The 71,636-nt window shown below is 41.3% G+C and overlaps 4 protein-coding genes across 6 annotated transcripts; 1 reads left to right on the forward strand and 3 right to left on the reverse strand.

The window, feature by feature from the left end:
* Positions 1-11,955: 11,955 nt before the first annotated feature.
* c6h15orf61 (chromosome 6 C15orf61 homolog) lies at positions 11,956-12,804 on the reverse strand. Its single transcript, XM_076732065.1, has 2 exons — positions 12,320-12,804; positions 11,956-12,216 (listed from the first exon to the last, which is right to left on the reverse strand). The coding sequence occupies exons 1-2, from the start codon at positions 12,660-12,662 to the stop codon at positions 12,089-12,091; spliced, it is 471 nt and encodes a 156-aa protein (XP_076588180.1). The 5' UTR covers positions 12,663-12,804; the 3' UTR covers positions 11,956-12,088.
* Positions 12,805-13,591: 787 nt separating this feature from the next.
* On the reverse strand, positions 13,592-35,206 carry iqch (IQ motif containing H). Of its 3 annotated transcripts, XM_076733295.1 has the most exons (21): positions 35,059-35,206; positions 34,320-34,442; positions 34,129-34,226; positions 33,903-33,978; positions 33,668-33,787; positions 31,502-31,601; positions 31,242-31,328; positions 30,862-31,058; positions 30,185-30,724; positions 28,637-28,703; positions 27,623-27,706; positions 27,336-27,517; positions 26,109-26,381; positions 25,758-25,946; positions 20,964-21,084; positions 20,439-20,725; positions 17,084-17,242; positions 15,676-15,798; positions 15,147-15,208; positions 14,602-14,710; positions 13,592-14,461 (listed from the first exon to the last, which is right to left on the reverse strand). In XM_076733295.1, exons 1-21 carry the CDS (start codon positions 35,107-35,109, stop codon positions 14,378-14,380), a joined length of 3,132 nt encoding a protein of 1,043 aa, XP_076589410.1. In that variant the 5' UTR covers positions 35,110-35,206; the 3' UTR covers positions 13,592-14,377. The 3 variants fall into 3 exon arrangements, with proteins under 3 accessions (XP_076589410.1, XP_076589411.1, XP_076589412.1); XM_076733296.1 differs by lacking the exon at positions 27,623-27,706; XM_076733297.1 differs by lacking the exon at positions 17,084-17,242.
* A 489-nt stretch (positions 35,207-35,695) lies between these two features.
* Positions 35,696-38,686, forward strand: aagab (alpha and gamma adaptin binding protein). The gene is made up of 10 exons (XM_076732912.1): positions 35,696-35,863; positions 36,192-36,382; positions 36,478-36,574; positions 36,667-36,756; positions 36,856-36,939; positions 37,042-37,127; positions 37,293-37,389; positions 37,508-37,612; positions 37,801-37,850; positions 38,028-38,686. Exons 1-10 carry the CDS (start codon positions 35,770-35,772, stop codon positions 38,103-38,105), a joined length of 972 nt encoding a protein of 323 aa, XP_076589027.1. The 5' UTR covers positions 35,696-35,769; the 3' UTR covers positions 38,106-38,686.
* Positions 38,687-38,955: 269 nt separating this feature from the next.
* On the reverse strand, positions 38,956-49,541 carry smad3b (SMAD family member 3b). The gene is made up of 9 exons (XM_076732911.1): positions 49,122-49,541; positions 44,798-44,991; positions 44,571-44,705; positions 44,163-44,237; positions 44,015-44,065; positions 42,549-42,761; positions 42,315-42,452; positions 42,045-42,189; positions 38,956-40,705 (listed from the first exon to the last, which is right to left on the reverse strand). Exons 1-9 carry the CDS (start codon positions 49,322-49,324, stop codon positions 40,582-40,584), a joined length of 1,278 nt encoding a protein of 425 aa, XP_076589026.1. The 5' UTR covers positions 49,325-49,541; the 3' UTR covers positions 38,956-40,581.
* Positions 49,542-71,636: the final 22,095 nt, after the last annotated feature.

The raw sequence follows: 71,636 nt of genomic DNA on the forward strand, positions 1-71,636 counted from the left end.
AGAATTATCACAAAAAAAGGTTTGTTTGTTGCAGCAAAGAGCAATGACAGTTATGAATGAACTTTGCCTCTTCCATATGAGAGCACCAATAAGACAGCCATTTTCCACTATTTAATGGCTACATTTGTACGACTTATTTGTCAGTAGTATGACTGACAAAGTGACAAAGTGCATTTGCTCAAGCTCTGCACTTCAAGTACCACTTGATAGTTGATAAAAGCGAAAGCATAACATTCGGCTGTACTGTAGCCAGTCAGAGTGCTTATATCTGGCTGCTCATGTTTGCTTCCCATCTCAAACCCCACAAACATCTGATCAGTTGTTATGTAATGGCACATGTAATATGACTGTGTTTGCTGGCACACATTACCATTGCAAACACTATTAAACAGTAGCCATGAAAAGCGACAACTGTAGCTGGGTGTCATCAGGGAAAGGTGAGGTAAATATTAGCGATCTGTATAACAGTCTGAGCTTAGCTGTGAGCAGAAAAGTCTCACTTATTTCAGCCCATATTCAGGTGCGTTCGAACCACTTTTGCTCCTCTTTCAAGCTGTAACTTGTCTTTGCTGTAGATTCGGAAGGATCTTAAGGCTGCGTGCTTCATTATATCCAGTAGAGCATCATCACACAAAGCTTTAAGTAAACCCTGAACTACATGTATTTAGTGTAGGAACATTTCATGAAGGGATTTCTAGTGCTACTCGTGTAAATGGTTTGAAATACCTCCTCCACTGATGGTGTGACACGTACCACGTCTACATGCATTTACAATATGATGGCCGCAGTAAAGCCATTTTGATTTTCTGGAGTCAGAGGCAATAAAATGTAATTACAACATGTCTTACTATTGACTTCAAGATGGACTCGCAACAGCCAAAGCAATTTCATGCTGCCAGTAAAAACAGTACCCAACGAGAAGGAAAGGCAGAGTCATGGCTGAGTGGCAGAGGAGAGAGCGAGGCGTTGATAGTCCTCCGTGGGCTAACCATAGTGCAGACCAGACACACGCACCGTATACCTAAACTAGACAAATCTATTTCAGACACATATTAGATAAATATTTATATACCATAAACTGTATCAATAAATCCCTTGGGGAGGGGAAGCTATTCCACAACATGTCAATAACTGATTTCTTCAGCAGATAATCATTTTTCTCTCAATGGAGGGGCTTGATATGACGTCGATACACGCTGTCAGGGTTCATTTTGGCTGGAGCCGTTAGAAAGAGCGTCGCTGAGAGGATGTGGCAGCCTTCTATTCAGGTCCATTGATTGGGACGCAGTGTGTTAGCGGGGGGAGAGGAGCTGGCTGTCATGTTTTATGTCTTATGTTGTGTGCTGTATTAAAGCTGGAGGGATACCACAGGCCGTGTGGAGTGTCTGTGGCTCCATCTGACCGCAGTGTTACAGGGGACACAGGGGAGTCAGGCCTTTTAATTGTCTCATTGAGACTTGGCTGCATACAAGTAGGCAGGATACATAGGAGGGAGAGGGCAGAGGAGGGTTCGTGGGTCTGAAATGGCAATTGCACAACAGTACTCTGATACGATGAACATATACAATCAGTCAGGATAAAGATCTCACCCTTGGCGGCATGAAAGGGGGAAGTGAGCAGCTCTCAGGAAAAATCAATACGGAACCGCTCATTTTGGAGGGACATGTGTGTCACAGTCAATAGGAGTTAATAGGCAGGGTTGTTCAGTGAAGACAGGCGGCTTGGGAGAGCAGCCCACTCTGACAGCTTAATACATACTGAGTGGCAAGCTGGTTGCATGTAACAGTCACTATGGACACATCAAGTGTGGAATGGAACCTGATGGGCGCAGGCAAAAGTTAATTATAGAATAGAGCTGAAGGTCTTACATACAGAAGTACAGAATTACCCATTCAGTAATCAGAACAGACACCTGCAGCTGACCCGCAGTGTAGACATACAGAGCACAAGTGTTTATTCTCTATTATTAACAGTGGCTGTAATATACACTGTGGAAGAAAGTTTGTTTAAGGCTGCCTTTCTGATCGATGTTTCAAAGCATGACCTGCACCGTACCGTGCGGGTGGCCGAGATGATTTTTACACGGACAGTTCACCGTGCAGGACCTTGTGCTTCGGTGCACACGTCGGGGAACAAAGGCAAAAGATAACAGCTGAATATTAACTTGAGGGCTCCTCCACAGCATCATGTGTAGATCCCTTCGCTGCTCTAATTAATCAGCGTTGTACCAACAGGCTCGTCACAGGTTAATTGGCTCAGAGGACGGGTGAGGGACCTTGTGGCAAAACAAACAGAAGCACGTTTTTCCAGAGTTTTGTAGCATATTTGGCGTCCAACTGAACGAGATCCAGATCAGCCAAACACAGGGAAATGGCTAATAATAACTTAATTAATTGGGGTCTGCGGGTCACGGTGTTTGGCTCCATAAAGAAGGATTCTCCTCTTAATTAGTACCCATTAAGGCCTAATTTAGATTATTATCATCTCTTAATTTTTTATCCAGCTAATTAATAATTAATTACAATTTCAGTATACAGGAGAGTTCAAATTATCTGCTACATTTTTATTTTAACAAATGACAGGAAAAGCGCAAGTCATGGATTAATTCAGAAGCATTAAGAAGCTCATCTGAACCATTACAGCTCTGTTGAATTGCTGGTAAATAATCTCTGTGAGAACAATCACCACAACAATAAATACAGTCTGGAATTAAATATTATCAAACTCCATTTTATTCTTTTGGCAATGGTTAGGACTTGGACAGGGAGGGAAAGGCGAGGCAGTCATATTGAGAAAGAGAGAGAAGAGAAGTAAAAGGGTCTTGGCTCCAATTGACATTTCAATAAGTGGAACAGAGCGTTAGCAATCCATTCCCAACTTTTCTGAAACAATTATTGAGATGGTACCTCCAGGCGATGTATGTTCCTGGTCCCGGGAGTCCTGCTGGCTGAAACAGTAATTGACTAAATTGTAGAACACATCGGGGCCATTTACAAATTTGCCAAAAATGAATCGTTTAAAATGAAATGAGGGTGACTCTCAAATTAGCAAGGAGTATGATTGAGATGTGGCTCTGGGAATTAAGAAACATGATTTAGAGCTCTGCAGAAAGGAGCATCTGTGAATAGTCCAGTGTTACTCACCACCCTGCTCTGACTCGTATTTAAATATCACTGTGGGTTAACAGATGTTCAGTAAAACACGACAATTCATATTTAAATATTTGACAATTCATATTTAAATGCTCAATTGTGTCATATAGATAGATAGATAGATAGATAGATAGATAGATAGATAGAGCTCTGATGTACTTGCATATATAGTACATCTGATCTATCTATCAGATGTACTATATATGCAAGTTACTATATATGTATATGAACTGTATATATGTGTGTGTTCAAACATTCAGTGGTTTAAGACTATACACACACGTGCATGCACACACAAACATATATGCGTATATACACTATGATGAGTTTTTTTTTATGTATTTCTAATATATAATATGTCTTTTGTAAATTTCATTGTTTCTTGAGCTACCATGATGTATACTCCTGACATCAACTGCATGACTGACAAAAATAAAGCAAAACAAATAAGAGAAACTGCTGAGCTGCAACACTGAAAGAAAAACCTGGAAAGAAACATTAACATTCAGCCACGCAGTGCATTGTACTATAGGAGCAAGCGACTTCAGGCTTGAGTGGAGTAATCGGAGCTCATGGAACAGTTCCTTAGCTAAAAATAATTTTTTCAAGAGCAGTGTGATAAATCATGTGACACAAATCTCATTGGTTTAAAAATATTGTGCTTCAAGGTGTTTGGGAAAGTGATCTTAGCTACATTTTACAAGGTGTACTCATTTCTGAAAAACACCAGCAAATTACTCTGACGGTTAAGGGTCTGACAGTTTTGATTGATTGTTGCGCAGACATTGTGTTGATTGTTGCCTGTTGTGCCATTCCTGTGGCTCCCAGCAGCCACTGCTTTCATCTCACCCCGGCTAAACTCTTCCAACCAGTGATGAGTAATTACTAAGTTCATTAGCCACGCTAGTGGCCTAGAGATTTATTAAAACAAGATTTGTCATCAGTTCTCTTCACTGCTTTTGAATATCTTGACTTCCTGACTGCACTTGGTATTCAAGAAGGCATACACAATATCACTATAGATAGATAGATGGATTTTTCAAGGAATCATCTATTTTATGAGAAGTAAAAAAGGGAATAATGCTTATTACAAGTTCTGAGATGCACAAGGTAAAGTCTTACATCACTTTTTTTGTCTGACTCAGTCCAAAACTCCAAGATTATACTGGATTCTATTATAAATAATGTTTAAGCAACAAATCCTCACAATTAAGAAGCTGGAATGTGCACATATTTGACATTTTTGGTTGATAGTTTTTGACAAATAAACTTTCTACAACTCAACCGATCAATAAATCACTTGTTTCAGTTCTAATGATTCCAAAAATATCATTTATGGTAAGAAATTTGTTCCATTTGCTCATATTTTGTGTGAGGTTTGAGATAGATAGATACAACATTGGATGTTATATTTGTTGTGGCATAAAAAATCCGTACATAAAAACGATTTATTGCAATAAATTCCATCCAAATTCTCTTTTTCCCAGTAGGATCGGGGGTGGGGGTCCAGAATTCCTCTGTCAGAAAAGCAAATAACACCTCAGTAAAGACAAAATTACACACCGTACGTCAACAAGAGAACTTCCCTCCATAACTGGTGTGAAGTGAAAGAGCCACGAGCTATCTTAGTGCAATGTCCAAGTAATTTTTCTTTAATAGGAAAATTGTTACTTATTGATCTACACTTTGTGAAGCCTTCCAGCAATGCTCCAATCACCACAGCTGTCAAAACCATGGAAATACACTCCGTTCCTTTGCGGTTTGATGGCACACTGATTCCCATTACTGGCACATTTCCAATGTTAATTACCTTCAACATAACATCATCTCCCTCAAAAGAGTCTCGTACAGGCCACCAGTGTCCCACCAGAGGACAGCGGGAGGTAAGAGTGATAACACAAGTGTGGAGATATCGTGTTTTGCCTGTCTAGAGCTTGTGTCGAATCTGTGCACCACTGAGTCTGGCCATTAGGCAGCATGATGGGCTTTTCTTTTCCAGACCATTTCCCATGGTCAAAATAGCATAAAAACACCATTTTGGTTCAATAGCAAAGACTTCAACTGAATAATCACAAGGGTGAAACTGTAACTATTACAGAGGCACCTCTGGGATAACCATACATAACAGGGGTGTCAAAAACACTGTAGGTTTTCTGGAGGGCAAAGTGTTTAAAGTGTATGCTGTTGGCTCTTGCTCCAACATCTGCTTTTAATTACTCAATTAGCGCAATCATTTAGTCTCCTTGACATTCATCCAAATGGCAAATCATAGCCGGAAGTTGTTCTGTTTAAACAGAGCGTTAAGAAGAGTCATGAAAAATGCATACACGATAATGTATATGGATACTTAACTAATTGAACCAATTAAAGGGAGTGAACTGGTTTGAGTGAGAACAGCGCCGGCATCGCCCTGCGGGAAGAAGCTTTGACACCTCTGATCTACAGCCTCCGCTCTCCCTATTCACAGACCTGGGCCTGAGGTCATATTTCAGCAGACAAAAGGTTTTTGACTTCAGTCATACAGCAACAATGAACCAAAAAATTTAAAAGCCATGCAGATTGATAGCTGTATCAGACAAGCCATTATAGTACAAAGTAACTGCATATCGAGATTCTTAAGGAAACGGAATTTAGCACATTGAATCAGAACTCAGAAACTAGAGAAAAACATTTGCAGAATTTTCTAAAGCATATACAAATGCCCGGCCTGTCCTCATCTCAATGGAAGTCAAGGCCATTGCTACCACCGTAGTGAGATCTCACAGCAGTGACATGCACATTAAAGCACGATCCTTTCTTCGCCTGTACTTTCCAGACTTTTGTTTGCGTTGTTAGGATCATAGCGAGACTCCTCTCTCAGACATGAATGTACGTATATTCCGGCACAGACGTACTAACAGATCAATTTGAGGATTAAATGAATATCTGCTCAGTTTAAGACGAGCTAGCTTACCTCCTCTCAAAGTTAAACCAACGCAATCCCCCATCACAAAAAAAGAATGATTGTACCCCTGCGGTGGTGATTTCCTGCATGCTATGGATGCATAAATAAACATAGGCATAAATACACAGAGGACACTGACTGGGACTAGCTGGCCAAGTGGGGCAGCTGTTATTAAAAGGGCTATTTATCACTGTCACCCCTCTCAGGTTCCATCCCTCTCTGCCCTCCAGCGATGTCACTAGGCCGCACAGGAACAATGTGGCTCATCCAACCAAACCTACCCCCTCTATCATATATACACAAACACATGCAAACACACACACACACACACACACACACACACACACACACGTTTATGGTCACAGCTCCACACACACAAAGTAAACATGTATAGCTCTGCCTGCTTGCATATGTGCACCGGTATCGCCTTGTCGTTTGATGACTTGGCTGAAACAAACACAAAAACAAGAACCTCGTTCCTTTTCGATTCCCATCAAATATCTACGACGCAGCTACACTGCACACACCGTTCATTTTCCGCTCTGTTACTTTATTGATTGTGGCCACAATTATCCACTTTTCTGAAGCACTGCATTAAGTGAATTCCCCCTTTGTTGGACAATAAGTACAGAAGGTTGGCTAAGTCATGCTATTCCTCAGCCTAAGGGGACAGTCTACTTCTCCTGCACCCTCATCATCATTAGCAAGCCCAGATAAAAACACACCTCAATTAGTCCACCTCTGCTCGGGGAGCCACATCCAGTAAGGCAGACGCTTCCAACTGACCCGTGCCATAACTTCACTTACAGCAGCTCGCGCCATGTCCACACCGAGGGCCAAAGATTACATTATCGAAAATCATCTATTGCTTGAAGGTGTCACCATTCAAATGGCAGCCTTTAATTAAATTAAATCCCTAAATTGTCTGTGTCTTGCAGTGAAAGAAGAAGAACTATACATGTACTACACATACACAAAAGACCCTCAGGACAGTATGTACAATGCACAATCAGCATGTTATATTGTAGATATGCAGTCAGCAAGGCGCTGAAAGAACCACAAGAGTCTTACTTTCACATTGACTTAAATTTATGTTGGAAAACAGATACATCAATTTGTCATAACTTGTAGAGGACATTATATTAGGGCTGCTACAGTTATTTTCAGTATTGATTAACCTGAAGATTATATTTTCAATTCATCATTTAGTCTATGAAGTGTTAAAAAAAATGGTGAAACAATTCTGGTCAAGCTTCTCAGAGTCCTGGGTGACGCCTGCAAATGTCTTGTTCTGTCTGTCTGAAACCCAAAAGGTGTTCAGTTTACTGTCATATAAGACAAAGAGAAGCAGGAAATGCTCCTCCTTTGAGAAGCTGCTACCTGAGAAACTGTAGCATTTGTGTTTGATAAACGAATGAAATGATTAATCACTTTGCAAAACAGTTGCAGATTATTGTCTGTCGATCGATGAATCGTTCCAGCTCCACATTATGCAGATTACTTGCTATGTCTTGTCTTCATCTGCTGAGCACCAACCAGCTTTTTAATCCAGAACTCCCCCTTTTCTTCCATCTAAGTACTACTGGTCTACACCACCTATAAACCTCTCACACACAGCAATCCACTCACGATTAATGAAGTGCTTACTTAACCAATTTAAACCCTTAATTCCTATTAATTCAACATAATAGCCACCCTCCCTGCCAGAATTAACAACACTCTAGCAGAAACTTACAAGTCTCTGCAGGCCAGAAAGAGTCAACCCAGCACATTCCATATTCTTTGATAAATATGTAACAGTATGTATATCACTGTTAAAATGCATAACCCTCGTGTAAGACCCCTATCAAGTCTGCTTTACACCTGTATTACATTTCCCCCTCAATCAGCAGCTTTTCTGAGACACCGGCCTCCCACGAGGAGCAGAAACCATTACGAGGGACTGCAGCTCATTTGCAGAAAGATTGGAGATCACGCTGCATCAAAAAGTATGTGAAGCATTTCTGAGAACAAAATTGATTTATTCCATTTCTATGTTTGTATGCAGCATCAGTATCAGTGTATTTAATGTAAATCCCCAGTCTCGCATTGAGTTGCTGTGTAGGTTGCTGCTTATTGTGCAAGTAAGAAGCAGGGCAATCAAATACCACAAGAGGCCTGTTGTGGTGCAATTTGAAGGTACATGCAGTATTTTGTATGCAAGATATTTTGTTTTGAACTGAATGATAAAACATATATGCAATGCAACAAATGACATCAATCAAACAAACCCATGCATTATGCCCTTCTTCAGATCCACTGATGCCACTTGTTTAAGCTGCAAAGACACGAGGATGTTCGTTGGTGAAATAAAAGGCATAAGCAAATAAATAAATATTTCTGAACATTTCAATTTTGACTCAGGAAAAAAACAGATCAAGCAGAGCCTGTGGCTAGAGGAGCCTGACTGCATGCTGGTAGGGGGTAAAAGACAGCCTGGGGGGGTTGTGGAGGGCGTCTGTTTTTTAATGAGCTGAAACTTTAAATACTGCATAATATATAATAAAAATGGATAGTTCATTTAACTCTCCCGATACGTTGTGGAAAAACTATTAAAATCCGTTACTCTCTTAATGTCAACAGAGTAAGCATTAAGTATGAATGAAGGGAACATGATACCACATCGCCGTCGAGGAAGAAAAACAAAACAATAATCAACTTGAACTGAAAGAAGAACAGGATTTGTGCATAAAGTTAAGCGCACATAGCTTACGGGCAACAACTAAACACAGTAAAGCAATGACAATGATAAAATATATTAAACTACATGAATTTGGATCCACTCTGAGTATACAAAATTGCATTTTTATCATACAATAGACTATAAGCAATCTTGATAAAATTGTCCAGAATGTTTATTTACTGCAGCTTAGTCTTAATGTCAGTTGGTCTTGAGCCAGAAAAGTCAGAATATATGACTGACAGACATTTCAGCCACCCACTGACTGCAGCTTCGGCAACACTGATTGGCACAGCAGGCACAGCGTTTCGATGGTCCCCCTCCCCCCCCCACACCCACACACATACAACACGTCATGAGATAAAGAAGGACGAGGGGATATAAAGAAAAGCATTATGGCGCACGTTTTCATCCCTTGGGTGAAGAAATCCAACATAATAGATTTTTAATGGCTTCAGCATGTACCCCCCCCCCAAAAAAAAAAAAGAAAAAGAAAAGGTAGAGATTCAAGTGTCAAAAACAAGAGGTCAGCAATTATTAACTACTGATGAAATCTTTTAACATTAACAAAACAACATTACTGACGCGTCTCACTCTGTTTAAGTATCACTCTGATCAAAGCGTGCATACGTCTGCAACTGGAGACGTTTCCAGGTGAAAAGTAATGAGCTTAATGTTTCAACTGTCACATTATAATTCCAAAAGTGCCATTGCACTGTGAATATTGTGACAATGACACCTCTGCATTAAGATGTGTGATCCTTATAGTGATCTGAGTGATGGCTCCGGTACCCCTGCTGCTTGTGGAGCAAGCACAGAGACGGCGCTGGTGGCCGATCCAGAGGCTTAATAATGATAACCTCGCCGGCAGTAGCTGCAGGGGTTGTTCACACAATAATTGTTTCTGCCAAGCCATATATCTATATGACAGAGAAAAAACTGGTGTGACTTTCCTGCTAAATAATTGATTTAAACATCGGTTGCATCAACTGTTTCAAGGAGATGAACGTGGTTTTTTACTTTTTTTTTTTTTTGGCACTGAAGAAACTGAGAACTTATTAGCTAATTAGAAGATAATTACAAGTCTCTGCAAGTTGATTAGCAATTTCACTGCTGAACATTAACAATTTACAGCAACACTACACTCAATTTCAGCACTTGTTTTGCTTTACTTACCTAAATTCTAAACAGTACAAGTATTTAAAGATTTCACCTTGACAAAACTTATTACCAGCTTCAGCATGCAATTAAACTTGCCAAACAGGCATTAATTCTTTGTTCATTACCACATTAGATGTGTGTTGGGTAATTTAGACACTTCAATACAGGACAAGACTAGTTCGGCTATTAAAAGGCATCAATCGTGCACCAAATGCTGATGTATTTTGTTAATTTACAGCCGCTCATTTGCGGTCCAGATACCCTAGACCTGCACTGGTGGTGCCTGAGGATCCACGTGTAACGCAAAGCCTCTGCCCGGAGCTGGACGGGGTGTCCTCCCCTGCAGTTTAGAGTGACTCAAAGGTGAAGCCCTGAAAATGAATACAATGTACTCACATGCTCCGCAGTTTAGATTTCACTGACTCGCATCATCCTGTAAAAGCTGTACACAAAGCTGCAGTCAGTTGTGTCTGGCTGTACAGTGGTATCAATGCAGCCCATGGGTCAAAGGGTCAATGAGTAATTAAGACATGGTTGCCTGAGCATTCCCCATGCACACTTTCAGCCCGATGAAAGGTTGGAAATGAAAGGAGGGGGATTTAAGTGCAGCCTGATACTATGGATCAGATTTCAATAAGTGTGTCTAAATGTTCCTTGTTCAAGGCAATTAGTATGATTAACAGAGAGAGCCGTGCTGTTTAAGAGGATTTTGCACATGAATTCTGCATCAGGTTTAGAAATTTTGTTCACGGCAAAGGTCACATTATTTTAAAAAAGCCGATTTATGAAAGTCTTCTTTGAAATGTGGTCGAGCAGTTGCGCAAATCACTCTGTAAATACATCCAGGGACGTTAAATACTTGCTTAATGTCTCATTGTCTAAAAATGAATGCAGACTCATCCAAAACGAGGAAGGAACTTATGACGATGCATGACGCTCTCTTATGTTAAATTCAATTACCGGGCTATATGCTCCTGCATAAGACGAGCAGCTTTTACAAAACAGGACACTCATGAAGAGGTCGCACATCATGAACACCACGCAGGCCGATATCGTTGCCTTCAAGTGCAGAGAAGGTCAAAAGGTGCATTGATTTACATGTTCAACAAGAAATTATTCGCTCACTTTCATTGTTGCTAAAAATGAAGAGGCCAAGGCCAGAAAATTGAGGTCGCTGATAAATGCTATTAGTAGGAGATGCTGAGGGGCGAAGAAATCAATATGGCAGTTTGTCAACCTGCCTCTCAGAGGGAGCACGACTCCGCAGCAGAGGTAAGTGTGCCCTGTCAGCAAAGCACATTACCAGAAATCAAAGGCCGGAGAGGGCCTGAAGGAAGGTTTGTAGATGTCCCTATACAAAGGCCACACTTTGGTAATTAAAACCTATTTTATCAGACCTGTCTTGTCACTGGTTTTTCTCTAACACTATTGACTATCTGTTGCATGGAGAGTGATCACTAATTTACCTTTAAATAAATGAGCCAGGGTTATTTAAATTCCTGCATTTGTCACACAAAATGACGCAAAAGACATGGTAGCATCAACATGAATTATTAATAATTCTCAGGACTTGGTCTTATTTGCTACGACATCTTTTCAAGAGTTCAATCCCGAGACACAGATGTTGAGTCCATGTGGCATAAAAAAAAAACTGTTGTTGTGATTTCGTATACTTTAATATTTATTGAAAAAATATACTTTTACAGTGTACTGACTTTGAAGACACATGCACTGAAGGCTGATGCATCATTCACAGACACTGATGTGAAGACATCCGGGAAATGACGCAGTGTCAAATAGTCCATTCTTCTTCTTCGAAATCCTAAACTTTGCATTAAATTTTAATGGAAAGTCACCTTTCCGAATAAACACCCTCAGTATTGTGTGTCAGCGTAATAACATGCATAACTGACTCCTACCCTGCAACTTTTAAATCTTAAATAATTAAACACAAATGAACCTGTGCAGTCAGACAACAGGAGCACTAATGACACAAGATGGCACCTTTGTCAATAGGTCCACTAGCACATCACCCCGGAGGCTGCTGAAAACACAGCAGCTGGGCAGACAAGTTTCCTGCAAACACATTGAAAATAGTGTTTTCTTCATGGTCTAGTACTGAGCGCCTTCGTCTTCTTTGTAGGCAAAATAAACCGTGACAGGTCCAACACTTGTCTGCACTGTTTCTGCAGCTCCCACCACCATCCAGCAACCAATGCCATAGGCCAAACAAGGGATGCCTGCAATAAAAGGACAGTGATTATGTAGTGCCTGCAGTGTTTAAAAATGTATTATAACCATCTGTATGTGATAAGAATAAGGCAATTAAATGCATTTACTGACCCAAATTAATAACTTTCAACATGGTGAAAAACTTGTCTTCAAAGTCCAGGTTCTGTGGAGGCGCTTTGGTGCAGTGATATTTTATAAAAGGGAAGCAGCCTGTTCTCAGTATGTGGTAGTTGGATCCGTGCACTCTCCAGTTAAAGTTGGACAGTCCAAATTGGTCATTGTGGACAGAGCTGTAGCGGACACAGTATGAAGTCCACGGCGGGAGTTTACGTTGCAGCAGGTGGCAGGTCAGCACCTCGGAGGCAGCCGGCCGCGGGCCCGTCCTGCCAAACGTGCTCGGAAGCAGGGCGACCTTTAAAAAGAAGCTGTGTATCTGCTTCAGAAACTCCTTCATGACTTCAGCAAACAGCAGAAGGCTTCAACTTTGCACCTGCTTGTGTTTTATCACGTGGATTTCACAGAAAGAGCTCCGACTTGATGAAATGTACCGACATTTTAAATGAGCTTGTGCATCTTATGATTCAGGTAAGGCTCATTCAAAGCGGCGGAGAAAGGAGGACAGTTTACGTGAGCAGCTAATGTCAGCTAACGTTAGCTAACGTTAGCTGACATTAGCTAACAATACGCTCCCTGTTTGTGAGCTAAACAAGAGTTACTCAGCTGAAGAGACCCCGCGACATGTCCGGATACACATGCCGCACAAACACAGACAATTATTCTTAACCACCTAAGAAACCTGTGAACAGCGCTGCTCTGTGCGGCTTTACGTGCTGTAGTGTTTGCTCTGACCTGGTACTCCCGTTAAAGTCATCCGGACGGAAACTCAGCGCTGCGCGTTTGTTCCTCTTCGACAGAGTGAGCGACATCTACCTGTATTTTATTGACGTGTACTCACCTGTTGACCGGATATCAGCCACGTGTCCTGTGTGAAGCGATGCATGTCCTATATTCACACCAGACCACCCTATAAAACAAGAACCAAACCAATAGACAGAAGGTGTAGATCCTTTTGAAGAAACTGTACAGAAAACTGTGTCTCTAAAATTAATTAAATATTTCATTAACAATTTACAACTTAATTTCTGAAAGAAATATGACTAACTTTGTCTATATGTGCTCAACAGATAAGCACACTCATAAACACACATATATATGAAACATAATACATAACATTATTACATAAAGAAAAGTCACTTCAACTTATGTCTTTGCAAAGAGTTGCAGCAGAGGCAGTGAAATCCAGGCTAGATGAAATAAAAAACACATAAATTCTTGCCGTAAATGTTTACATTATACCTAAATATTGATTATAACGTATTTATTTGCAATCTTGACTTTACTGGCTAATTTGCACAACTCATTATATGCCAAACATGGACTCAGAAAACATTTACAAATCATAAACACTGGGAAGTTAGCATATTCTTTTGTACATTTTCAAAAACAAAAAAAATATTTCTAGCAAATATTATACTTCATGATGTAACATGTGATAAAGAAATAAATATTGTCAATTTGAAGGAGTCCCGTGACAATAAAATTACAGTCAGTACCAGTCACCTCCTCATCAACCCACCAAAGTCATGTGTGGCCACAGGTTAATAAGGCAAAGTATTACATAACATCTCATGAAACAATAACACTAAACAACACACTCACTTGTGTTGTAAACACCCAAACACACAGTCAACATGCTACGCAGTGCACGTACACCACATATTCATTTCATGTTACACTAGTGGTTAGTATGAGCATAATTAAACTGCAGTTTAATCAACACAAAATACAACTGCTTGATATGTGAATGCACAAATGAAGCCCTCTGATTCCCCAGTGGAGTTTCCAGGTGCATGGTTTACTGTCTGCCTTTGATAGCTGTCATTTTACAATATTTAATCATATTCAAGCAGCTAAAACAGATCACAAAACCACTATTATTAAGGTTCATGACAGGTTCATGACAGATTCTGACAGCGCTTTTCAGGAATTTATTTGTGTTTGATCAACATTGATTCATCTATGTATTCACAGAGTAATTTGACATCAAAGCTGGCAAAGACATGCTGACTTAGCTTTGCAACAGTAAGGCAAGTGAAGTGAAGCAGCTGTCTAAGCAGCAGGTTTATCCTCCACCGCTCGCTTCTTGTTCTGAACAGTCATCTGCAGCACATCCTCTATATCCTTGATGAGCTCCTCCGAAGAACAAAAGATAAAAGAAGTGAGATTAAATGACGACCCATTCAGCAAGAGCATTCCACCTGACCAGGGCTTCACTGAATATGCAAGTTTCATTACATAGATGAGGAGAGATCGTTAAGTCATTAACATGGTACCTTAAAATTGGTTTCTCCTTGCGTTTTACAGGCTGATATTTCCTGATGGATGACTGACAGATTCCGAGCAAAGGTCACCAGAGCTCCCTGGAGATCTTCGGAGACTGCTCTATTAACGACACCCCAAACAAACGAGCTTACTAATGTTCCCCATGATGCCGGCTAAGAAACAATCACCTTGTTCATCTGATGGTGGTGGTTAAATGAAACTTTCAGCAGACAACATCTTGAGTCTTTAGGGGGATCAGTACAGCTTGATTTAACTGTTGCAGCACTGTGTAAGCTAAAGGATTTGAGTGATAAATATGTTAAATAACCCTCTGCTTAAGTTTGTAACAGCATTTACAAAGCCAGAGGTGGCATCTTTATCCTCTAAAAGAATTGGCTTTACTCTCAGTCTGGAGAAGTCTTTTCTCCACCTAATCCTCTACTGTTTTTTCATGTGCTTGTCTAATTGAACAGAGAGGTAAAGCAAACCCAAACATGCTCAATGAACCCTAAATTTCATTAATACTGTGCGCATATGAATTTGATGAAACACTTACATCATTCCAATCCTGCATCGCTCACTGCTGTCGTAAAGAGCAAACACAGTGCCCTGCTTCCTCTGAAATTTAAGTCACAGACGCACAGTCAAAAGAAAAACTGCATCCTCACATAGCACAGATTGTCGTCCCTGTCAAAACATGGTGCCAACGTTACCCACAACGCAACTTGAATGACAAGACAATCAGAGATTTGGCTGTGTTATGCTAGTAGCAGCTAAAGTAGCCTCGAGATGCTAGCCTCATGCAGAGATGAGGAGATGCTGCAGAGTGCCGGTAACTTCACTTCTTTCTAGATCCACACCTCCAGATTTTTATTTATTTATTAATTTTTCATTTTCAAACTTATTGTCTTGAGCCCCAACTGACGCTGACTCAGCTGACATCACTCAAGGCCATTTATCAAAAGGGTCTATACATCCTTTCTCCCATAGAAAGTTCCTTCTTAAATTAATCATGTATTAAGATGAAAAAATGAACAAAATGTAAGGATGACATAAAGGCAAACAAGCGAGTTTTGAGTTCTCACCTTCAGGTTAAATCCTATACCATGAGCCTTGCACATTTTGAAGAACACATTATGGTATAACATGGAAAGGTTAGAGTGAAACAAGTGGCTCCCAATGACTGCATACCGATTAACCGCAGGAGGCTGTAAAAAAACAAGAAAGAAAGCGTATGATTGTTGGCATTAGCCTCTCTGTTGATCTAAAACAGACAAAATCATTTTATGTTCTGTTATATTTGGGAAGAAAACGTCATTGGTGGTGGTGTGTGTAAAACGGGAAGAGAAGAGATGGCTGAACCCCATACACATGTCCTTAGGGTCACTGTTGAGTTTGGGGAGTGTGTGTGATTAGCAAACATGATGAGTGTGGGGCACATGTGGTAAACTGTTGGGCCTTTCTTAATTAACTGCGGGGAGGAACAATTAATGTTTAGAAGACATGCCAAATAAAAGACGAGCTTAATTGTACGATGCCAATCAAAGAAAGTACAGTTTCTGGACTGAAAATGTTTGCATTCAATTTGAGACAAAAGCACTACCGAATGCACAAAAGAGCCACTCAACGCACAACACATACAATCATAATAGAGGGGTTCTAAGCATGTGAGTGTCGTAAGTAACACTAGAGAGGTTGATTACTTAAAAGTGGCAGGGCTGAAGAGGATAAAAATGCTCCTGGTTGTCAGGCGCCTTTGGGAGACAAAAAGAGGAGGCCTAAGCCCCTGTGAGCTCAGGAGAGAGCCCATAACTCGCTGTGATGGCTGTTGTCAAACACAGGACCCTCACACAACAATAAAAGTGTCCAACGGGGATTTAATTGTGTTTGTAATATGCAGGCCCCTAATGATGGCCACTGCTAAAGCCATTAACCACTGCGGTGGCTCAACCGCCATACTGAAGCACCACCAACTAAATGAATGTTTGATAAAATAACACAAGTCGCAGATTAACAAGCGTAAACTCAGGCATACTGCTAATAAAAGAACTCTATTGTTTAAGGCCTGGCACCAGGTTGATGAGGTGTTCAAGCATGCATACACATGCATAATGAAAATGGTATGAATTATTAATGTGTTGATTATTTAGGCTCATCTATCAAAATGATAATGAATTCAGCACCTAAACACCAATTGAGCTCAGTGCGTAATTACAGTATTTTGTTGTATTTAACAAAAATGAAGAGCAAAACATTGATCTATCTTTGTGATTACTGTAGTGGTGTAATAATATCCTGTACAGTCTCAGCTCGCTCTGGAACTGGTTTCTTCTTTGTTGCGATGGAAAAAAATTGACAAGATAATTTGAAGGAAAAAAAGAAACACGGTAAGAGCGTGTAACTTCAATGACAGCCTTAGAAATCGACCTGCTCATGTTTAAGAAAAATGTAATATTATCAAAACTGTTATTGTGAGCAAATATAAAAAGGTACTTTGGCTGCAATCTGGTGTTCACAGCATTTCTCTCTGACTGGCATTGGCACTTCTAAATAGCTTGTACGGCAATTCAGCGTTCCTCCAGTCATCATCAGAAGCATCTGGGTCATGGCCAGCTGGTCACTGTATGTGAGGTCCAGATCAATAGCCCACACCTGCAAACAACACATCACGAACTCTGTGTCACAGCAGTGGAAAACAGACACTATAAACTTAATCATTCCAATTTAATCACAAAAATGGAACATCAAAGTATTTCACCCAGCAATCCTTATAAAGAGAAGGGTCAGTACCTTTTAATCCTTACAATGAAAGGCAGGGGAAAGGAAAAACATGGTTAATGGTGTGTGCTCGACAGATTTAGGTAATTCAACTGTAGACTGACACGAGCACAAAGTAGATCCTTCCCTGCCTATTTGGATTCAGCCTGCCCTGGGCTAGTTTGTTTGGCTCAGGTCTGATGAGAAGCGAAGTTCAGATATGTATGGTAAATGGCATCATTATAAGTATATTAAGGGGTCAGGTATGGTCGTAGCCTTATGCTTAAACAGGGCTAATTTTCCCAATGATAACCTAATAGCTATGCCCTCTCTTCAAAAGTGGCAAATAAATCACCAGTGAAGGAGTTGTTAATAACTAAGTGGCAGTCGGCTGCCTCCTTTTGCTGTTCCTATTTGTCAAAGTAAACGCTCCTGCCAGTGAATGCAAATCGCTGCCTGTCTGAACCCCGCAGTCTCTGCAACCTGAGCACTTTATCTCCACTAACACATTTCTTATAGGCTACGTGTTATTGTTGTTAAATTCAAACATACTGTGAAACATAGGTCACAGTCTAGGGCTGCAAAAATAATTTTGATTATCGATTAATCTGACAATCACTTTCTTGATTCATCGTTTTTTCAAGGAGATGTCAGAAAATAAGGAAGAACGGCTGTCACATTTCCAAAGGTGACGTCGTCAAATGTTTTCTTTCTGTCCAACCAACAGTCCAAAACCCAAAGACATTCAGACGACAATGATGCAGGACAATGGCATTCAGTCAGTTTTTGCATTTGGGAAGCTGGAATCAAAGACAGTCTGGCATTTTTGTTAAAAAAGAAAATCAAATTAAAAAAAGATTTTTAAAAAATAATGAAACCAATTATTAATGATCACAGTCGTTGCAGATGAGTTTTTTGTCAATCGAATAACTGAATTATATCTCCTAAGTTCAAAACAAAATGTATGAATTTTCTTCACAACACCTCCAGAGAACCACGTGAGAAAATATCGAAAATAATGTATTAAAATATTATAGTGACAAAATGTTTTTCTTTACGATCATTTTAGGCAACCTGTTATCTGATTAATGAGACTGGAGTTCTGCATTCGGCTACAATGTTGCAGTTAGTAATATGAAACGTTTTTCAATGAGTAAAAAGTGCTTATGATTTCTAATTGCACTGGTAAACATTGTAATTTCAACATTTTGACCAGTCTTCAAAAATGTTATAAATAGTACACATCAAAACAATCAAAACCATTGTAACTTGTGTACCGTTCAGTAGTATGTCCTGCGCTTTTACTGCCAGACATACTGTAGCCACCACTGGATGGATGCTCGTCTCTATGCATCAGGTTGGTACCTGGACATGGGCGATGGACACACTCCACCGCACCATTCACCCGACTCACTAAAAAATCATACTCCGATGTCTCATTGTCGCTCTTAACAAAGCCGTGGGAAATGTAAGCCTGGATTGTACCTGTTTTCTATTGCCTTGCATTTTCATTAAAAACCCTGATGCTGCAGCTGGGGCCCCACCGTTCCACAATGTGAGGAAAGACTGCAAGGGCAAACATATGTGACCCACTTCTTCCCATCAAATAAAGTAGGCAGCTTTTAGCAACAGGTTTGAATCTAAATTGATGTTTAAATCCAGACAGGTTTGCCCATGTGGCTCTCCTCTGTCTGAGCGCTGTGTGTGGGGAGATGGTTAAGAATCTGTCTTTAATGTTCCTGCCTCTATTGAAGCACATGCTGTTTATAGTCTGTTCTTAATTATGCTGTCAGTGAATCCCATTCAATTTTGGGTCAACACTGAACCTGAAAATTAATTCTAAGGCTGTCATTATATCATTCTAAGCAGTTAAAAAAGGCCAGCTTCTGTCCCTATGATGAATTTGAGAAATACCAGTTTTTCTGATTTGTGTCACTGAAATTACAATTTCATTGACTATATTAAATCTTGAAATGTCATAAATACTGTGAGATGTCTTTTTACCTTAAAATGAATACAATGTGGTAAAATCCAGTCCAGGTAAAGACTGCTGACAAAAAATATTTCTGTATTTTAAAGGAACCAAGAAAACCAATGCACTAAAATAAAAATTCACTTAAACACAAAATACTACAAAAATATATAAACATTATACTTTAAGTTTTAAAATACAAACTGCATTGTCTGAACACTGCTTTGCTCACACTGTGTTAACATGTAATCCATAAGATACTACCCTCTAGTGGCAATCACGCCCTCAGCTCACGTCTACTCCAAATTCACTGTTCTGTACTGAGATTCATGATGAATGCAGCATAAATAAAACTTGATTTCACCTCATGTGTCGCTATCTGATGCATTTTTAATTAAAGAAGAAGAAAAAAAAGACATTCTGTGTTCTTTTTCTCTTTTGTAAAACTATAAAGTAGTAATTCTATTTTGAAGGTTTAGTATTTTATAGACCATATTATAAACAATGCATTTCATTTTACAGCTCTGGATCAATAAGCAGCCAGTGTAGCCACATGTTAGGAGCAGAGGTTAAACCATCATAAACCAGTCCATTTCCAATATCATAAATCAAGAAGGTTTCAACAAAACTTAATCCTGACAAATGAGATGAGGCTTCATGGCGCCTTGCTATAATAACGAGAGAAATTTCAGCAGACCACTGCAGGTAACCAGCTAGGGGTTAAACACTGACGGAGCTTCACCGAGAAGCTGCCAAATCACTTTAGAATGACCTATTGTTTGAAAGATAGGAGCCTCTGAGTTTCTCGGCATTGTAAGGTTAAAGGGCAGGCCTTAAATGGTGGAATCAGTGTATCGACACAATAAGACCTGACAGTTTATTAGATGGCCTCGTGACACATTTGGTCCCTGCGTCCACTGTTTGCCTTGCCTGTTTTTCAAATCCCAAGGGAGCAGTAAGGGAGGCACCTATCTGCCCATATGGATCCCTGATCCAGCCTAAAAATTGATGTCTTTTACCAATAAGGTGAAATAGAAAGCTTTGACACCACATGTTGCAACAGCCCAGAACATAATTATCATGGTAGCACAAGCCTCTCTTGCCCTGCCTGTGTCTCACCTTCTGCTCCATGGTGTCGTGGTTCAGAAAGGTAGCCAAGTCCACGGAGACATAACCTACGATAAGGCGCTGCAGACAGGCCTGGCCCACACGCATGCAGATGGAGTGCAAGGTCTCCGGGTGTACGGAGGTCTGAGGAACAGTGGAGCCTATAGTTTCCAGCTGACAGGAGCCGTGAAGCTGGTCTCCACAGGAAAGCATGGTCACCTCACCCCCGGGCTCTAACAGCAGATCTACTGTCACACAGGTGACATTGTCTGAAGGGGGGTAGGCCTCCACCACACCGCCTGGACACACAGCGAAAGCAGAGGAACGGCTACAGTACAGACAACAAAAAGTTACCAATGACACAGCCAAACTCTCCTAGCAGCTGTTTAACGACCAACAACAGTAACACGAGAATCATTTTATTTGTCAGTTCACATAGGCAGCATCTGGGAACTAGAGCGGACATAGGAAATGACTGTTCCAAAGGGCTGTGTCTGCAGGTGAATAGGCTTCAGTGCTTGACAACACATATCTGACCTTGCCTGAGGAAGGTCTTCAGGAAGCAGGCCCAGTTGGGATAGAAGGAGGTTTTAGCAGGCCGGGCGTGACGGGCAAGCCACTCCGGGATCTCATCTAAATACCTGAGCAGGACCGACTCCTGCAGAAAGAAAGTGAAGGTGCGTGCATTAGAGATCTGCTGAAAATACGCTGGTGACATATCTGAGGATATTATGTATGTTTGTGTGCTCAAACACAAGTCAGTAACAAGTCCTGGGTACTTTATTTCGTCCCATTATCAAAGCTTTCTAGGTGTCGACTACATTATTGGAAATGGCCTTGTCTGATCCGGATGACTCCAGTGTCTGCTTGTTATCCTTGAGACCTTTGGTGGCTGCTTCAATTTCTGTGTGAGTGTCTGATGGATACTGCAGGAGGGTCTATCTGTGAGTGACAGCCTATTATCAGAAGGCCTCAGGAGTCTAATGGCTTTAACTCACAGCCACAGAGACAGCACCTGCCCTCAATAACAACTCTCTCCACTGGGCAGCTGATGAATGCCTAAGCTAGCCCCATCTATCTGGGGATCAATCAGGGCATGACTGGGATCGATATCACTCTTGTTTCTGTAACTAGGAAACGCCATAATGGTTTCACCACTTAATTATTCTGTTAATTTCTAACTTTCATTTTAGGTGTTTCTTAAATAGTTTGGCAACTCATGTACACTGTTTCCTCTGACAATGCTCTCATATAGTTAAAGTAACAACAGTGACTGTACTAAACCTTTAGCTGTCATTTTATGCCATATATACCGTATTATAAGACTACAATTGATAGCTTATTATGACTGTTGAAGACAGTCAGAAGACAGAAGAAGAGCTGAGTCTTCTTTAAATACAGGGTTCTGTATGTAATAATGTCTGTATATGACTATTAGACAGGAATTTAATTTGGTCATACACAGTAAAATATGTGAGACGTGTCTGAAAGATGAGTAAATTCTGAATGGAAATAATGTCTTTGTTCTTTCGTTGTTCTATCCAGAGCGTTACTTTGTTTTGAGTACATGCTGTCTGGCTTCACTGGAGACAGGACTGGAGATTATGCTGTTGATATTCCAGTCATGTAACAGCCATCATCATATTCAAGTACTGTAAGAGGCGAGGTCAAATGCTACACAGTGATTCCCCCTATACAAACCATAAAGCACACAATGATGCGGCAAAAAGTGTAAGGGAACGGTTGTCATTTTCAACGGAAGAGCAAGCTCACCCCAGGACTTTGCCTATGCAGTTCACAGAAACAGCAGGACAGGAAGAAAAGAAAGAGAGGTATTTTGCAATAAATTATTTGGACTTAAACTGCGTACAGTACCCTGTGATAGGATTCAAGCTTTGCTTGGTGTCCACATAAAGCCGAGCAATCTGGTCATAAATAAAATAGATGTTGCCCTGTCTCTGATTGCCATTTCATCTCTCCATTACATAGTGAAACAACTGAGATGTGCCACCAAGTCTCGGGAATAGAGCGATATAATCTGACTAGTCACACATTTTGTACGAATATTCAATATCTGTAACACTGTCCCACCAGAGCGTCAGCCTCAGTCTACTACAGCTCATGACTACTCTCATTTGGAATATTAAATGAAATCTTAGGTTAGTCTCTTGCTTTCACATTATTTTCATCCGTGGTTGAATTTAACATTAGTACAAGGACAGCAACATTTCCTCCGCTTAAAGATCGGGCAAAAAGCACTTATGACCTTCACTGAAACCACAGAAAACACAAAACAAACACTTATCGAATGCGAACCACAGAAAACCTTTTGACGTCTTAGTGAGGAAAATCAGGTTAATTATGTTCAGGCCAAACATCATATATTTAAACTCCTTTGTGCAATCACAGACTGCACAATATTTAGACATAAAACATCTGTATAAAATGTGCCTGTACCTCTTCGGTGGTAGTGATTATCAAATGACCCATTTCGTTGACAAACTTAACCTAAATAAGGTGTTGCTCAAGATCTGTTTGTACACAGCGTGACAAAAAGAAATACTCCATCTGTTGACGCTATTAGGTGTAATTTTTACCCTCTTGTGCCTAATGATCCATATGCAAGCTGTGTGAGCGCTTAAGTGTGTGTGTGGCCCCCTTCAGGCATTGCATGGGTGCAGATCTACATGTCTTTAACCTCTCTCTGTGTAAATGCTAAAAGATGCCCGGGGGCTTTCTGCAGGCTGAAACATTGTGCTGGAGGCTGTGGGCCTCGCAATATTCAGAGAAACACACCATCGACTAGACCTCTGTGGTGACCTGTAGTGCTGATGCGATCCCCATTCCTTCATTTTGTAGCCTTTTAGGCTTACTTTGGCATAGCCGGAAGGGATCTGATTGTTGGTATTATTCTGAAAGACCACATGGCATTCTTATGAGTCAGGCTCGTTCATGCTGCGCCCTTCAGAACAAGCAATAATTAAAAAAATATGCACACAGTCTGCGTAAACTAAGGTCAAGTATACTCTCTAATTCCCTCTCTACTTTACGGTGATTACAAATGGTATGAGACATTCCACTGAATTGTAAAACATATTTGTATAATATGCACTTCAATCATCACTTATTTGTTATTTTTTGGTGAACAATAATCTTGGTGAGGAGCTGTAACATTATGAATTAATATTTAAAATGCTTCATTTGATAATTTGTGCTTCTTTAATAATTAAATTGCCCCTATTTTCATAAACATCTATTGCTTAAATGATTGCAAATATTCAGCATTGTGAGTATATATCCTATTCACTAGCTGTCACTGCCACTGCAATTAGGTCCACTTCTTTTCAGCAAAGTGCTTTGTTAATGAGTGTTATATCTCAAAATATACTGCCATGTTTAAACATCCATCTACGGTTTCTGCTGTGAGGAGAGGAAAGCAAGGAGATGCACTGATATAAAATATTCATATGCTTCTATCTAATCAACAGCTATGTTCTGTAATCTTTCAACATATAGAGCCAAATTGCTATCTTCAATATACAAGGGTACAACAGCAGAAGGACGATGTAATACATTTAGGGGGCTGACACATTTTAGGGGAAAACAATGTCATAACAAAAAATCATGCAATGAGGAGCACAGGATGTGGGCTTTGCTTTGATTAAAAGAGCAAGGTGTAGAATAAAGGCCAGTTAAAGTGTTGTGTCCATATGGCCCAGAAGCCCCGGGGCTGTCGGCCTACACTGGGGGCCTCGGCACTCTTCCCTCTCCATGGGACCCCAGCTGGTGAAACAAACCCCATTTACTTCTCTGTGCTGCCTCAGCCACCATTATGGACCTTGGCTGTGGCTCAGCCATTCTCTGCCATAATTAACAGCACCAATGCCACAACAATTACAGCCCCGCACCACACATACACTATGAATCAAAGAACGAGCTAATAGGAACGAAACAGAGTGAGCCGTAAGAAGCTTGAGATGACTGCTGTTCTTTCGAATGGAATAAAAAGTAAAATCGTTGTGCTCCAAGCCCACAATCATTAGCCAGTAATTAGTTTACACAAAGCTCCCAGTTAAATGGCAAAATACGGTAATTAACACATGACAGAAAATCAAAGGCTACTTTGTAAGCATATGAGAAATAAGAGCCAGAGGCGCAGAAGCTGTGTACTGATTGCATCTGTACTAAATGAATGGTTTACCAATGATAAAGTACATTTTATGTGTTTCAAGTAGGTCTAAGAGATTCTATCTCAAATTAGTTTTTAAGAAGAAAGCAAATGTTAATATATTCACAATGTCATACTTTTAACCCTACACATGGTATTTGTCCTAAAATGTTCTCTTGACAAATGCTCAGACGCATCCAATGAGTGTTATGGACAGACAGACAGAAAAGTGAATGTCGTAATGCTCAAGCAGCGGATAAAAGCATCAACATCAGCTGCAATTAAGGGTTAAAGTGTTCAGTGTCATTTCTGCTCCCAAATTCTTTCAAGGCATTTCTAAAACATATCAAATCAGGTGTGAATCTGTGGGACATTAATAGTTTAATAAAAATATACACATGTGTACAGAGAAAGAAATGCTCTGTTGACCAGAATGTCTGCATTGTGATTTAATTGTCAGGTGAGTTAGGGCATCCCTACCACTGGGCAGGCTTTTATTCTCTTCAGCACACCAGCACTGGTTGATGTGTGTGCCTCAGAGAATGGATAATGGCTGTGTGTATAAACAGATCTTTTATGTACTAATTTAATGATCTGTGGTTCTGGGGACAATGCTCAAAATACTGTACTACAGGGACCAGCCTTGTGACTGTTACATGAAGACACCCCACTCTGAGCTAAATGATGGTATCTCTCTGACCCCACTGTGACCTATGCTTTTGTTCCATCAATGACAGAAGTGGCTCTAAGCCTTTTTTTGAGCTGCCTTATGTCAACAAGGAGCACAATCTCCATTTTAATATCTAGCTGTTACTGTAATGTTATCTGTTAAGCATCTAGTTGTTACCATGTTAACCTTAAATGGCCGAATCCTCATTGGCATGAGTGTAATAATAATAGCAATAAACTTTATTTGTATTGCACTTCTCTAAAACCAGTGCTTTGCAGGGAGCCATAAAAACAACACATAATAGTAAAAAACCTCAATTTAGGGAGAAGTAATAAGGGAAATAAATAAAAAAAAAATAAAAACACAAACCTAAAATTCAAGCAAATTCAATAAAACATTGCATAAAAGTAAGTGTAGAAAATGTGCTTTAAGAAGTGGCCCTATAGTTTATGACAGGGAGGGAATGACACAATCCTCCAAGTCTCATTTTTACCTGAATCCGTTTTGTGTTCCATAGCTCAGCACCATAACGATGGTATTCCTTCAGGGCCCAGTTATGGCAGCTAAGATGGCACATATCACAGTATGCTGTACCACGGCCGCCATGCTCAGAGTCCATCTTGAAGAGCCAACGCTGCACATCCATGTTTTGAGCCATGAGCTCAGCCAGTGTTTCATGAAGCTAAACCAAGAGAGAGACACTTGAATTACAAACTTAAAGATTTACAAGTTACAAGTGGAAGTTAAAGTGAAAATGAACATGTGTTCTGTGTTTGCAGGCACTTACAAAGTTATAAATACTGTACCAGAGTCTGTGTATGTGTTTGAGTTTTTGATCTCTGACCTGGTTTAGCGAGTAGATGTCTTCTTGACCAGGAGGTAGATCAACCTCTGCCCCGGCGAAGATCCTCCTCCCTCCAGACTTGGTGCTGTACAGCTGTGCAATTGCCGGCTCTGGAGCCAGGACTGGCACTCCTAGCTCCTCAGCCACTGCCAGGTCATCCACATGGGCCACTCCACCCACAATATAAGCCTGCTTCCCCTGGATCAGGTTCCTGATGCGCTTCAGGGTACGTGGACTGTACTTGAGCAGTGTGGACAGGCACATGTTGTGGGTCTGGAAGACAAGAGGGGAAAAAGATTACTGCTGGAGCTAAGAGTTCTAAGTGTGTCTTCCAAGGGTTGTTCCTCGACCTGATTTATCACTGTGTACACACAACAGATCTATTATTGTAATAGCCAGCAGGGTTTTGACCTCTTCTGTATTCTAGCAGGTTGAATTGATAAAAGCTGCCTGTGGGAGGCCTCCCCTATCCTTCACATCTTTAATGTGTGCTAGCAATGAGCTCCTTGGGAATATAACTAATTACTTCACATCTGTATTTATTTGATCCACATGGAATTATCCCTTCTGTCACTGGCAGAATGCGCTGCCAGCCATGGGTAGCAGTGATTCATCTCAGCAACACGTCTGGCACAGTTTAACAACAAAACAGCAGGAAAATCAATAGAAAGAAATGAAGAAGACCATGTCATGTTGCACATTCAATCTAGTGCGAAAGGAGGTAAAAAGATGGATAGAATTGCTGGATGTAAAAAGACAATATCACAACACCTTGCTTTTATTGTACTGAGGTAATCAAAACAATTCAGAATGTCTGAAAGTGCTGCAGTTAGATGGAATGAACAGATAATTAAAGCAACTAATATAGAATTTAATTATTTACTGAACACCAGCTAGAGACCATTAAATGTATTTTAATTAAGTATAACTTGCTATAGCTTTAGTGTGTTTACTTCAAAATAACACATATGTTTAATTTCAGAAGTAGTAAAAGGGAATGAAAAACAATATAACAGACAGAGAGTGTAGCTCACAGAAGACAACTGTGCAGTAACAATCTCCTCTAGTACCCTCTAGAGGAGAATTCACAAACTACAGATGTACCTCTACAGTACAATACAATCGATTTCTCTTCGGTAATTTCTAAGATCCTACAGAAAACACGCATGATCAAGTTTTTGTTTAAAGTTTAATTTGAGCACAAAAAGTGAAAGTGATTGATCTTACTGGGAAATAATCTACAGCCTCAGGTGTGAGGATGACAAAACGTCTGATGGAGGATGAGGCCTGAGTTGCCCCGGTGTCAGCTCCATCTGTGGCTCCATCACACTTCAGGAGGCTCGTGTAATAGTGCAAGATGTCTTCCTCCAGATGCCGCGGACATACGTAGATCACTTCCACATTTTTATCTAAAAATATACAGAGGACTTTACAAACTACATGTTTACGATAAAGCATGCAGGGAAAGCAGACGTGTGTGCGCGAGTGTGTATGACACTGTGAAATGCTCCGACCTCTAATGTCACACAGTCTGCTTATTTGGATGTTCTGTAGGATGTCAAATCCCCTCAAGTTCAGTCGCTGGCTCTGAGAGTATCCTGTCAAAACAAGGTCACAAGTATTTGCACAAGACTTTCAAAGAGAGATCACATCTTCCGTAATTGGCTTTACTAAAAATATGAAGCTCCGTACAGCTGCCCTCAGACGTGCGGGCTACTGGACTTGGGGATGTGGCAGGTAAGTCTAATCGCACAGTAGTGCATTCTGATGATTAATTTATCTTAATAACTAGCAGGTGCAGTGTCTGTCGTGTGCTGGGAGTCCTGTTGCATCATGTCCAGCCACCACTGAGCTACATCCAGTGGTACCTCCAGGATTTTACTCAATGTCTGTCTGGATATCTGCCTGAGAGAGAATCCTCAACTGAATCAAGGTAATTAAATGATTGGATTCATGCTAATTAACAACAATGGGGTTCAACTTTCTAATTATCCTTGCTCACACAGCACTCTCTGTAGCCACCCCAAGTGCAAATAAAGCATTCCATCTGCTAGTAATTAGGCTTAATAATTTTAGACAATCGCTGAATGATTTACAATGCACATGCCTGATTACAGTCTAAATTTGAGTGCCATGGTGAAATTAGAACAAGAACGGATCATAGCTTGCACTCTGTGTCTGGTTCAAAAACACAGCAGCTTCTTCCTCTTTTGGGTTGTTTTTTTTTTCTTTTTCTTCTTTTTTTTTTTTGCACAGCAATAAAATAAGACCTTTGTGCCTCTTGCAAATATTCAACATAATGGCTTTTCATTTGCTTAATCTGCAAATTAAATGGCGATTGAGACTAAATTGTTCAGTTCCCTGGCATGGGGACTGTCATCATCCTGTGAGTGCTTTCCTGCAGAGAATCATTTGAACGAGACAGAGTGCCTCCACCAGGGCCACAGACTGGAGCAGCAGAGTGGTGAGACAGGGGATGACTGCTGCTAGATCAGATGTGTGTGTGTGCAGCGGGCAGAGAAAGCTACCTAATGAAGGGATGTGGATAATGGTCCTCTTGGAGGACTGGATGTGTTTCCAGTTGGCTGCCAGATGCTGGGGATGGAGAAAAGGAGTGATCAGAGAGGGGACTGCTTGAGCATGTACACACACACACACACACACACACACACACACACACACACACACACACACACACAAATCATCACATCACTGCATAGCTAAAACACATCAAGGCAATATCTCTCTGGGCTAACAGAAGCAAGCCAAGCATAAAATACCACCTTAATTAAATTAAGCGTTTACTTTAGAAACATCTTCTCACAATTAATTCAATCAGCAAGTGTACATGATGCCACTGCCAGGGGAAGATTAGCAGGCTTAATTAACAGGGTATGAATGTTTAAAGAGTGAGAACATACATTTAGTGCATGTATACACACACAACGATGTTAAAATGAAATGAACTTGTAGGCACTAATTAATATTGTGTCAGCGCTTCTAAAGATGTACAACCCAGATGACAGCACAGACATGACATCTATGCTGAATGGGAAAGAAATTTACAGAGCACTGTGCATACAGGGAAATTGTGCTGTCACACTCCTCTCTTGAAGAGCTAAATAGAAGCACATTTTTATTTCTTGAGCTTTAGATTGTAAGGTTCTGCTATGGCGGAAATGTTTAAAATAATCAGAAATATTGGATATAAAAGTTGTGAGACCCTGGAAAAAGCTGTAAAGTAGTAAATTGGTCTTAACAACTTAACGAGGTATAAACCCCAGAAAATCTAGAATTTAATTACCACGTCAAATAAAATCATGGCAATTTTAACTGCGTTAAATTAAATCAGTTTTGGCACACTTACATTTTGTAAATTTCCCATTCAAGTCGATCAAACTTACATTACACCACTGCATTCACAATAATTTCCTGTTACAGTCCGTTTCCATTTTAAATCCTAATATCACCACAACATATTTTTTAATTTAAATATTTAAATGATATATAATACTTATAGCATGGCATTATATATTTAGTTACTGCTGCATGTACTGTAATTGACCATCAGAACAGATTGGGTTTTGCCCTTGATCTCCAGCCCTCATAATCACTATTTCTCTATTTGTCTCTTTTGCCGGCAATGTGGCTGCAGTTTTATTGTTCATCTGTCTCAGTCTTTCTTTCTGCTGTTCCCTTCTGTTCATCTAAATCCTCTGTTTTATGTTCATCTTGCCTCTTTCTGTTGTTCTACTCTGTCTCACTGCTCCCCTCTGCTGTTCTGTGTTTCTGTTCATCTCAAACCAGAACTACTACAGCTGCACATTTTAGTTAAAGTTACTATGATTAATGACTCTGTATTCTTATAGACAAGGGATTATCCCATTTCTGTTCTTACTTTTACAATAATTTACTCAGAGTAGCAGAGAGTCTTGGCACGTCTGGAAGGATGCCTCTGAACCTGTCATTTTTCTATAGAGTACATGATTATAAAAATAATGATGATTAAAAAAACCTCAGACAGAAACGGAGAGAGAAAGAGAGAGAAAGAACACGTTGGATATAAGTAACATCACCTGGGCTCTGCTGCGGTAATTCTCCAGTTGTCTGAAACGCCGGGCCTGCAGGGCCTTCCTGACACGACGCATCTGAGTGTGCATCAACCATGAGATGGCGATGGTCCCTGCCGCCCACTTGCGCTGACAGTGGCGCAGGTAGGCTGTCCGAGCTAGGTAGCGCCTCCAGCAGGACTGGATGTGGATGGCAGCTGCCTCAATGCCTCCCACTCCCTTGTAGCGCTGACCTGGGCGTGAGACCAGATCCAATACCTCCTCCCGGTTTTCAAGCACTGAGAGGAGGCTGATCACTGGAGGAGTCTTTCTCCAGCCATTATCCCAACCATGGCTGTACTCCACTAGCCGTTCCCCGCTCACTTTAGCTAGAGGCACAGCAAAGTCCCTGAGCAGCTTTTCAAGGGCCTCCAGAGCATCTACCACACTGCTCCAGCACAAGCTAAAGCTCTGCTTGAAGTGAAAGAAATCTGTCGCCATTGGGTTGATCTGTCCCTTTATGATGGTAAAGGAGTATTTGCTGACGTTTACAGGAACATGTAGATTCTACAAAACAGAGGGACACAAGTGAGAGACAACCAAACTAAATAACACAAGTAAATGAACTAAAGTACTGTCTTTGGATGACCTTATGTTTCTTTATCTAATTTAACATCTATTTAAAATTATTGCAGTATTCTTACTTGAGGGCTTTTAGGGAAAAGACCGTTGGTGTCTTGCACCATACCCCTGTGGTCCAGGCTCTTGGAGGTTGTGGAGGGAGGTGGTGTCTTGGTGGTCCAGAGGGGAGTACATTCTCTGTCTATTCTTTCGCAGGTGGATCCAGGTTCTGTTTCCCATTTCAGCTGCTTGAGACACCTGGACTTCGAGCCTATCAGACCTAAAGCCACAAACTTTACAGGTTCAACTGTACTCTACTGGTGTTAAGCATTTTCTAAACTTTCAAGACTGCACAAACCCTTTATGTTATTTGAAAGACTATAGATGTACTTCAAATAAAATATGTGACATAGAATCCAGTGAATATGTCTGCAAATATCTTCTGTAGAATAGAAGCACTGACCAATCTTAGAAGAATATGAATTGCCTCTGGGGTGAAGAGAAGCAGCCTTGTGTTGGATTGACATGCGAAGCAAACTTGGATCTGGCACTGATGAAAATGAAAAATAACTTTCAAAACAATGTGAGAGATAACAATTGGGGAAAAAGAAAGTTAAGATGAAACAAAGAATCTGAATAATTTCATGTAACAATGTGAATTACAGTTAGTAGCAGCTGACAGACAGTGGTGAGGAGTGAATGATGAGGTATGTGTCTGTTTACCTGTCCCCATCTCTTCTTCAAGTGCCAGACTATGGCGGCCCTTTTGTTCAATGGACTGAAGACTCATGGCAGGGCCCGTGATTATTCTATGATGTTTCGCCTGAACAGAACATGTTTATAAGATCAGACTTTGCACATACAATATAAATCAAAGCAGATCCTGGTCCAGTGGTTCCTGATCTTTTCCTAAAACACTGTTGCCCTCTGTAAAAACAAGCCAAGCCTTACCTTCATCAAACAAAATGCACCAATTACACGCTGAGAGCTCGAGAAGTTTAAATTGAATGTCTTTTCTTCAGAGTTTGTTTCTTTTTGAGAGACATCTGTGTAAGTATAGGAGGCAACCAACCACCAATAGGACTCATTTCGGTTTTGTGATGTAAGAAAAAAATCACTGTCTAGCAGAATGAGTGTAAAGGAGAGGGCTGCATGATTACAAACAATAGCTTTTCTGTATTCATTAAGCATTTAGGAGAATAAAAAAACTGGCACTGGCAAAGTTGTAAATTGTCCTGTAATCCATCTCCTACAGCTATTAATCAAAAAGTTAAAGATTAAAGATCTGTTATGCTACATTTTTTGAGCACGCACTATTGCATCATAATAAAATTAGAAGTAGATTTAATGGCCTAGTTTAAACTAAACCGATTCAAACGTCTCATAACTCAGATAACATAAAGTTTGTGTTGCTGATCCTTCAAACTTGTCACCTAATGTCCTCTCCTTCGTTCTCCTCAGACCACTGAGCTCTCTGACAGACCACAGGTAGTAGCCAGGTGCTGGGAGAATCTCCCCTCAGAGGCACACATCTGTTTCAGATGGGGTTGGGAAAAGGTGGCACCTTTTGTAAAATTGCTAAAATGCAAAAGCTCATTCCCTGGCATGGGTATGAAGTGGAGAAGAGCTGGCCCGAGTAGCAGGAGGAGGCAGCAGGCAGGGAGCCAGTGGTTAGCAGTTGGAGAAGCTACGGCTGTCTTATTGGCATGCTGGACCAGGTACCCACTTCTGTCCTGAGACAGCTGTAAACCAGTAGCCCATAGCACAGCAATCAGGCGCCTGTTTCTTTAGAAGAATGCTGATGTGCTGCAATCTGCCGCTTTCCGCTTTCTGCAGCCAGCACTTCCATCTCTCCTATATCAGAATGACAGTCTTGGCCACAATTTCTCATGTCAGGTATAGATTCCCAAAAACATATTGGAGAAGAAAGTGTGTAAAATATATCTAAAACTAATGCCGACCTTTGCAAAGATTAATTTGTTTTCTGTGATAAGTGCTGGCTGTCATCACTAAGCCAAGTGACCTTTATGTCACTGTCTCTCTGAGCATGAGATTTGAAGTATCTATTAATGCAGATCTGTACCATCACTCTTCACTCCAGCATAAAGTGTCTATTCTGGGGATTAAGGGAGTGAGTATCAGGGAAAGGAACAACAATATCCAATTCATCTTAGTTGTAGCAGAATCTCTTGCAATGCTTCCTAATCAAATCTTTCCGGAGGCATGTGCTGTATGTTACAATTAATATCAACAAAGACTCAGGACACAGGAATCAATTTCAACTGCATGCAGCAAATAACTGGAGGACATGGCACTATTCTGATTATAGTTTATGATTATAGTTGATTATAGTCTTTTCCAACAGTAAGACTGAAGTGTGATGAGAAAATCTGCTACATACCTATGTAAGCCAAAATACCAGATGTGGCCTGATTTCCACAAGATCTCCTGGGTGTTGGGTTTTACAAAGCCACAACTGAATTAACTGTCATCCACTCCATGACTTTCACATAGACTACTCAATCTGACAACAAATTGCAGTACACAATTATAGGAGAAAAAGTCAGCTATTACCTCAATTCCAAGGCAGACCTGTGTCAAGTAGCATCAAGTCTATCGTGTTCACTTTAAACCCACCTGGAGTACATAATATATCACAATGAGGTACTGTGTTTTTCATAGATCTCTTGTGAAAATCACAGTATACTTTTAACATTATTTCTGACATTATTAAGTTACCATGATACCAACAGCCCAAAAACCACGATGTATTTTCAAAGTACCTCATCAAACCTCTCTGTAAAGTCCAATTCTGTGAAAAACATGCAAGGCATAGAAAAATATAATCCTAACGTTAAATGTATCTACATTTATAGCCAGATTACTTACTGCATTTGTGCTCCTCTTGTGCACATTAGGTAGTGATATTCCAAATTTCTGGTGCATAATGGCTCTGTTGTTTGGGTGAGCAGGATTATACAGCAAACGCATGGCTAAAGCTGACTTGTGCTGCACAAGACAGATAGAGGAAAAGTACAGAACTTTGATTATAATAAGACATCTTGTACTCGATATTTCTAAGTAAAAAATGAGCATTCCTCTCTGTGCATGAATAATAATCTACCTTTTCTCCAGGTGAAGCCCCTGGAAGGTCCTCTCTGTGTGGATGCATATCTGGGATACTTTCCAGAGCAGGTTTCCTGTGTAATGAGTCTCTTTTCTGATCACAATACCCATCACCAGAATATATGCAAATCTATACACATTTCTTCAAAGTTCTAACAGTGAGGTGGGGAACTTTAGAAAATAATTTAGTAACAACACATCAGCTTCTGCTTACCAGGACTTACCGTTTGGGAAGTTGCACTGTCTTTTTTTGTAAGTCTTCAATGCTTGGAAGAACCAGAAGCTGCTTAGTCACTGTTTTCAGATAATCCTCTGTGTGTTTCTATTTACAATTAAAGAAGATAGAAGTTGTCTGTGTGTAATTCTGATGTATATTCATTGATATCAGTAATTTTTCTGCATGAAGCATGCTCACCCTGATGTTGCTCTCTGTTTTGCGAATGGCAGAGTTCAAGGGTTGAATGTCCAGTGTTGTTCCCCTCTCACTGATGGTGATTTTCTCAAGATTACATCTGAGTTGTCTCAGATCATCCTGAACCTGAAACATACAGTTCTGTGATGTGGATTTTTTTAACCTTGTCCGGCAGTGGATTGAATATTAAAATCAATACACATTTTGTTCTGCCATTACTCTTAAAGGCATAACTGTAAACAAACCCGATTTTTTTTTTTTTTTTTTTTTAAGGATAGCAGTAAAGCAAGGTGTAATGCATCCGCCGACCAGAGATAGCGGGGCCTCAAACAGGCTTAGACAGTGGAAGCTGCGTACAGCGAATAAGAAAACAATGGGGCCATGCTTGTAGTTTTGTTTCTGAAAAGTTGGGGCACAGTTTATGGATATACTAGATGTAAACATTGGTTTCGGCCCGGGCCACATGTGGGGCTACCAACAACCATGAATTGTTCTTGCATATTAGGAGCTTATCTAAGTTTGTATGTTTAAAAAGAAAAAGAAATGTTGATAACATTTAGTTATTGTCTGCACTGTGGTCATAACTCTGCTCATAATAACATTAACTTGGTCTTAATCTCTAAAACTAGCTGGTTAGCCAAAGACAGATAGATTAACTAGCTAACGTAGCCTTTCTCTAGGAAGGCGTGTACTTAGTTATTAACTTGGCTAATATTAAGCCAAGGTAGCAAGACAACATTACCTGAAATAAAACTGCTCCCACCGTATCTTCGTTTTTAAGCGTGTCAGCCATTTTTCTTAGTATTGGGAACACTTGAACATGTCGCGATATCACAATGAGGTCTTGTGATAGCTAACATTAACTATTGTTATCAGCCAGTTAGCTCGCGAATGATCCATGAGAATTCTTCAGACAGTATTCGTAACCATAACAACAAGATGACACCCAGAATTTCGACATTGTTATTTTTCCCCGAGTAGGAGCTGTCAGACTGTCAGTTTCTGTCTGTGTGCACACCAATGGAAAACTTTTATTATGATTAGCAGCACAAATGTCAACTGTGGCCCTGCTTTAATCTTACTGTAAAGACACCTACTCATACATTAACGATTTATTGGTGGAGTTTTCGGGGTGGTGTCTCGCCTGTGAGGCAAATAAAGGGGCAAAATAATTTCACATACTCATCTCTAAAACGCTTCAGTACAGGAAGCGCAATTAATTTAAACACGAATCACGTTTTTAATGTTTATATTATGAGAATAAAATAATGTAACGGCAACGCACATAAAATTTATCGAAAGGCGTTATTAAAACAAGCCGTGAGCTCTGTTTCTTCAACCTAACGATGCACCGGAAGAGACCGTCGCAGCGGCTCAGAGTTGAAAGGTTATAAAGTTGTTTAACGTCACGCTAAGCTAGCAGCTGCAGAAGCTTGTCCGAAATATTGTAAAAATGTCGGCCTTAGAAGAAAACACAGAGATTACAATTCCATGTGTGCTCATCACCAGCTGTGACAATGCTTTTAAAGAGGAAGAGCTGATAAAACGTAAGTTTAACAAAGCCTAATGTGCAGGATTGGCAAACAGGCTAACCTTAAACGAAGCTAACTTACTCTTAGCATGATAGATACCATTTGATTGCGACTGTATGATGCTAATACGGCTTAATAACCCGTTTGTCTCAGGTTGTCAAGCTAGTTCAATGATTTCTTTTGGTGGGGCTGTTATAGAAACAGCAATGGTCAGTCTAAAGGAGGTTTAGTACATTTCTACAGGTTGTCGCCGTCACAGTGAAAGTAAGCAGAGCACCTTAGCCTAACGTAATGTCTGTATCTTCTATGTGTGATTTTTTTTTTAACATGTGTTTTATCTCAGAGATCCTCAATTCGAAGACTTTGCCTGAGCCGATCAAGAGAGAAGAATCAGTAGCTTGGTACCCATGGACCATCAACAACAAATATTATACAGCAGATGTCAGACTATGTGTTGTACCAAGCACTTATCAAATGTCATCGGAGATCGCTCAGTCCATGCAGGCTTTCATCGCTTATTTTGACAGCACAGTGGTACGCGACTTATCAATAAAGTATAGTTTGAAAATCTCAGCAGTATATCCTATGATACATGTGGATCGTTTATTATACGTGCATGGTGTTTGCAGAAGGATGGTCTGGAAAAACTGCATCCTTGGATATCGGTGGTGGAAGATCTGGCTCCAGAGGTGCTCATTCTGGTGTGTGACAGAGTCTGTGAAAATGGTAAGTTGTCCCGCTATGTGTGAAAGCAGAGATCCCTGGAATACAATTTTGCAGGTTATTGTCTGGCAGCTGAACTTTGATTTGTATTCTAGGGGTGACCAGACATGAAGCACAACAGTGGTGTTTGGCCCATGCCTTTGAGCTGGTGGAGCTCAATCCGCAGGAGCTGCCAGATGAGGATGGTCAGTTTTACAATGACATTGAACACATTTAGGTTTTTAATGTTCATGTTTTGCTCATTTTTGTGTTCTCCATCTCACCGTCTTTGTTGCCTTCATCAGATGACTTTCCAGAATCCACAGGAGTGAAGAGGATTGTCCAGGCCCTCAATGCCAACGTGTGGTCCAGTGTGGAGATGAAAGATGGTGAGATGACATCAGTATAATTACCCATTGCACTTTCCTCTGACGGTTTAATTTATCTCTTTGCATGTATGGTATGTGACTGGTTATATCTGTGCTTGATAGGGCACAATCAGGGCTTTGGTCTGATGAGTAGTTTGGTGGCCTCCAGACACAACAACCCACGCCCACACAGCTGTCAAGATCCTCCAGTCAGTGGCAATTTTGTGTAACCATTTTCATTCTAATAATTACAATTAGCGTTCAGTGTTTTATTACTTTTTTCTCGTGTATATCAATCCATGTTTATCTAAATGGGGTTATCAATCTGACTGTTTTGGAGGAGGTATGTTAACCCAGCTTCTTTTCTGTTGCAGTCTTCCAGTTTGCCAATAGAGGGCTCACTTGTTAGTGAGGAGGCGAACCGTACAGAGAGCAGTACAAACACAGACACACAGGGAGACACAGTAGTTGGTAAGTGAACTCCTGATAAAGCCTCTTTTTGCTACTGAGGTTGATCCTGCTGGTACATATTCCTCAGTATGTGCACCCAAAAGATGGATATTTTAATTGCTTGTGTTGATTTGCTCAGATGCAATGACTGATCTGGACATTCAGGAGCTCGCTAATCTCACGGCTGGAGATGCAGATGTGGATAACTTTGAGCGCCTCTTCACCAAATTAAAAGAGATGAAAGGTAATTTAGAAATGAAAAGCGAACATGCAACTTTGTCTGCAAAAACCCCCACAGCCTCTGATGGCCTCTTTTAAAGCATTATGATTTTGGTGTGTTTGTACCTCGTTCTCATTGTTGGTGTGGAGGTCAAATATTTGTACAGCTGATGTTGTTTGATGTTTTGGTTTTCTCTGATTTTCAACCTGCAGACAAAGCATCCTCATTACCTCATGAGCAGAGAAAGGTTCATGCAGAGAAGGTAAGCAACTATATTCACCCCCAGTTATAAGACACCAAGACTTTTGTTCAAATCTGATTTGTTGGAACAGTAGCACGTTGTGTGTGTGAATCCTTGATTGGCTCTGAGAATTGTATATTGCTACTGGGTAAACATGTTTATTTATAAACCAATATCAACTCTAAATCTGCTTTCCAGGTAGCAAAAGCATTTTGGATGGCCATCGGTGGCGATGATGATGAGATAGACGGGTTATCATCAGGCGAGGAAAGCTAAAAGTATCTACCTGTGACTCGGTCTCTTTTCTCCTCATCCTCCTCCTCTCCTCTCCTGGGGCTCCCACAAGATCCAGCGCCCTTTGACTTGCTTTTTGCACCTGGAAGGTGGAGATGCTTACAGATGTCACTGTAGGCATAGTCATATTTAGAAACTTTTGATCCTTAAATGATTGCAATACTGATGTATAGTGAGAAACAGTTGAATATCTTGATTAGGGAGAGAAGACAGCCAATGGATGGCCCTGACCCTCAGTCTTCTCCCTTGGGCCCCTTGCTATGCTTCAAGCCCTGAGTACCTCAACACATAATGGTGTTGCACGTGGAAAAACAACATTAAACCATGTGGGCTTTGATTTCTGTATACGTCCTTTAGGTACACTTGTCACATATTTAAGCAAGTGACATAATGTGCCTTATCCTCAGAATAGTTGAAAAACATTTAATGCACATTCTGTTTAATCAACATAAAAACTTGTGATTTTAAATGTTCTGCTCTGTAGTGTGAGTGTGGCGCATTTATTGTGAACACAAGACTCTTGCGCTCCATGGTTACATACAGCTAATTCATTCTTATGCAGAGCAGAAAAACAGGAACACCTGTATGCTCCAATGGAGTACATCTCCAATAAATGAAATGTTCATTCCCTGTGCTGTGTTGGACAGCATTACACTGAAGGGTGAAGTATTTTGTCATTTGTCATTTACATTTGCATGTGACGCTTACAATATGCCATCCAACAAAATACCACCGCAAACTACAGCCTCAAAAGTTGCCTTAGGGTTGAATTCTCAACTGACAGTGACGCCATTTATTACAAGCCATGCTTAAAAAAACACTGGCTCATAAGTTATTTTTTACTCAGTTGCAATTTATTAAATTTTCACAGATAACAAAACAATGGTCATTTGAGAACAAATATTAGGCTACATGAACAAACATGTACATAAGACTTGGAACTGAAAACCACCAACTAAAAATATCAAGGAACACATGTACTGATACAGATCTACCAACTACCTAATGCACTGCAGTACACAGTATTTCGGTTTAGCACCATGTAACTGTTGTAAGTGGATTACATGGTGACTCAGACTTATGTACTGCAAGTAAGTGCAGGATAAATATGGTGGCTTCATAGACAATGTCCAAAGACTGCAAGCGTATTACATGCCTTATATTGTAGCAATGTACATGTGATATACATTATTTACTGGACAAGCAAACTACCACGAGAACTAAAGCTTTACACTGATCAACAAACTAAGTCGGAAGTGCATCATGTACCCACATAGAGCACAGTGTACTACTGGCTAATAGTTGGTAATATGGGAAAAAAACCTGCATTTACCACAGCCTCAGTTACTGCGAGTGAGTACCCTTCACACCGAAGTCACACTGTGCCTAAATTCTACCAGTCCCCTATGATCACTCACACTGTTTTTCATACCCTATGTTTCTATTATGAACTAACAGTAATCACTGGTACAGTAGTTCTAAGTGTCACAACAAAGAACCAGGAGTCCTTTTGTGAATCTACTCATGCCAGAGGTCAGTCAGGTCCACTGTTTCAAGCAATGCATGACTACAAGAAATCACAAGCTATAAATATTTATGTACAATTATATTGAGGCATTAAAAAAAATATATTCCCATGCAGGACAGTATGCAAAAATAACTTATAAAATGTCTCTTTCACTGAGCAAAATAGTTTTCATACAAGGGTTCTTTTCAAGAAACAATGGTGCTAATGTCTATATTTTGTTAGATAAAATACCAATTACATGATCAATCAGATAATTGACACTTTCATCAATACTGATAAATCAGTATGGGCAAAGTACCTTGTACTTAAAATATTAATTAAATATATTCTATTTAACAACTACTCAGAATTACATGTTTTAATTTATGGTTCAATTGATAAATAAGCCTCCCAATTCAGCGATTACAAAGAGTGGTACTGGGACACTGAAAACACCACTGATGACAGCGTATTCGTAATTTTAGCTAATTCATAGAATCAAAAATGTTTTGAAACATGTAAAAGGTGACAAAGCTGAAACTGTACCAGAACTTCAACTTGGGAGATAAACATTTCGATCTCCCTTATTAAAAGAAAAAGAAAATACAACACTAAGCATAGACATGAATAATGTCTGAATGAATAATGACGAGAATGTGGTTAGTCTTTTAAACCTATTGAAAATACCCTGTGGCTGCCGTTGAACACATGAAAACAAAACAATGTACAAGTCCTAAAATTACCATCAAATGCAGACACTAAATGGTACTAAGGAAAGTGCTCTAGATGTGAGGTGAAATGTTAGAGACAGCGAGTGAGGAGAGGGATTCGTTGATTTGATGAACGGCATCTCTTCCTGTGTCGTCACTAAGAGACGCTTGAGTTTTCCAATGTGGTTTGTGTCTAAGTGTTTGGAGGGGAAGGAGGGTTTCTGGAAAGCTTGTGCTGCTCCTACGACACGCTGGAGCAGTGGATGCTGGGAGAGCCCATCTGTGTCAGGACCTTGTCCAGCCACTGCAAAGGGCCGTTGAGATGCAGCTCTATCCAGCAGGGGGTGCTGGTCACTGTCTGACGTCTGCAGGGGACAGAAAGAGAGGGTCAACAGGGGGTTCGTCATTACTGATAGCTTTTCATACTACATCATCGTACCATCCATTTAACATCCCTGAGACATGTCACTGTTAATGTAACTTCAATACAGTCAATCCAAAGAGACAGCCTACTCAGTCTCAGCTGAGTGAGCAGCAGCACTGAAGCCGACTGTACAGGCTATTTCTGAAGTCATTCAAGTTTCTATCAGAGATGGTTTTCTCCAACGTGTTCGGTGCCAGAAATTTAACACGTGCCACTGACAGTCCCGTGGGAATCCCCCTTGCAAAGGGTGTCTGAAATGTGTTCACCTCCCACTCCATGTCGCCTGCATTCTTCCTCCGTTACTCAACCCTCTCTTGCAGACTCACAGCAGCTCCCTCCCCCTTCACCCTCTTTCTCCTTTCCAAGTGTGCTCCCGTCTGTGCACAACACTCCTTAATTTCATAATTATCCTGACCATCAACATCAAGGCCCTCTTACTTTTTCTTCTTAAGTCTGGGACAAACAGCTTAATGAAACAACTGTATCCTACAGTACATGTGTGCGTGATGAGCCCTTAAAAACCGAGACACTTAAAACTTTTGTTTACTAACAAATTTAAACAGGCTCAAACAAAGACAACAGCATATGGCCTGCGTACTTTATTCCACCTTGGAAAGCTGATATAGGAACAGCAAAGTGAACGAACAGCAAAGTTTACACAGGAAGCGAGAAGGGAAAGGTATACTGTGTGCCTGGTCTTGGCTTTAAATGGCTTTATGTGCTGTGTGTCTGCAGCGTGATGTCTTCCACCAAGAGAGCTGCCCCAAGCAGAGAGGGGTCGGTTCACTTCAGACCCCCTTAAATTCTCTGCCCCCCCTTCCCACACTCTGGGGCTTACTCAGACCTGACAGCCTCCCTCAACATCCACTCCGTGTTTATCCAAGTACATAACATCATATGAGAGAAGAAAGGAAAAAAGCAAATGTGTCAGAAGGAGGCTGTGGTCACTTATTCAGTCACTTCAATGTAACTAACTCAAATCTGCCAGTCAGATTCTATATGCTGGTATTTTTGGTGGAATCTCAAGTACTAAATTATAAAAAATAAGAAATATTTTTAACTGAATTAAGAAACATTGCTGCCTTTTATTATACTGGATGTTACCTCAATGGAAAATGGCCTAGATCTGTATCGCTTCAATAGGGCATCTTTAGCAAACAGCATATTATATATTTGTCATATTAACTTCTACAGGCCCTTTAACTGTTACATACTGCATAAACACACATTTAGTCAATAAGAAGTACATGTCCAAAACACGCTGAAATGTATTTATTTACCTATACTCAGCTCCCCAACCCTTGACAAAACTCATGCGAATGGTACACATCCTGGTGAGCTGGTAGACGGCCTCGAAGCCCTGGTTGACTGACTGGGCGAGCAGAGCAGCAAACTCCTGGTTGTTGAAGATCTTCAGGTTGCAGCCTGCAAAATAAAGATTTATTCTGCTTACTACCACAGAGAACAAAAAAGGAACTGGAACACAATTATGCTCTTGTCATTTTGCCTCTAATGGCTTCATGTGTTTGTGGGCATCCTCTCATGCTAACCTGGCGGTATTTTGCACACAGTGGCAGGATGCCAGCCATAGCGCTGGTTGCAGTTGGGACTCTGCACAAAGATGGCACTGTCACTGAGACACTCAGCAAACACCTCTCCCCCAATGTAGTACAACCTCACGCCCCGTCCTGGAAGGGGAAGAGAGAAGGTTTTCGCTAAGCTCACAAATTTGAAAGGCAAATCACACCAGTGCTTATGTGGCCCCTCTGAAATAAAATGAGTACCTATGTGTCGGCGTGTGAGCTCGACTGCTGAGTTGCGGTTGACATTGGACAGCAAGCCCAGACAGAAGCGTTCAGAGTTGGAGGGGTCTGTGAATCCATCTACTGTGAGGGAGGGCTGGGAGGCATGGAAGGTCTCTCCTACACGCTGGTTCAGCTCATAGTAGGAGATAGAGCACCAGAAGGCAGACTCGCAGTACGTCACAGGTTGTAAGTCTGTGTGAGCAGAGGGTGGGGGGGGTACATGGAGAGACATTACCAGAAATGCATGCTCCTGTTGGGTCCATGAAAAAAGAATTCAGATCGTGAGAACAGGTAAACTGCTTTGTAGTCAAACAAGCAATTTGACTGTGGAGATGCTCACTGCTGATAAAGTTTCCCTTTGATTTCTCTTCAAGAGCTCTTTCCCATGACCCTCATGGCCCCAGCCATGAATGGCCAAGACATGACATGCTATTTATTTTTCTAACGATGACCTCCTGGTGGCTTTCCACATAGATAGAATAACCTGGCAACCGGATATTATTATTATTGCGTTACCTTGAGCTTTCTGTTGCTGGTTTTTCCAGACATGGACAGACCGTAGACAAAGAGTCCATTCATACCACTCTTACTCTGTTACTGCCCTGAGGCTATGCCTCCCAGACGTAGTCCACTGCTCTTGTAAATTGCTCATCTGTCTCTCACAGACACAAACACGCTCACCCATACAAAGATATTCTAATCTGACTGTCTGTGCACGTTATATGAACAGCACCATCAGCTATTCTTGATTTACTGACGATGGTACGGTCATCGGGTACAGTCAGGTTGGGATGGGTCCATTGTTGCAGGATGATTCAGATTAAACAGTCTCCAGATCTGCTCCTACATATATACTCTCACAGTCTACAGTATATGTACATGGTATGCAGTATGTGTCTGAGCCAGCTGAGCCACCAGGATGCCACCACCAAGGCCATGTCCATGTAGTGCACTACATTTACTGTCCGCCATTTTATTTCAGTGTCCAAATTTTGAGTGTGTAGATGAGTTCATGATATAGTGCACTGAAAAATCCCACAATACATTGCGCTGCATTTTATAGATGACAAAATTCCAGCTGGTCAACTCAACAGCTGTCAGTGATGATGCAAAATGATGATGATGAAGTAAATGTTTGAAATCTCAAGTTACTGAGTGAACTATTGAGTGTCCACTATATAGAAAGTAGTGCAGAGTAAAGAGAGTCATATCTGACATGGCCTATATTCAATGATGTATGAAACAGAAAAGCAAGAACAAAAATCAGTAACATAGTAAGTGAATGACTGAGACATGTAATTTGATTACACATGCCAGTTTGTTGGGAAAAGGCCGCGGTATAGGCAGTATTATACCTTACCCAATGTCACTGCTATCAACCAATTAAGTACACTTAACAAATGATATGCTCTGCAAGCAGAGCTGAACCCTTTGGTTTTGCTTACCAAGATTACTGTTTGTGGGTGACACAGGATTGGGCGACAGGCTGGGTGAACCTAAAATAGAGCAGTAATAGAGGACTGGTTCATGATCCCGATAAGGCATAATTAGAACAGTATGTGCTTGAATTGAGTGTCCTGTCACGTGACTCACCTGTGTCCATGCTGTGGTTGAGCTGGTGATCATTTGTCTCACCATCCTCACTCAGATACCCCGGTGGGGGAGTTTCTATGACAGACAAAGGTAAAGCTCAGCATTCCAAAGGTTTGGTGTGTTTTCAAATGCTGAAACATCTTAACGAATGCTTTACAGCTTTTACTTTTTGCTTGTATTAATTTTAAGCCAACCTTGAACATTGGAGGCAAAAAATATCGAAGCAACTGAAATTTACCAAGAAAGGTTTTTCTGTTCCATTTTGTTGCTCCAATTCCTACAATAACCAGTACTACTTGTAAATGCTCCATTCAGGTACATATTTTTCGGCACACACCAAATCACTAAAGAAAGAGTTTGCAGACTTTTAAGTTCCGTTCACAGAAATAATGGAGCTGTTTTTCTTACCAGGAATATAGTTACTCTGGGGCTCAATGCCAGCAGGGAAGTTGGTGTTCTCAGGGATGGATGGGCTGTAGTCATCCAATGGTGGAAACTCTGCGGGGATGTCTGTATGTCGTGGAACTAGGACAGGAGGCAAAACTGGAGACACATAGATATTCATTACAGGCTGTATGCAAAAGTATTATTTTAAATACAGTCATTTGGATCATGTAGCAATTAACTGCACTTACTTGGTGTCTCCACCCTCTGGTAGTGGTAGGGGTTGACGCAGACTTCATCCTTCTTGGTGTGGAAGGCAAATTCACAGTGGTCGACAGCCCTCAGCTCATGGTGGGACTGCAGGTCTGGCCAGCGCCATAAGCGACAGTAGATGACATGAGGAAGACCTTTTCTGTGGGAGACCTGGAGACGCCCATCTAAAGATCTGAAATACACCACCAAAAACACTGTAGCGGTGCATGCACGTGTTGATTTGCTCTATGCCCTCACTATGATTGAAGTTGTGTTTTGGAATGATAGGTTTTGACATTTAATATATTTCCTAGTTCCGAATAGAGAGAATACCACAAGCATTTTACTGACGCAAGACCAGTTCAAAATAATAATTTTTCCAACACTGCTTATGCAATGTTTGCTTTTTCTTTTACTGTATTAAAATACTTTAAGTATGAAAGACAGCATTTTCGCCAACCGTCCCCTCAGCTGTTCCCACACAGCAGCATGGGTCAGGGAAACGTCGGCTGTCTGAACCACGGTAAGATGCAGACACAAACAACAAATAATCATTTCAGAATACAAACAACAGGCTAGCAACAAAGTTCATGGAAACTGACGGCAAATGGTGGTGGTGATGTTCAAATACAAAAGTTGTCTACTACAAGTCAAACATGGCCGGTCCAACTATGAATTATTAAAAATTGCAGTGACCATAGAAAGAGAACAACGTGACGAAACCTCATATCCACAGTGTTTTGTACCTGTGAAGTGTAGCCATATACCAAAATGACTAAAAAAGGAAAGGGGGGACTACAGATGTTGGATCTCTCTCCTCACATAGAATCCAGTGTGGTGATGGCTTTTTTCCAGCAGAGCTCAACAACAGTTCAGCTCATTGTTGCGCTGTCAGATAAGAAACATATGGCTCTCATTCTCTGCCACGAGCTTGGCCTCCTGCAAAGTATGTCACAGAGGACTCGGGGTTTAAGGCAGCCAAGTTCAAACATGCTTGGTGCCTCTGTCAAGGTGACCAGCAAAGCAACTTAGAGTGTAACACTCAAAATAGCATAATTTATAGTAATTATATATATATTTAGATTAAGCTGATGATGAGGTCAAACATTTGGCAAAATCTTGAAAAATCAAGACAACATTAAACCTTATCTGTTATTTTAGTCTCAGACAGAATGAGATGTATTGCAACTGAAATTACACTTCTAGTGCAGAGCTCTCAGACCAATGACAAGAGACACCTGCAATGACAAACTCCCACTGCCACTTTCATACAAGGTAAGGGGAAAAAAAGAACTGCCAAAATGTTCCAAGACAAAACAGAATCTCCTAAATCACAGGTTTAAAGCTCAAAATATATACACAATTTTAAATAATATACCATAATTGTATGTCATTTGCATGGTCAGCTGTTCTTAGATATTAAGGCTGTCCCATTGTGGTTGGTGTTGGTGTCTAATGCACTGCTATTCACTCTGATAGCCTTGAATCAAGCAATGGATTTAAATTAACAGGCTTGGACACAATTTTCACCAAAATAAGAAAAAAAAAACATATCTACCTCTAGCAAGCAAAGACACTGAGTGGGAAGCACACCACAGACCACCACCACCACCTCTGCCAGCTATTCAAACAATTCAAGCTTTCAGACTGCATCAGCGACCACCCCAAAAGAGATGGGTTCAGACTCATCTTCCGGCACTGCCTCTTGCATAGAGGGTGTATTTGTTGGGTCAGCTGAGGTCAGCGTTCCCATGCGTCTGCTGAGGTTGGCCTGGGCTATGTCCTGCCTCTTAGATTTAGATCTGCCACTCTGACATGAGGACCACTCTGACACCCAGCTGGACTGAGGCAACCCTCTTATTCACCAGAAAAAACAACAACCACACAGCAGCCAAGATTTCATGGGCATCTCAACACCAATGCAGCACCTATTATCCTGTGATTATCCTGAGTGGGGAAGAAATCACTTCCAGTTAAAGAGTTTCTACCAGCACTTGTGTGTACTGTCCAGTGCCTGAAGATGAAGAAACAAGTGAAGAATGGGAAAACCAGCAGTTAAAACACATGCAGCATGCTGTGATTACAGTGTCCCCAGTTTGAATTCAGCTGGAAACCTCTGTTGCTTACTGTTCATTTTTTCCTCCCTCTCCTCATGTTTTGTCATCTCCCTGCTGCCCATTTTCAAATAAAGATAAAAATGCACTCCCAAAACTGTTTTTAATAACTTTGGTTCATTTTGACCCCCCCCCCCCCCCCCCAAAAAAAAAAAAAAAAAAAAAAAAAAAAAAAAAACACCTATCGCTTTGGTCCATCACTTCAATTTAAAGCCAGTAAATTATCCAGTACACCATAGATTAAAAAAGGCAGTTCTGGAAAGTCGCTACATGAAACTGCAACACTGGCAAAACATTTAATTTATATACACATTTTATTATCTAGAGTCAACACACAGAGCTCGAAACAAGAATATGCATGCTTTCCTTTTCACCAACCATGTCAAAACATTAACTTCACTGGTGTAATAAATCTCTCATACACATACTGCATGAGACACAGAAAATTGATCTGCTCTCAGTTAACACAATGCAGATGTTGTAGTACATAATTTTCTATTGGCTGAGTACACTCTAGTGCCTCAGGCCCGCATTTGACCCCTTTAAATGCTGACAACCCCTTTCTCTCTGAGCCACATAACAGGAGGTGATGAAAGTACAGCACACAGTGGGCCTGCTGTAGCACAGAACCACTGAATCCCTGTATCTCCAACAGATAGCAGGACAGCTGTTATTCTGTAAACCTACAGTCCCTGGACCCACCGACTGAACCACAATCTAAACAGTGGCCCACGCCCTCCCTGGAGCCCAGAGAACATTCCCATAAACTGAGAAAAGGTTTTTTAATGTAGGTTGACACCCATGCTCTGACTTCTATACACACCATCATGGGAGACTTGGTCTTATTAGCAATCAAACCTACAAGCTACCTGACTGAATATTCATTGGATAAAGATATTTAGCAACTACAGAGGTCACTGAGGGGTGTATTCTGCTTTTCACCAGCATGGCTGAGATGTCTGCCTGCCTCATTAATTTTATATAGGAAGAAAGGGTAGAAAGAAAAAAAAATAGCAATAAAAAATTAAAAGAGTGTGTTGTTATCACTGTAGCTTCTGGTGAAAAGTCTCATTTTCATTTAAACATTTTGAGGTCTGTCCAGGACAACAGATGGAAACAAGGATTCAAGCCAGTCTCATTTACAGAGTTACTGCTGAGTGAAGACAGTGTCAAACAAGTAAACAAATTCTACTGCACAATATTTTGATTGAACATCCAACCCACTGAAAACACATGATCAACATTTGTTGAGTCATCCAGACCTCTGGGAACACAACTGTTTGTATGCACAGCTCTGCATCACAACCAAAAAATCCACCTCATATGTCAGTAAACTACAAGTTTCTGGTCTTAGACGGATGGGTGTCCCATATGGAGAATCCCAAACCGAGACCTCAGTCCAACTTTTCCCAGAGTACACAAACTCCAGTCTAAACATCCTCTATGAGTCAGAGATCTGCTCCGCCAAGCCACCCCTTCTCCTCTTCATCACACGTGTGAACTGTGGACATACTTGTTTATGTAGCACTAAATGTCTCACAGCTGCAATGTCAGTGGGTGAAACTTGGTCAGACCTTTTCCTAAACTTGCTTGGGTATTTGAGGGACACTAACTATTCCTGTCGGTCACATTCACACAGATTCAGCTGTATGTTACCGTTGGTCCACCGGCAATGCCAGTTGTGCACACGAACGATAGAAAACAACATTATGTTAATAGATATGTATGAGCTGACAGGCTGGGGCACACCACGTCTTCTTATAATAATAAGTGAAATTCATGACAGTTTGCCATTTACCGGTATTTCAGAGTAGTAAAATGCCAATTGACTGCTACTCGTGTGCACAAGAAAATTAGACAAATAACGATAAGCCGGAAAACAGGTTAAGTTTGTACTCTTCAGCTAATATTAGCTCTACTGTGTACTACTGGTTTTACTATGGCAGCTAAAGCTAACTATCAATGCAATCAACCCCCACTGCTTAGCATCACACCAATCACCTCAACGTAAGTAAATTTGGTCATTAACCTGCCAAAGTTAGCGTTAATAAGTTCACAAAGGAAACAGCTTCACTAGCAAAGCACTGTGCTTCTTATATTTGCTCAAGCTAACTAGCAAGCCACCTGGCTAACGTTAGCTGTCATCAACCCCTAGCTTGCCAGCATAGCTAACTACGAGGCAGCTAGTTAGCTCCGTGTGTGTCGTTACCTGGGTATGGTTATGCATTTCGTGTTGACATTCTGTGTTGTGATGGCTTTTTCCAACTCGTCCAACTGTCCCGTCTTCTTCAACTTCTTGACAAGACTTTTGACAGCCTTTTCGCACCATTTCTCCTCTTGCCCGTTTTGCTCTCCCTTCTTCCAGCCAAGGAGCCTCTTCACGATTGGAGGAGTGAACGGTAATATAGACATTTTAAATTGAAACTTAAAAAAATATTACAGCACTCTTGGTTAATTCCTCGCCCCAGTTTTCTAACAGCACGTGTGTCGTCCCTGTATAACAAGGACCAAGTCAGCTCGTTAGCTTAGCTCGCTAAACTCCCAGACAGACCGGTGGCTGGTCGCTGCCGGGGACTCCGCAGCAGCGGCTTGCGTCGCAGGTTCCCTCCGCTCAAGTTGGCCGTCTGTCGGAGCGGAGCAGCTCCTCCGCCAGCCGGGCTGTCTGCCTGCCCCTCCTCCTGCTCCTCAGTCAGCTGGTCTGTCCTCCACCTGTATCAAGCAAGTGTGTAGGACACATGCAGCTTATGTCTATTTTTCTGCACATTATAGCACCGCCACTAAATTAAACATTGTAACGCAGGTAAAATAAAGCAGCAGCTACTTTTCAAGTCCATGTTCCAGATGAGGCTGCAGGTGAAAACAAAGAGTAAAACAGTGCAGGGATGTTTATAAAAGACAATATCTCTAATAAACTACCTCTACACCACTGGGTTTGGGCTATTTGCTTTTCCTCCAAATTCAGATATGACTTTCAGTTTGTAGAAGATTGTGTCTCCTTCACTCAGTTTTTCTTAATGCTGAGTTATCTTTGTCATATCACTCATAAATCAGATTGAAGAGGCAAGAAATGGAAAAAATGTTGTAATCAGAGAAATGTCGACTCTGAAAAGTGATCCAACTTTTACATTTACTGTGTCCATGAATAGAAGACCCTCAGGAGTAATCCCTTTGATCCCCTCATAAAAGTGATTTCATTTCACCTCAGATGCATCTTTCCAGACATGGACGAGGGTGGTGACTGTGCATTCAGTGTTTTATTATATTTGGGATTTTATGGTGTTATTGATAAGTGAACCCCTGTCTGCTGCCTCCAGTAAACAGCAGTGTGTCAGTGCTATAAATATCCCTGTCCAGGACCAGCCCCTTTTCCTTCCCTCTATTTATAACTTCCATCATTGACTGCTGTCTATTTTTAAGCAAGTATTTGGCATGGCTTCTTACTTCCTTCTTCTTAAATAAATATTATAGCTATCTTGGCAGTGGCACCTGAAAATTAGTATTAAAGGACACTTCATGGCTCTCTGCAGGGCAGGCAGTTGGCAGCTATGTGTATCTAAAACTATGTCCTATTCAAAGTAATGATAAACACCAAAGGGCCAATTAAGCAAGCAACCAATGATTGTTTTCCTTATGGATTAATCATGGTTATTTTAAAGAATGACTGATAAAAGGCTTAATCAGTTTTGTAAATTAAATCAAACCTTGCAGGTTTGTTTGTTTTTGCAGTCTAAAATCCAAGGATATTCTACTTTTTTACCGTCACATAACACAAAGAAAGGCAGCACATCCTCACAGTTTGAAGGTGGGTTTTGGCACGACTGCAAAATAGCTGCCAATTATTTTTCAGTCAGTCTGCAAATTGATTTGTCCACTAATGTTTCAGCTGAATTTCAATCTTGCTTATGCAGGATAAAATGGTGCTGACACATTTGGATACCTAAAGAATATAAAATGCTGACTCTCTGTTCACAGTAGATGATTCAAGTTGCACATGTTACACTTTCTCCCATATAGTGTTGATCAGAAGTTTGTGTATCCTCATGTGTTCATCTTGGTCATGCTGTTCAGATAATTGTAAAGCTGAAAGTGGCTTACTTAATGTTTAAAATGTCATTGTCATTGGTGAAGGAAACAGGCTGGAGAGCGGTGAGCACTGCTTTCTTGTGTACTCTGATGGTTTGCCTCAGGGCCGGCCGGCACCTTTTACTGCCAGGGGACATGAGGTGGACAGCTGGCGTGGAGAGTTTTTGCATGTGTGTGTGTGTGTGTGAGAGAGAGAGAGAGAGAGAGAAATGGGGGGTTCGTGTAGTACGTGTCAGACAGGGGGGCAGATGGGCCGCAGCAGGCAGGAGAAGGTCTTGGGGACAGAGTGAAGAATGATTTTGGACAAAAGACACGACGGCTGGCTGAATAAGTAATGACTGCAGACAATCTGATGGATAACAATGGCATTGTGATGGACCGCTCATAGGTTACGTGGGAAACAAGCGGGATGTGTTGCAGAGGCCTGATCAGCTGGGCCGCTGTCACAACAATACTTAGACGAGGATGGAGTAGCAATTAGAGTAAATATGCCTTATGTGTGTCCATATGGACAAATTGCTGTGACATCTGAAGTGTTTTAAGACCACTTTTAAAGCAACTGTTCACCCAGTTGCGATAACAGTTCTGCTATAAATACACATTCTGTAAGATGAGTGATATCTTTCAGCGTATTGTGTGATAAAAAAAAAAAAAAAAAAAAAAAAGTCAGAGTAGCTCACATTTACCCTCCACAAACCTGTAATTGCCTCAGCAGCTAATTGCAGTGTGTCAGAATCAGACGTGGCTGTTCAGCACAGCCCCAAACGGGTGGGGTCCGGTTCTCCCTACAATCTATGCCTTTTTTTTAATCACCCTTCACACTGCAAGCTGTTATCTGTTGCTTGCAGCCATCAATCTCTCCCCAGACAGTGGCACCTCCAAATCTGGGGCAGGAGTGACCTCCCTCATTTCTCCCTCCCTCTGGCCTACACCAAAGCACCCTCAGATCCGCTTCCTCATGGCTTCAGACCCACAGAGGTGATACACCACTGTGTTTCTCTCCATCCTGTATATTTAACTTACTCCTCTGACATGCAGATATTAGTTTGCTTTAGCACTTTCTAATCAGGCACCATTTAAAAAGGATTAACAGGTCGTCACTCATGGTTTTATGAGTGGTTAATAAATTATTCACTAATGTTTTATGTATCAGTCATAACAACATTAACACAAACAACTTCAGGCTTTATCGGGTTTATCAATTTATCAGGCAGACCCCTCCAGTGGACTGTTAACGTCAGGGAGATATTGGCAGACCATGTGGACCAAAAGCCATTTATTAACAATATAACAGTCACATTTACATATGCCACCATGGCAGCTGTTTTCAAGGTGAGAATCCACTTATTGTTTAGGATTTATTAATGGATTACCTGCCTAACAACCTAAAACAGTTTATTTTTATTGGCTTCTAAAGGATCTATAAAGCATTTGTAAATGATTTATCACCTGATAACAATGACTTTCGTTGGTGAGTTTGCTTCACCATTAACACTTAAGTCCTAAGAAGAGAGTGAGCGACAAGCTCATCTGATGTTCTACACTGATTTTACAATATTATCTAGAATATTATCCCAATGATATATTTTCCAAAGTTGCAGGAAAATCTGTGTCATATTCTGCAGGTTTGATTTGTCACATCAATCCATTACATTCACAGGTTGGCGCACTGGCTGAAACACAAGCATCGGCATCAATAAAGTAGATAACATATCACCACCTAGTGGCGTTGACGTGTTACTACAGCAGCCAATGCCGTGTTTTCATACACCAAGCTGATTTTTGTGGTTATCCTGTAAATATTTTCTGTCATATACCCTACCTATCATCTTAAATGTGTGAAGGAGCATTCTCCCTTCACAGAAGATATTTTAGCTTGTCAAAATAGGAATGCACAGGTGTAAATAAGTGACTGATGGCTGAATCCATTTAGCTTCCTCTAGATGTTTAAGATTGAGTTCAATTTTTCATTTCAGAAGTATAAAGTTGCATAAAATGGAAGTATTCAAGTGAAGTACAAGTACCTTGAATTTGTATCTAAGTACAGTACTTGAGTAAATATACTTAATTACTTTCCACCACTGGTTTAGTGGGACACTTAAATAGAACAAAGCCACTGTCGTTGTTATGAGTGACACCTGCGCTTTTCTTTATTATGACAAGTTGAAAAGTGAAAAAGACCTATTACACCATGAAAATATACAGTATTTACAAAAAATACAGAGTATTTTCATAGTTTAGTTTTATGAACCATAGGACATTCTTTGTGTGTGTGTGCATGCTTTTTGTTTTGTTTTGTTTTTTGGCCTATGGTTAGGACTCACTGTTATAATTTATTTGTGAATCAGTGAAATTGATTTATATGCTATTCCATAAACACAATTTACATGTTTATTGTGAACAATGGCCCATAACAGCATTAAGTTGATTCAGAGGCTTTGCAGAATATCTCCTCATCTTACATATGGATGGAATGCAGCACTTGGCCATGATTCATTAATTTCACCTCCAGGCTAAAATGGCTTTCTGTGTGGCCTCCACCTCAAGTACTTGGCCCAGTATTTACAAAGGATCCCACTGACTGCAACTGTTTTATGGGTGGACATCGATATTATCAGTGATGGACACTGGATAATTATTTATGATTTATTTGTCTATTTTTGTGTTTGAAAAGGAAAGGTTTGGAACTGAAAGCAGATTTCCTTTAACAAACCGGCACGGCACAGCTTCTCTTGAAAAGCATCACACAGATCAGACTTTCATCCTCACAACTTCCTCCACAAAGCTCGTGGAACTTGTCATTTTCCGAGATCTGGTAAATACACTCTGTCACTCACACCACCACCAAAACTAATGATTGTGAAATTAGTTTCAGAGCAATCAGGAGCTCCCCTGCTAAGACCCACTGTATCCATATGCATGAAATTGCTTGTGTTAATACATGCTATGAATCGTGGGTAATGCAGTGAATAATTCTGACTGCATGCAATAATGCTATCTTCTATTAGATTGGGGACTGTTGTGAAGCTGAAGCCCTGTGGCAATATGCTTGTAAATGGCCATGTATGGATAATTAAGCATTACACTTGAACATTAAAACTTGCTTATTTCAGAGAGCTGCAGGCAGCGGAGAGCTCTTATTGGACTCATCACTATTTTTGGTGTTTCCCTATAATGTGTTCTCATTAGCATTAGTATGCGAGCAATTGTAAACTTTTTGATCTCTCTTTTACTGTATCCCTGAAAATGGGTTTTCATTAGTGGGAGTATATTAACAATTGTAATCTTTGTAAAACATTTTTAAACATACATTTTTCAATTGCACACTATGGCGTATTAGTACCACCTCACTGAAAGGATTGATTCAGTGGTATCTAATAGTGCATGAAAACAGTTTTTAGCTCATTAAACTTTTTATTTTGTTGGATGGTTTTCTGAACTTCCAAGAACTATAATTGTCCAAAAATGTCATAAGCAAAGTGCTGTATTATTGTTGCACATTTGTAACAAGACATTTAATATCATTATATATAATATTATACCTACAATACTGTATTAATAGCAGTGTTGCGTAAATGCATTTTATGCTTCCAACTCATATTGTGACCAGTACATCCAACAAGCTGGTGACCAACCTTCAGGCAGTTGTTACTGAGCAGAATGACCTGCTTTAAGTCCTGGAGGACATGTTTCAGGAAAGTAAATGGACACATTCTTCAGGACTGGGCGATGACAGCAGAGGCCGCTCCTGTCCCTCAGCTGTTGTTTTTATGTAAACCCTGTTTGCATCATCTGTGTCCTTTGCTGCAGCCATCCCCATTCTGTCTACCTGCCATCCAGTCCACAGGGGGTTAATCATTTTAGAACCTGACAGCGTACCTGCAAGCCTGGACCGCTGGGACTCGATGAGCAAGTGACGTAGCAAGGTCAGAGACACGCTGTCTATAAGAGAGTTTACTTTACTTCTTTTGTCAAATGTGTGTTTGGACTGTTTCTTAAACTCACAAGCGGATGCATACTGGGAGCCACAGATGTTGGGGATAAAGGGGATTAAGTTTGAAGGGGAGGGGGGCAACCAGATTAGGACCAAACTGCCTTAATTATGTGTCACATAAAATAGCGTCTTTAAAAAACACCCACACACAACCAAATCACCTCTTTTAATTCAATGGTTGGAGTGAAGAATGTCTGTGACACCGAGGGGCTGCCAGTAAAAAATGTAATTACACAAAAACGACAATTAAGTCATCTTGATCAGGTTCCTGAGAAGATTTTTTACATGCACATCTTTCCCCTCTTTGGATACGCAGTCAAGTTTTAGGACGTTGTCTCGTCAAAATGAAGGTCTGGTCAATTACATGCAATTTCAAACAAAACACAGACAAACTTAGTCTTAGAATTTAGCTTCTGCAGACCAAAATCAAAGATCAAAAAAGCTAACAGACAGATTAGTCAACTAGGACCAGATATAAGTGCAGATTGATTGGAAAATACGACACTGGCACATTTAATGCCGACTTGAAGACCGACTGTGACAGATTGATCGCATACTTAACAGCATTAAATGGAAAACAATGGCTGCCTGCGACTTTGAGAAAGTACATTGAAAAATCTGTTTGAATGGTTAACTGTGACTTGCAGTAAGTGGGCTAACACACGCAAAACCATCAGTATGGTCTTTAATGTCATGAACGCTGTCTGATTTTAGGAGATTCTCATTTTCATTCCAAGGTTATCTCGATTTCACAGTTTCTTTCTCCTTTAGTTTGCTATATTTTATGTTCAGATGGATTTTGTCTTCTTCCAGGTACTACTTATCACTAATTAAAACAACAATTTTATTATCTTTGTAATGGGAAAGGAGTTTAATGTGGCTTAGAAGATGATTTAATGTGGCTCCAGGAGAAGAAAGCAATCAGGCTCGTTGTAGTCCTCAGCAATTTATCTGTTATACATTCTCTCATAGCCTCTGGTCAATCCGTACTTTGCTAAGCCTAAGAAGGAGTTTAGCTGCAGAGATGCTATAAAACAGATCTCAAATTATTAGTTTTAATGCCGGTTCCTCCGAAAAATGAGATGTTGTTCTAAGTGAGATACGATCTAATTCCCAGTATAGTAAAGTAAAGCAGCGGCGCTTTTCCTTGATACAAGTCTCTTAAAAGTGTATTAACTAACCTCATTTTTGCAACAAATGAATGTGAATAAAAGCGAAACAGAAGTGAGCGTGGAAGAAGAGAGTTGGAGCGGCAGCAGCAGTGGAGGGGGACATGTGCACCAGGATTACTTTGCTTCATTAAATACACAACATAGCTGTGATGCCTGTGCTCTTTCAAATCCATATGTAAACCATTTCCTACCGCCTCCTCCTCCTCCTCCTCCTCCTCCTCCTCCTCTCTTAAAACCTCCGGCTCATTAGTGTTGCCTTTATGACATGGCTTTACCTAAATGCCGTGGATTTTTCCATTCCCTCTCTGGCCCATTCTCAGGTGGCTCAGGCTCTGCTCGGTAGCTAAAAGAGAGCAGGAAGGCATTTTCTTGTTTCAGCAGCATTCCTCTGCAGCGATTGCTTCTTAATAAGCAGAAAGACTTGGTTTTAAGCTTTGTTATGCCCTTAGACTAACGGGTGAATTTACACCAGATAGACTGGAAGTGATGGAGTGATTCGGTTATGGTGGATGCTATCGAGCTTTGACCTTTGTTGCATATGTGACACTCAATTATTGCAGAAGTGACAAAATACAAGAGCAGTTATGCTGATAGGTGTTTAATGTGCAGTGCCTTACCAGCAGACATGCAGAAATATTATGAAAGCAATGTGGTGACGATCAGCTTCTAGACTCACTGAGACCTAAGAACCACCTCTCACACTCATCACCCAGCGTTAGAAGTGTTGGAAAGTCTTTAAGTTCAATTTTTAGGTACTTTTACTTCCCTTGAGTGATTCCATTTTCTGCTTCTGCTCCACCACATTTCAGTATTGTATGTTTTGCTCCACTATATTTATCTGACAGCGACAGTTACTACATCACAGTAGGATGTTTTGTCATGTGTCTGTCAAAAGGCTGATTTAGATTCAATTAGATAAGTGCTCACAGTCCAAATATGTAATGTATGTATGTATGTATGTATGTATGTATGTATGTATGTATGTATGTATGTCTTCCCTATTAATCATTACGTGACCCCTCAGATTTATGTTGTGACCCACTGACCCCAACTAGACTAAACTACCAAACTGTATATAAAGGAGATAAAATAGCTCCACTTCAACCAGCTACAACAGTAAAATGCTATTTACACATTGATGACCTGTATTGACCATCTAATGATGTCATATATAATAATACCACACTCACAGGGGCCATTTTTCTGCAGAATGAGTGCTTTTCCTTTAATACTTTAAATATATTTTTCTAGTACTTTAACTCAAGTAGAATTTTAAATTAATGGCTTTTACTGTAAGTGAATATTTTACACTGTTGTACTGATACTTAAGTGAAGGATCTGAGTGTTATGCCACCACTGTTAGGCTGAGTGCTCTGACATGCATGTAAAAAAAAAAAAAAAACCAGACAAAGACACATGAGGCGCACACAGCTTCAGCTCATCTCTGTCAGTTTAGTGTTTGGTTTTGAAATGAGTTCCGTTTTGGAAAGTGCAAACTAAAACGCTGGTTTATGCCAACAGGACAATACAATTAAAGTCCACAAGGTGGCAGTGTTACATGGGTTTGCATCTCCCCAAAAAGGTGAATTAATAGTGTAATTCCCTTTGGTGGCTGCCTGTACTATTGACACATATTCGTATTGTTATGATGAGACACATCCAATCAGCAGACTGCACAATCTGTGAGGACATCCTGATTGTGTAGCACGTTTTTGTGTGATCATCTCTGATCGGACATGACGATCCCAAATCTAAACATGTCATGTGTCTGATGTTATTATACGAAGTCAAACACATGCACGGCTGTCAGACAGAGAGCGGGAGAAGCAGGAGAATCACAGACTAAAAGCTGGAGCGGCGATGACTGAAGGCAGTGCCGGAAGGGGGGTGAATGATCCAGTTTTCCAACTGGCTCCTGTGTTTTACAGAGAGTGGTTTAGGGTGAGAAGTTTTTTCCTGTTTATCCATTCAGTGGAAAATAATATCCTGTAAAAAGCCAATAAGTTTGTGTCTTTGAACTCGCTGAGAGTTTTTCTTCCCCACTGGCTCGGGCTCTTTGGTAGAAATGAGGGTGAGCCGTTTGACGAAGGACTTCCCATCAGCTGCCTCCAACCCTCCACACATGTTTCTGATAGACCTCCACAAGCCCCAGTAATCCGAGGGCAGCTCATTCAGAGAGAGAGGGAGTGATAAAAAACAGGGGTGGGTGAGAAGGAAGAGAAGGAGATATAGGAGGGAAGGATGGACTAGAAAGCAGAGCGGGAGCAGGCCAAAGGGGAGGGAGGATAAAAGGAAACATTTTAGAGCATGTTATTTGCTTCTCTTGAGACGGCGCTGTGGACTTCTCAATTTAAAATGGCAGGGTTGTTTGTTCCCCTTCTCCCAAATCCTTTGTCTCAAGTTCACACTGTATATATTTAATACACTAGACATTATCACACCCCTGCATTTTTAATATAATTGCCTGCTTTTTTTGTTGCTTTGAGGTGCCAAACAACTCATGACAGATTAAAAGAAAAGTGGTACAAGAGTGAGAAAAATGGACGTCTGACAATACCATACATCCCATAAACCACCCTCCTCATTATTGGTATGACCCGTGGCATCACAAACACCTTACGACAAGTGTGCTCCAGTGCACGTCCTTCCATAAATGTGCACATTGTGTGTTTATGTGTGCAGTAAACGATCCATAATCGCTGAAGGCTGGATCGTTCTATCAGAGGACTCACATTTGCAGGCCAGCAGCCTCTCAGAGAGAACACACACTCTGCAGGTCCTGCCAGTGTCTTAAACACAATGTAATCCGTCATGCTTAATTTCCTCCCGTCCCTCATAAATCACCCTGAAACCTGTGCGGACAGACAAGCGAGTGTAAACACCTGTTGTGGTGCGTGTCGCTATTTTAACATGTGAGAGTAAATGTGAGTGAGTATCAGTGTGTAGTATAGGGGTGGTAATGGAGGGAGGCTGGGGAAGGAGGGGGGTTCCATTCTGAGATGCTGGCTGGAGGGGGGTGGAGGGAGTGGGGGGGTGGACTGTGAAATCAAAAACAGCTGCAGCAGGCTACAAAGAAGCCTCAGCTGGAATAACTCACTCACAAACGTTACTCTGCTCTCCTGAGTGCAGGCAGCTTGGCACATCCCCAAACACAGGAGACCAGATCCATCCAGCAGCCCTCCTCTCCTCTCCATCCATCCCTTCAGACACGAAGGAGCGTACTCCTGCTATAAAACACAGTTGCAACAAACTTGCTTTTCTTACAGGAGAGGACAGAGGGTGAGCCAGTCATTACATGCTGTGCAGCAAAACATTTCTCAAACCCACACAACTCTATTTTCTCTTGTAGTAGAGATCCAGAAGTTTATGCAGATACCAGATTTGTCAGGCAGAGTTTGGGGGAAATGTGTATAAATCTAATATCTATAATATAAAAATCTAATATAGAGCATCTAGAATATGTCCATGAGGTGGAACGATAAAAAAACATGGTGTCCTATATTTCAATATTTCACTCAGTGTCAGCATCATATCACGTCAAAGGAGAGCTGGAACAAGCTGATACTGAATATACATACAGGACACTGTGAGACTGTCAGACTGTTTCAGGTGCTTACAGGGAAACAATAGGAAATTGTTCAGAAATAAGAAAAGGATGAACTCTCAGACATTTTGCCACCACATTTCTATCATGGTAGCTGTCTCTGTAATATCTGCGACTGCATTCACAGCTATGGTTTTTGCATCAATGTCATTAAGAACGTTGATTTGTCAGATGGGGTTACATCTGCATGTATATCTCTAAATGATTTGGACCAATTGACAAATACTGGTCTTAACTGGAGAATGATTTAACACTAAAACACAATTTTACTTATTTTGTACAAAGACCTTTTCACTTTTTGCCTTTTACCATTTTTAAACTGCAGGTCTGACTGTTTTTTTTCCAACAGTGACCCCTCTCAGTGTTATATTACTATTTATATTGGATTACAAGTACTGATGCATTACTGCGTATGCTGCATTTCCATGCTGTATCTGGTGGCTGTTGGCAAGTTACAGCTAATATTATATCACAAGGCATCATATTGTATAAACTGATATTTTTTGTATAGAAAATCTTAATTTGTAAAGCAAGTATAGCTGTCAGACAAACGTAGTGGAGTAAAAAAGTAGTTCATCTCAACAACTAACTGAACTGGACTAACAACACAGATCAGGGCCAAAGTCGTCTCCACCTGCTAAGAAGACTGAGGTCCTTCGGAGTGTGTAGGACACTGTTCTTCTGTGGTGGCATCTGCAGTTTTCTACGTAGTGGTCTGCTGGAGCTGCAGAAGCTCCGAGAGGGACAGAAAAAGACTGAACTGTTCAGGAGAGCTGGCTCTGTCCTGGACTGCCCTCTGGACACCACCGAGGAGGTGGGTGAGAGGAGGATGTTAGCGGACATCAATCATCCCACCCCCTGCAGGAGACGGTGGGGGTCCTAAGCAGCACCTTCAGCAGCAGACTGCTGCATTCACTCTGTAGGAAGGAACGCTACTGCAGGTCAGACTGTCGTACATATAAATATATAATTGATTTTTCATTTTCTTTTTGTATTTCATTCTCTCCAAGTCTCCTTTTATGTATTCCTGATACTGTTGCTGCTGCCTGTAACACCCCAATTCTTAATATAGTCTTATCTTATCTTATCTTATCTTATATTAGTAGAAGAATGAAATAAAAATACTCAAGCATCTAAAAATGTACTTAAGTACAGTATTTGAGCAAATGCTTTTGGTTCCATTTCACTGGTGTATTGCATTATATTGTGATGCATTCCAAATATTTCTACATATGTGTCAATAAGGTGAACAAAAATAGTGGAAACACCTCTCAATACTGGTCCACACTTGGCTGAATTTACTCACAAACAATATAAGGGATGCCACAATCTGTTATGTCAGTTATTGCAGCTCCCTCTGACAGTTGCTGGTGACACAGTGTTATATGCATAATAATGTGCAGTAATGCTCTAATTAAAATGCTACAGCACGCAAAGTATGTCAGTGCTGGCACAGTGAGCAGGTCAAACGCCGGCCTCTGAGTTAGAGATGGAGAGCGGGGTGATTGACTGCGGCACGGAGTGACACTGCAAACACAGACGCAGACAACACAAACAGGAGACTGACACTGTTGCCTAAGGTAGGAAATAAGTTATCTTGAGTGTGTTCAGATGTGCATGTGTGTGCAAGGATGGAAGAGTGTGTGCGCACATGGCTGTGTTCAGGGCCCAGAGGCTTGTTTAGCTGACCTCAGTGAAAGCAAACCTCATGACAGAAGGTCTGGCATTGTCTGTGTGCCCGGGCTGCTCTGGAGCCAGACGGTCTGCCGGCCGCCAGCTTTGCTTGCTTATAACGGCTGAGAACATCCGATCCCCTTGGGGAGGACAGGAGGGGAGGGGGTGGGGGGGGGTCTACTGCACCGCTCGCCGCTTTCCTCTCTGTCTTTATCTCTGCTCTTTAGACAAGGAACAAGCATTAGCCAGGTCATCAGCTAGTATGTTTATTATGTATGTGCGTGAGTGCGTACGTGTGTGTGCATGTGTGTGCGTGAGAGAGAAGAAAACAGCCTGTGGGTAGACTGAGAAAAGGACAAGTTTGGATACAAGGACTTGAAGCACAAATGGAAAATTTTGTCCACGAGAAGACAGAACACACACACAGTGAAGAAAAACAGGCCCAACAGATTTTTCTTAAATTTGATCTGGCCGATGGCAGAAAAGCATTCCAGCGCAGGTAATCACCCAACGTCTCAGTGTCAAAGCATCTCATTGATGAGTGTGCCCCCTTTTATCCTTTTATCCAGTTCACTTCCACTAATTCATCTATCACACAGAGAGAAGGCTGAAGCTTTGTGCTCTGACAGAAACAAATGGTCTCTAATCACCACCAGACGCCCATGTTCAACCATGACAGAACACTTCCACTCCCTCCCCGAGCTGCGTGCTCGCTGTGCCCGTCCAGCAAACCCTTCACGGGCTCCACACGTGGCCCTCGACGAGCCTTGGCCATTCTTGAAAAGCCCACGAAAGAAATATGGAACATTTTTATGTTTTGAAATTGCATAACTTCTGGGTGGAGTATTTTCCCCCCTCAAGTGGCTCAAAATAGTAAGGCTTCATTCTCCGTGCAAAGCGTAAGGTGGAAAACAAACAAGCTGGTGGGAAGGGCGACGAGCAATACCTCTGCTGCTTCAACTCTGTGCCCACAAGTCAGTGTGGGAACAGGTAGCCGTCTCTGTGACCGCATGGAAAAAGGGAAAAATCGAAGCAAGAGGAGGGCAAACTCTCCGAGAGCACAGATTCACGTGCTGGGAGACCTGAAAAAAGTGAAGGAGGTGTTACATAGAGCAGTGCAATAGTTACAACATTACAGCTATACGCCCACAGTCAGGATTAAAGCGGGGTCAAAAGATGAAGAATAACTGGAAGGAATGAGTATATCAATTCATTTTTGTTGAAACGGGAATATACGAAGGAACGCGAGAAAAGTAGATTATGATTTGATTTATAATTTTGATTAACTGCAGCAGTTTGCTGCAGGCGTGTGCGTGTAAACCCTCAGAGAATTATCACTGCAGCTTGCATCTTGTTCCCATTTTAGCGTCTCTCGGCTCGTTGTTTTGTTTTTTACTTCCCACAGCATTTCTGCTTTGATTCACTCCCAAAACTCTAGCACTGTCTTTGGCCGAAGCAGGCAGCTGTTTTCAGAGAAAAAGCTCCAAAAACCCACTGGTCATTACCTGTTCAGCACCAAACAGCAGACAGACTCAGTTAGCAACTAGCTGGTGAACAAAGCGGAGCATTTAGCAGCTAAAGAGCCTGCAAGAGTTGGTGGAGACCAAAATTAGAGCTAAAACAAGGTTGAATATTGGACTTACATTCATCAGGCAGACAGCAACACAGTTTATTTAGGGTGAATCAAAAAGAAAGAGTACTGGCAGGTCATAATACCTGCACCTGTGCCAGTGCACTGCGTCATTGGGATTGTGGGGTAAATAGTCATGGTAAGATGACATTTCTGTGCACCAAGCATAACTTCCTGTTCATCTTATTTTGCTGAAGTGAACAAACATGTTCAATATAACAGCAGGCACACATACGCTGTAGGAAATGTCTCTATCCGATGAATTTGTTTTAGTTTGACTCGATCAAATGGAAGCCAAAATTAACATAAAGTGATCCTGATTTGAAATAAGAGCTGTTCATTTTCACACATTATCGTTTAGCTGTTTGTTTTTTCAGCACACACATCTTTTTCTCTCACTTTCTTTTGGCTAATATTTCCATGTTGTAAATCCTCAATAGCCTCCAGTTTATCTTACACACCGGGAACAGTGAGCCGTCATCTGCTGCCCAGATCCCTCAGTGTGTGTCCGGTAGCCGACTCTGCGCTACACACTTACAACACAGGACATGGCCCAAACAACGGCGCACATCTGGGGCCTCAGCTGGCCACCAGCCACAAGCACTCCCTTCCCCTTCTCCCCTGGTGTACATTACAGCTCACTGTAAACGTGCATTTTCATACCTACAGCCTGACCGACAACTCATAGGGACGTCTTTGTGGACAGAGGTCAAACAAAGTTTACACATAGCATGGGAAGAACATCTTGCCTCAGTGCAAATCCGAGTGTGTTTGAAGGTGTGTTTCAAGCAAGAATAGCACTGATATCCAGCACATCTCGAATGTCACAGGTACCATGTCGCAAACATGAACAAATGCTTCACAGAGATTAAGCTCAATGCATTCTGCTGTGGTGACATGGCGGGAGCAACCTTTGGCAGGTCAGCGATCAGATAGAGAGGATCAAAAGATCGCCATCTCAGCCGTGACTCCATCCTCGCCGTCTACAACTGTGGGAACAAGCTAAATATCAGTCCTTAAATCAGCATGAAGATCTTTGTCGAGCGGCCCATCAAAGCTGGCACGAGGTTGTTCACATCGCAAACGGTAAAATAAAAGTACCGTGGTATGTCACAAGAGCGAGAGCACCCAGTTCTTTGGAAGATGAAGTAAATTCACACTCATTATGATGATGTTGGCTGTCTTCCTCACCCTTGACTGTACACCTGCAATAACACTGGGCTGATGATAGTCCTTAATTTACAGGATATCAGCGGTGGAGGACGTATTCAGATTCATCATTTACAGACAGATAATGTGTAACATTTCCACATTACGATGTCTAAAAAGGACTAGACCTGTGTTATTCTGTACATTTTGTTGAGTTGTGTACTTACATCATCCCGAATGTTTCCAACAATGTTCAAATTCAGAGAAATCCATAATCAAGTTCAAGGTAAGGGTGGGTTTCATTTGTTATTGTCAGTTCTATGTAAATATATGGAGCTCCCATGTCCTCAAAGATTATATTTATTTAATTTGCATGCACAATTATTATCTCTTGCAACAAGACAAGAAATATCTCATTAAATATTATTATCATTATGATATTATTCCGATCCCCTGTGTTATTTTTTTCTCAAGCTATCCGACCGTCTAAGCGTGTCCAAGGAATGAACACCAGCCAATCAAAGGGACATTGGGCAAGTTTGTCAGACTATTGGGGGGGGGGGGGGGTTTGGAATAACAGGCCTCTGAGAGAATAAAAACAGTTGTTGATGCTGCCAGAAAGTTTTTGGACATTGTGGGAATTTCTGGAGAGGGACTGTTGTGAGAGGCTTTCAGGCCCTCTCAGAGCCTAGATTGAGTAGGTTTATTATGAGGGGAGGGGAAGAATTCTTCTTTTCTTTTCTTTTTTTTTTTAAATTTTGATTAGATATGAGGATCAAGTAATTTTCAATCCAATAGTCAGCAATACAGCAACGTTTTGGATGCAAACCACCTCTGAAAACCAACAGAGGAGAAGAAGCAGAAGGAATAATGGGCTGTTGGAACAATGAGCCGTCCCCGTCCTCTTCTCATGTTGCAAACTGTGCATTGAGCTTGGTGTTTCATTTCATTTAGGGTAAAAAATAGGCGCAGACAGAACTACACCCTTACTTATTAGCACACGGGGACCTCACATAAATCCCACACCATTCCAACATGGGTAGGTCTAATCATACAACATAACTGACAACAGCTGCGGAGCCTTTAATTCATAATAATGCACCATATTTTATGCTTTGTATGTAAAATCAAAGCAAGGAGTGACTGTAGCTGCTAAATAAATGCAACAGAGCGACATGAAACGTAGTGGAGCAGAAGTAAAAAGTAGAATAAAATGGAAACATTTAAAGTATCTCAAAATTGAGCTAGTACTTGAGTAAATGTACTTTCCACCACTATTGGATATACAGGACATAACCTCAGCATCAGATGACAAGACATTAGCGTAAATACCAGTCAGACTGATTAGTATTATAGTATTATATTTTCCTTGGCTGGGGTTGTCCTTCTGTTTTCTGGCAACGTCTCAGCTGTCTTCCCCCTCTCCCACAGACACAGACAGAGAGAGATTGTGTCCCTATTACACATGATGATATTAAATATATGGGGAATCTGAAAAATGAATAGTGTTTTCATATCTACAGTATGTCTGCTCCTTAATAAGCTGAAATTAAGTTATTCAGTTTCATACCCGCTGCCAGACACCTAAATAATCTCTTTTGTACGTTGTAGAAGAGCCAATTCTGTCCCAACCCTTTTCCCCTCTCTTCATCTTCCTTTCTAGGCGAACAAGGGTTGACAAGTTCTTGTCGTTCCTGGCCGGTCGGAGGGAGACCCAACAAAAGAGCCCTTGTTTGAGACTTACCCCTGTCAGACAGCGCACTTTGATATTAAAAACTCTGCTGAGGGGGGAGGAGAGTGAGAGCGGGGAGCGAAGAGGGGGAGCAGCGAGGGGAAGATGAAAAGGATGAAAACAAACTCCTACTGTCTCCTAAGCCCGTGTCTGTAGGTGTAACCTCATAATGGACTCACAAATATTTGTCCAGTCAAAACAAAATAAAACAGCTCTCTGACTCCTCGTGTAGTAAGTCTGATCAGCCTCCACCAGTGTGTCTCTGGCTCTGGCCTGCTATAACAACCACCTGCCTATTCTCTTGTATTCTCACACAGCGATCACATTGACACAGGGGGGCTCTCTTTAGATGTGAACAGGCCTCTTAGGGTGGACCGGAGCCATCGGCAGGGGGAAGAAATCCCCTGATACTGTACCTCACCGACTGAGGCTGTGCCAAAGACTTGAAATACTAGCAGATGCCTGGTTGTGCCCAAAAACGTGCGCGTGCCAGCAATAATAAACCAACACTGAGGACCAAATTTATCCTGCCCTCAGTTTAAACCTATACCAGAGAGTGAGAGCTTGGCATGAGAGTTCAAGGCTGCATCTTGGATTCCTGGAGAAGAACTGAACTTTCACACCAGAGCGCCACGGGAAATAAAACACACTACAAGAAATATGAATTTCATTACATCCCTCACAAACACGTAATTCAGCCAGATTCAGGCCTCCTCCTTCAATTTGCAGCCTGTTCTGGGCCAGGGGAGGAATGAACGGCAGCAACACAGATAAGTTTGTACACTTTCCAAGCAGGAGTGACAAGCTGCAGCATGTCGGCCATTCAGGAAGAATGCAGGAGCAAGTGTAATGAGGATTTTCTTTTTCTTTCTGCTTGCAAGGCGCCTGCTATTATCCTGATTTTGAGTAGTCCTGAGGGCAGTTATTACAGCATTTATATTAATTCCCCTGGATTGCTTCATTTTGTTCATACAGGCCAAGGGAAAAAAAAGACCCAAGCAATTAGAGGAATGCCAGCGGAGAGAGGAGATGTGCTCAGTGATGGCACAGAGGCTGCATTGATCTGTTGCTTTATGTTAGGTATTGTTGTCCTCCTAACACCAATAAGAGTTGTGTGATACACCGGAGACCACTGCACTGCAGCTGACCTGGCGTCTGCAGCTGGGGGCTCATTCCTATTAGCGATTGTTTGCCATGTTAATGGCTGTAAGAACATCATCGGGCCCGTCAGCCCTGACAGGCTGCCGCCACTCATGCCTGCTGCCACAGGCGAGGGGATGGGCGTTCACATAAATCTACAGAGGAATCTGTGAGAAACACGCCATCGTGCACGACAACAAGCTGACAAGAGCAGAGATAACAAAGCAAGTGTACCTGGCTTGAATACCCCTCCACGCTTATGAGCCACAGAGATGGCGACATAAAGGGAAGAGCGATCAGAAAATGAGCACATGTCATACACTCAGGTATTTGATCTATGTGATGAATTACAGCAGGAGGAACATAAATATCCATGTAGGGGGGGGCGGGGGGGTGGAGGGGAAGCCAAAGGCAGCACTGACTGGAGAGAAAAATGCTGGCATTGAAACCTGCAGACAGTTTGCTACGTTTGCTTTGATATCTGTCTTTTCCTTCCTTTTCTCTGCAGAAAATGTGTAGAGCACATGCAGCGGTGGGAAGCACTAAATAAATTTACTGAAGTATTGAAAGTGCAATTGAGATATTTATACTTATGTTTTATTCTACATACGCTTCTACTCCACTACATTTCATTTAGAAATATTTTTTACTCCACTATATTTACTTGACAACAGTAATTACTGAATACTCAAATTTTACATAAAGATTTTACATAAAACAACAAACAGTGAAAAAGATTACACTGCCTCCCAGCCATTTCGACTTGTGGCCCCATGCAGGTGTCTATCAGTCGTTAACATGTCCACCTAGGAGTGATTTCCTCTCTAACCTCACATGATATCCTTTAAATAACCAAAGCGGTAAAATGATTCAAGATTTGTGTAGCAGATTTTTGTTTTTCATCTTTCCTGCCACTATAATCATCTAATGACCCCTCAGATTTGTCTCGGGACCCTTTGAAGGGGCCTGACCCATACATTTGCACCACTGGACAAAACCCACATCTTCACATAGAGTGGCTAAAATTAGCTCCACCTTGACCAGCTACCTGTGTAAAATGCTACTTATGAATTGATGCGTCATAATGACTTTTAGTTTTGATGCGTCTGCACAATGGACTTTGAATGGAGGATTTGTTCTTGTAATGGGACATTTTTACCTTTCTGTATTGGTACTTGTACTTAAGTAAAGGATGTGAATAGTCCTCCCGCAAGTGAGCAAATGTGTACTCTATGTCTACTCGTCTGCTTTTCTAAATCCTCCCTTCCCCGTCTTTCTCCTGTCTGTTCCTCTCTCTCTGCCTCTCTCTCTCTGCCTCCACCTCTCCCCTGCTCTCTTACAGCCAGGTGCTGACAGAAGTTAGCATTCACAATCTTTCTGTTAAGGCTTTAACAGGAGCCAGATGAAAGACAGCAGCAGATTAAGATGTTAAACAGCCTCATATGGGATGGCACGGGACGAGTGAAGCAGTTGGGGCTGGAACACAGTGGAAATGGAGGCAAACAAAAGCCCAGGAATGTCAGATGGAGATCATGTTGCACAGCCCTCGAGGAATAAGACATGTTATTAACACTGGCTGGGAAGCCCTCAGGGGACGCTTATGTTCTCAAGGGACCCCACAAAGGCACCAAGCCTGGGGACTGAACGCCCGTCCTCTGGGCAGAGTTCTTTTGAAGAAGTTCAGTGCATGTTTTTTTCAGTGTTGTTTGATAACCCTCAACCAGGAAAAACTCAAAAATGATTAAAAAAAACTGAAAGGCACAGCAAAATTTTCAGGATATTGGGACCATGAAACAACTGGTAAGTTTCTGCTAGGAGGTATTGCGTTGCTGATCCATAGTATTGAGCCAATGAGCCGACGATTCCGGGCCAGAGGCTGCCTCGTCTGCTGCAGCTATATTGGCAGAGAGGTGAGTATTGAATGTAAAGTTACACTTCGCTGGGGTTGCCAAGTCTGATTTAAATGTAGTATTGAGATAGCATCATGAAGACTGCTTTTAACATCCAAGAAGATGTCATAGCCCATAAAGCCTTTACACAGGGTTGGACTAATGTAAGTTTAAGTGAACTTTTTTGTAGTTTAATTGCTGGGAAAAAAAAAAAAAAAAAAAAATGCCCTTACTGCTTAAAGTCTCAGGACCCAGAAACAATCCATGCAGTTCTGAGCACAAGTTTGTACCAGATTCGTCTTGTAACTATATTTGCAACAAAGAAAGCAACACTTAAATCTAATTAGTGATTTACTTTCCCCTCATGTTACTCATAGAGGCCCAGTTCAAAGACAGTGAAATAAACACTATTGTTAAAATAATGAAAACCATTGTGTGCGGCTGGACTGGTATTCATATCCCTCTTCCCATTAAAATCACAACAAAATGACTAAACAATTACAAAGACAAGTCAGTTTTGTTTAGCGAGGCTTTTACATTGGAATAAAATGCTGCAGCGCAGCAGCCCGGTAGGCACCATGAGCAGTTAAAAGCTGCAGTGGTTTCTCCTCTCTGGATTCTTCTGTGCTTCAAGGGCACCAGCTCTGCTCGAATGAGACTAGAAGGAGCCCTGCTTTTTTTTTTTTTTTTTTGCTCTTTTGGACTCCCATCCACCCTCTGAGCTGATTGTGAATGGCGTGCGTGGAGTAATGAGTGCTTGGTTTGATTTGGTGAGCCAACTCCTCTCTACATCTGTGTGTGTTTTTCCCCCTGTATCACACATGATCGAGAGACAGAGGGAGAAGAAAAAACAGCTCACTCCTTTGTTTGCTTTGATAACTTTCTGTATGTATGTTTGATGATGTGTAATGGCATGTAACGTCTTCATTTTGACACATTAGTTTGCATGAAAAGCACACACTCCACCACATGCATGTGTACACACACACACACACACACACACACACACACACACACACACACACACACACACACACACACACACATTCCTGGCCCCTCGCTGGCACTCATACACTCAGCAGGTATGTCAGTGTGGAGACAGGCGGTGGTGTGTGCCCCAGGAATGCGAAACCTGACCTCTGGGCTGGAATTTGAGCCTCCTCACTCATCTTCACGCTTCTCAGAGATACGCTCTCATAGCTGGGCTTCGTGCTGGCCAGCAGAGTGCTTGAACAGCGACATAAAGTCATTTCCTACAACTGAGGGTTTGGTTTAAGCTCTGGCACCGGCTAAATGAAGATCTCACAACACATTGCAAACAAAATGAGCATCATGGGGAGTGTTTCCTGTTTAAAGGATAAAGGAAAGGAATAGTTTGACATTTTGGGGGAATAAGCTCGTTTGCTTTCTCGCTGAGAGTTAGATGAGGAAAACTGATACAGCTTTCATGTCTGTGCAGTAAGCATGAAGCCAAAGCCAGCACAAGGCTCCAAAGGTAACAAAATCTACAAGCACCTGTAAAGCTCACTAATTAACACGTCATATCTTGTTTGTTTAATCTGTACAAAAACTGTGGTTTTACAGGGGGTTATGTGCCGGACTGTTTCTTTGCTGCAAGCTGTAGCTTCCTGAATTCCCAGCTCATAATGTATGCAAGGCTTCAGGAGATCCAACGTGTTAATTAGTGAGCTTTAGAGATGCTGGTTAGTGGATTTTGTTACCTTCAAACAGAGCCAGGCTGGCTGTTTCCAGTCGTTATGCTCAGCTAACCAGCTGCTGGCGGTACAGACATAAGAGTGGTATCACTCTCCGCATCTATCTCTTGGCAACAAAGGGAATAAGCGTACAGTATTTCACAAAATGTCAAAATATTCCCTTGAGCAATTCTGCATAATGAGCCAGAATGATTCACCTTTGAGAAAGTTGCGGTGGACAAACAAAGTGAGCGGGCCAGAAACAGCGTCATTAATGTGCAGTCTACATGAGCTGGGGCTCCTCTGCAGGCAGAGAAACATAACAAAACAGAACCAGCGACGTGGACATCTCGGCTCCTGAGGAGAGGAGGAAGAAAGCCCACATGGCTGAGCCTAACCGCCTCGGCAGCTCCAGCCGCCCAATCAGCCCCAGTCCACAGAACCACCAGCACTGCAGGCCAAACCTCAAACTGGAAGCTTGGAAGGCAAAGCAGTGTGACTGCATTTCCTGAGTCCACCCCATTTAAACTCACAATATGGAACATATTAGGAGTCCTGCAGAAAAAAAAAGGGGGGGGGGGCCGCATTCCTAGATCTTCTCTTTTACAGCTCCTCGGAAAAAAAAAAAGAGAACAACTCAGACTTCTAAAAGGACAAACTGGAAACGTGGAAAAAAGTTGTTGAGTTCTTGGTGAGATCAATGAGCAAGACATACTTTAATATATAGGATTACTTCTCAAAACACGTGAGACTCGGCGTTAAGTGAATGTACTTTGTGTAACTTAGCACAGAGTGTAAAACTGATTCGCGATTGGTTCTCTCAAAGAGTCACATTTCCAAAAAAAATCCCACAGGCAGGCACAACCGCAACCATGCAGGCATAAAAATATGTATCTCAGCACGGCTGCAGCGCACTGCATTCATGTGCTATTGCCTCACAGTTTCGATAGAAGGATCTGGAGG

The sequence above is a fragment of the Chaetodon auriga genome, chromosome 6 (assembly GCF_051107435.1).
Source record: "Chaetodon auriga isolate fChaAug3 chromosome 6, fChaAug3.hap1, whole genome shotgun sequence".
NCBI lineage: Eukaryota > Metazoa > Chordata > Actinopteri > Chaetodontiformes > Chaetodontidae > Chaetodon > Chaetodon auriga.

Excerpts from the sequence above, each read along its gene's own strand:
- c6h15orf61 (XM_076732065.1), bottom strand. The coding sequence starts at position 12,662 with ATGAAGGAGTTTCTGAAGCAGATACACAGCTTCTTTTTAAAGGTCGCC. Across the intron at positions 12,217-12,319 it reads GTTGAAAGTTATTAATTTGG|GCATCCCTTGTTTGGCCTAT; the intron begins GTCAGTAAATGC and ends CTTTTATTGCAG.
- iqch (XM_076733295.1), bottom strand. The coding sequence starts at position 35,109 with ATGGCTGACACGCTTAAAAACGAAGATACGGTGGGAGCAGTTTTATTT. Across the intron at positions 27,707-28,636 it reads TATCCACATCCCTTCATTAG|GATACTCTCAGAGCCAGCGA; the intron begins GTAGCTTTCTCT and ends TTGTTTTGACAG. Across the intron at positions 14,711-15,146 it reads CGATGCAGGATTGGAATGAT|AGCAGTCTCCGAAGATCTCC; the intron begins GTAAGTGTTTCA and ends TGTCGTTAATAG.
- aagab (XM_076732912.1), top strand. The coding sequence starts at position 35,770 with ATGTCGGCCTTAGAAGAAAACACAGAGATTACAATTCCATGTGTGCTC. Across the intron at positions 36,757-36,855 it reads GGAGCTGCCAGATGAGGATG|ATGACTTTCCAGAATCCACA; the intron begins GTCAGTTTTACA and ends TGCCTTCATCAG. Across the intron at positions 37,390-37,507 it reads ACAGGGAGACACAGTAGTTG|ATGCAATGACTGATCTGGAC; the intron begins GTAAGTGAACTC and ends TGATTTGCTCAG.
- smad3b (XM_076732911.1), bottom strand. The coding sequence starts at position 49,324 with ATGTCTATATTACCGTTCACTCCTCCAATCGTGAAGAGGCTCCTTGGC. Across the intron at positions 42,762-44,014 it reads ACCCACAAACAGTAATCTTG|ACTTACAACCTGTGACGTAC; the intron begins GTAAGCAAAACC and ends CTGCTCACACAG. Across the intron at positions 40,706-42,044 it reads GGTTGGGGAGCTGAGTATAG|ACGTCAGACAGTGACCAGCA; the intron begins GTAAATAAATAC and ends TGTCCCCTGCAG.